General features: G+C 41.6%; 1 protein-coding gene and 1 non-coding gene across 2 annotated transcripts; both read left to right on the top strand.

Annotated features, from left to right (window-relative positions):
• The first annotated feature begins 18,828 nt into the window (after positions 1-18,828).
• On the top strand, positions 18,829-53,352 carry DAW1 (dynein assembly factor with WD repeats 1). Its single transcript, XM_036320637.1, is given in 16 exon segments — positions 18,829-18,849; positions 18,851-18,880; positions 18,882-18,951; positions 18,954-19,271; positions 24,925-24,997; positions 29,072-29,216; positions 30,588-30,646; positions 32,901-33,023; positions 38,663-38,762; positions 39,713-39,820; positions 41,741-41,847; positions 42,931-43,033; positions 45,013-45,127; positions 48,682-48,758; positions 50,599-50,761; positions 52,944-53,352. Coding segments are annotated over 16 exon segments (1,647 nt in total). The 3' UTR covers positions 52,979-53,352.
• LOC118662347 lies at positions 46,750-46,878 on the top strand. The gene has a single exon (XR_004969727.1). It is a non-coding gene; the product is annotated as a small nucleolar RNA SNORA11 (small nucleolar RNA).
• Positions 53,353-61,975: the final 8,623 nt, after the last annotated feature.

The raw sequence follows: 61,975 nt of genomic DNA on the forward strand, positions 1-61,975 counted from the left end.
AATTTTGTGAAATATTAATTATTAGGTTATGCCACTGTCTCTATATTTCAGGAACAGTTAAGACTTAATAAATGACCACCAGCCTCCGTAGAATTTTCCCCACTTCCCAACAAGGAACAACAAGAAAAAGCCAAAAATGCAACTATGCTCCCCAAACCAACCACATCCCGTGCTCCTCTTGTATTAACGCATTCGTTTGTCTCACTCTAAGGCTTTTTCATTCTCCTGCCTGCCTCTGTGCCCCTTTTGGTCTGACTATTGCTTTGTATATTGATTTGGTTTTGTTCAGATGGTCTTTGCTTATTGTGACAGTTTTCCCCGGGGCTCACAGATGCCGAATTCAGACTTCCATCAGGGATAATACCTAGGGAGGCCCTCTCCAATCTGGGTGACCTCAGGGGATGTCCTACTGACAGCTTAGGCCCACTCCCCATGGTTCTCTGTTCTCTGCAGGGCCTGCCTGCTTCACACCATGGCGACGGGCAGGCAGTGCTTGTCTGCTCACAGATTGCCTGGGCGACCCACCAGCAGGCCCTGCTGGGCACTTTCCTGCTCCGGGTCGCCACAGCAATGCCTGCTGGGTTCACGTTGCCAGGGTGACGCCTCCAGCATCCTGCCCTGGATGCTATGGGCACTGCCATCTTTGTTGTGGAGTAATGGTTAATTTGCATATTACTCTTTTATTAGATAGGACTAGAGGCTGGGTGCACAAAAATTTGTGCACTCGGGGGTGAGGGGGGTCCCTCAGCCCAGCCTGTGCCCTCTCGCAGTCTGGGACCCCTCAGGGGATGACCACCTGCTGGCTTAGGCCTGCTCCCCAGGGGATTGGGCCTAAGATGGCAATCAGACATCCCTCTGGCAGCCCAGCAGCCCTCGAGGGATGTTCACTTGCCAGTGGGGAGCAGGCCTAAACTGCAGTCGGACATCCTTAGTGCTGCTGAGGAGGCAGAAGAGGCTCCCACCACCACTGCTGTCCTGGCAGCCATCAGCCTGGCTTGTGGCTGAACAGAGTTCCTCCCATGTGAGAGCACCCTGACCACCAGGGGGCAGCTCCTGCATTGAACATCTGCCCCCTGGTGGTCAGTGTGTGTCATAGTGACCAGTCATTCCCAGTCCTTCTGCTGTTAGGGTCAGTTTGTATATTACCCTGTTACTATATAGGATAGAGGCCTGGCGCACAGGTGAGGGCTGGCTGGTTTGCCCTGAAGGGTGCCCTGGATCAGGGTGGGGGTCCCGCTTGGGTGCCTGGCCAGCCTGGATGAGGGGATGATGGCTGTTTGCAGCTGGTTACATCCCCTTCAGGGTGGGGGTCCCCACTGGGGTGCCTGGCCAGTCTGGGTGAGGGGCTGAGGGCCGTTTTCAGGCTGGCGGGTGACTGAAGCTCCCAACCTCTCCTTTTTTTCTTTAATTCTGAGATTTATTTACCTTCTATGGCTGTCACTAGAACTGAGAGCCGGCTTTAGCTCTGAGGCCCAACTCCAGCTCTGAGACCTCGGCTGCTGAAAGCAGGTATCTGGGGTGTTTGGCTTCTATAATTGAAACACTGTTTCAGCTCCAGCTCTGACGGCTGAAAGCAGGTTTCTGGGGATTATTTAGCTTCTATAATTGCAACATAGTTGCTTAGAGTGCAAGCTCAGAGCCCAGCAGCAGCAGGCGGGGAACCTTGGCTTCTGCCTTCACTGGAGCAAGCAAGCCTCCTGTTCCCTTCAGCTGCCTGGCTGCCAGCCGCCATCTTGGTTGGCAGTTAATTTGCATATCTCGCTGATTAGCCAATGAGAAAGGCAGCGAAGTTATGGTTAATTACCATGTTTGTCTGTTATTAGATAGGATAATTAGTGCTGTTTACCTGATATGCAAAGTTTCCCAGAGCCTCCTGTATTTTTATTTTCTAAATCTGTCAAACCTGTCTTCAAAGCAATATCCTTAGGCACCAAGAGTAGAAGGAGGTAGAACCAAAAGTGGAAAGCAGCCCTGTCTCTGTCTCAAAGCCTTCAAGAGGACTACACAGGCTGCTGCCCTGATTCCAGGCCTCTGACCTCTAGATCTGTAAGAGAGTAAATGTGCTTTCAGCCACAAAGGTTGTGGTCATTGGTTACAGTAACCACAAGAAACTAATATGCAGTCTAATGTTTTGAAACATCTTTTCCTCTCTTTTTCTCCCCCCCCCGCCCTTCTTTGTCTACCCCATTCACACAGAGAATGCCACATCAGGAAAAGCCACCAGAGCTCATCAGAACCAATTCTCTCCTTTTCAGATGAGGAAACTGAGGACATGATCACCACTTAACTCATTTGTACAGTGACTCTCAGCATTCTGCCCTTGAAGCTATCTACACACTCTCTTATCCTTTCTCTTTCTCATCCTCCTCTTCATCTAATTATCTCCCTGTCCCCAATTCTTTCCAGTCTTTCTGTTTCCATCCCCAATTCTTTTCTCCATTATTTATCCTACTTCATCCTTTTTTCCATCCATTTGTCCATTGCCTGTTTATCCATCCATCTTCTTGCCTGCTTTGTCCATATTTCCAAAAGAACACTTTTCAAATTTGCTGGTTTCCACTTTCCCAAAATACTTAATTATTTTGTTCCTCCTTTCATTATGGTGCATCACTAATTATAGATCCATTGGAATAAATACATTGCCCTTTAAACAATGCAATATTCTAGTTTTGTTATAAGATTTCCATATATAAGAAGCATCTGGGGCATTTTGGAGATACTCATTTAGTAGGTGTGGGGTAGAGCCCCACCCTACACCTACTATTTATATATTGTGTAAGTAGTTTGTATACTTTCTATATTAGTATATTGTTTAATTACATTGCATACTTTCTATATTTATATCTTATGTACTTTGTATTCTTTGTATGTTTGTATATTAAGTACTTTGGATGTTTGTATGTTAAGTACTGCATATATTTGTATATTGTTTAATCCTTTGTATATTGTTGTTTAAGTACTTGGTATACTTTCTCTGTTTGTATATTATTTAAGAACTTTGAAAAGCACTTTGCAGAAACCACCTGTTTCCCAGGCTCTGTGATTTCACAGATTAGTTTTTAAAAAAAGGGGTGGGGGATTTACAGTGAAGGGGTTGACTAATATAGAGTTACTAATTCTCTATTTTTCAAAACAAAGTCATTAAAAACAAATGAACAAACACGCCATCATTTCATTAAAGAAAAGGCATTTTCACACCATCAATAAATATGAAAAGAGCAATTTTCAGATACGGGAAACTCATCTTAAGGAAGCATAGGAAGGAAAGTTATGCTGATCATCTAAATGTGTGTTTTTTAAAAAAGAGAATATGTTAAAGACTGTAGATAGATAAAAATAAATACAACACAACATTTTTATTTGAGTTTCTTTGAGTGTATTTTGCCCCGATTATGCAAGCTTGTCAATTTGCACGTCTATATTTGGTGTGGTGTGAAATGAAGTGACAATATCCTACTTCTTCCTAGATTCAGTTTGGATCAGTTATTGTTGAAAATCTGTCCTCACATGCATGTGCTGACAGAAATAGACACAGCTTTTACTTACTTTAAACTATTCTGGATAAAGAGAAAGAAGGAACCTTTTGAATCCAGCCATTCCTCCTGCTTTTTCTCACTCTCGGTGACAAAGCTGCTCGAGTGGTGATTTGTGGGTTAGGAAGGAAAGAACCAGAGGCTGCAGGGCTCCCTCCCTTCCCTGAAGCCACTTGTACCCAGGGCTGGCCCCGGAGCTCAGCGCCAGCGTCTGGGTCTAGAAAAGACAAGTCTGGAGCAGGGAAAATGTCATCCCCAATAGAGGCCACATCTCAGACTACTGTCTGGGAGCCAATCTGTCTTGGTCACCTTTAGGAAGATGACAAAAATTTGGGGACTAGTGGTTCTCCAAAGCACATCAGAATTATCCGAATAGCTTAGAAATGTATAGGTATGTGGTCCCGCCTTAGTCCTACGGAATCAGAGTTTCGGGGATGGGTGCCGTGGCAGGTACTCGTATATTTTTTAACCACACAAGTGATCGGACACCCACCCTCATTAAGAACCTGCTGTGCATCAGGGCATCTCACCCATGGCTGCCCATTGTGTTTATTTGGGGAGCAATGCCTAGGCCTCACCCAGACTCCTTCTATCAGGATATCTGGTGGAGGAGGGAGCCAGGGCATCGGTAGTATTTAAAGGCTCTCTAGATGATTCTCATGTGTAGCCAAGGTTGAGAATTACAGGGGGAAAATGCCGTATCCCACATAATTTTATCTACCATTTTAGGAGCCCAGCTAAGGAATCCCACACAGGACACTGAAGTCTATAGTCAGCCACCTCTAGGTGAGACTTGATAAAAAAAAAACAGGGCTGTCTTAGGAGGCAGAGCCAGAGGCAACGTTGGAATAGTAGCAGCCAGCATTTCCCAAGCACTTCCCGAGCGCCTTGTCCTGCTCTCCGGGTTGCACGTATTGCTGTATCTCACAAGGACACCAGGCGCCTGGCACTGTTACTGTATCTTTATTTTGCAAGCATAGAAGTTAATCAGTTGCCTAAACCCATGTAGTGGGGTCATGATGCTGCCTGACTCTGCATTCGCCCTTTTTACCAGAATGCTGTGCAGGAGGGAGCAGTTGGGGTGGGAAAGGGTTCGAGGAAGATCGGTAAGGAGGGCAGCTAGCTAATGCGGAGGCTTGCAACACTTTGGCAATTAGAATGAGCCCAAGGAAACCCTTGCTCATGGCAGGGTCCGAAGGAAAAGAGCCCTTGGGAACCTCCCTTGGGGGAAGGAAAATTGGTGCATGAAGGAAGCTGAGACTTGGCCAAAGACAAACTTTCTTACCTGTTCCAACAAGTTCTCAGATCTTTGTACCCAGAAAAGGGGAAGAAAACTGTTGTTGAATGTGAGGCGTGTAAACTATAAAGTGTTCTTCAGTGATGATCGCTCCTATTACCAAAGAAAAGACATTTGAATTGAAGGCACAATATTAGACATGTGATCACTAGAAAAAGGGCAGTAACAGCCCCTTCCTTTGTGTTGTTCAGACCATTCTACGGGAATGGAGAAGAAAAAAGGAGAAGAAAAAAGAAGGAAATGCTTTCAAAGGGCACAGTCATGATGAAGAGGGGACTGGAAGGTGTGATGTGAGGAACAAGCAGGGTTTGAAGGTGATCTGAAGGTCACCGGACTATATGGTAGAAGAGGTCCAGTCTCGAGGGGAGTGTTTATGCTATTAGAAGAAAGCTACCCCTATCTGCCTTGAGAAGTGCATTCTTTTACTGGAAAGGACCGAGATAGGCTGAACAATGAATCCTAGGGAGGTGGGACCCTTGTAAGGTTTTGGCATCTGTGATGATTCCTCATGCTCTGAGCAAGGACTACCAAACAGGGGTTTATTATCCTTGGGCTAGGCACGCGGGGCACTGTGCTGAACACAGACTTGGCAAGTAGGAAAGACAGAAATGAACAGCTTCTCTCCTATACTTACATCACTTGCTCCCAGGACCTAGATCTCAGATTATTTAGCACTGTGCTTCCTATTACATTTTAGAGTTAACCTCTCAATCTCCTTTTGTTCATATGCCCTATATTTTTCTCTGACTCTCTTGATGCCTCTTCTTTCCTCTTCTTTAACCATATATCTCAGCTATTTTTCCTCTCTTTTGTCTTCTATTCTTCTCTTTACCTCCATCAATAAATGGATGAATTAACATCTCTATTAAATAATATCTAAGTACTATCCTTACATAAGTATATACTTAAATACCTGTTCATTGTTTTATTTCTGGTTATATTAGAAGAATCATATGAATACAGTGTGCAGATATTTAAGTATCACACGTAACTTTCATCAGGCTTATGAAATATTTTGCTAAAAGAAAATGGGTTGCATCTGGTGGGCATAGCTCAGTGGTTGGGCGTTGACCTATGAATCAGGAGGTCCTGGTTTGATTCCTGGTCAAGGCACATGCCCCTGTTGCAGGCTCCATCCCCAGTAGGAGGCTGCAGGAGGCAGCCAATCATTGAATCTCTCTCATCATGAATGTTTCTATCTCTCTCCCTTTTCCTTCCTCTCTGAAATCAATAAAAATATATATATATTTTTTAAAAATGGGTTTCTTCTCTAAACCAATTCTCAAAGGTGAACTTCCTCCCTCCACCTTGGGCTGGGAAGTTCTGAGCAGTTAGAGCAGAAATACATCACGCATTGTGTATTTTGCTACTGATGATGAATAGCTTTCTTGTTCTGCTCTGGGTTGTCAGGCACTGAGCACTTCTAGAACAATAAGCGCAGCAGGACAGACAGCCCTGAAAGCTAACTTCACTTTATTGTTCCCAAAGTGGTGGTTTCCACTGTGAAGAAACAGTTTGAATTTTTATTCTTTTTACCTCTTAAGGTTAAGTCATGGGTGAATTTCAAGAACAAGCTTTTCAAATAGTTCTGCTTTAACATGAAAGCAGAGAACATGCAATGACATATTTTAGGAATTTTAACTCGGGAAGTGCTAAAAAAACAAAACCAACCAAACCAAAAAGAACACGCTAGGCAATTGCTGTTAAACAGCACTTCCTGCTTCAAGGGAGAAACAACCTAAGGTGGCAGGGGGAGCGGGGGTCTGCACACAACCTGGTTCTACCACCTATAAACTATTTAACAAAGTCATCGGGGAAACAGTGATGTAGTCCAGGAGTTTTAGAGTGACATTGGCCTTGAATTCCAAAGAGGGCTTTGCCCAGATAACTTGCCACCTCAAAAAAAAAAAAAAAAAAAAAAATCAGATCTCAGTTGGAGTGATAGTTCTCCTGGCTTCATGCCCCCTTACATAATATCATAAGTTCTTTTATTATCATTTCTACAATGTTGGATATTTTTTTCACTCATTATACAGTATCTCTGGAAAAGATTTGATCAATTACCAAGGTGCCAAACAGATGTGTCAATTGTTAAGCGATGAGGAACTAACTTTGGTGCTGCGTGCCAGGTGCTCTATTAGGTGGTTTACACTCACCGCCTCACTTATTTCTCATAATAATTTTCCCACGGAGGGGTTATTGTTTCACCCAGGGGAAGCTGAGGCTCGGCTCTGAGAAGGTCAGGAAGCTGCCCAGATTCTTGTAAGATTTGGTGGCAGAGTAGGAATTCAAACTCCCATCTTTCTGACTCTAACACCCCTGACATTTCTATTGCAGGTGAAAACATAGCCCAAATGTGGCTTTAAACACCTCTTCCCCATTCTGTTTTAGAGCAGGCGAGGGAGGCAAGGTCACATGCGAAACCTGAGCTGGCAGGATGTCTGGGTACGCAGTCTTTGGTTTCTCAGCCTCCAGCTTGCATGAAGGCCCAGTTTGAGGGGTTTGGATGGGCTTGGGGAAGCCAATATCCGATTCTTGCCATAGACACACCTTTGGCTCCATAACAACCATGAACACCTTCTTCCAGGACTTAACTTTCAAACCTCAACAACAGCCGAAAAAAATTCTCTCATTATTGTAACTGAAATCATCCCTCATGCAAATGAGAGTGCATTCCATTTTGCCCCTTAAAGAGGGAGACCCAAAATGTCACCTTTTGCATCTTTCACTCCTGGTGTTGGTCTTTCCTCCTTTAGTTTAATTACAATCTTGTATTGTTACAGAATAACATATGGACCAAATGATAATAAAGAGCTAATATGCTAATTAGACTGAACAGCTGAATCACTTTCCAGATGTCCTTTTGGACGACCTTCCAGACGAAGCTGGGACTGCGGCGAGGGCCGAGCCCCTTGCATGAATTTCGTGCATTGGGCCTCTGTGTAAATAATAGGGAAAAGGAAGAGAGAGGACAAAAATATGACACAGCATGTCACTGGAGGGCTAGAAGAAGAGATTTTGAGTGAAAATTCCAGGTAGGTGTAAAAAAATAACACTACGGTGCTGAACCAAGAGGTGAAACAAGTTGGTGGCCAGCTTAGCCAAGACCAGGGAGCAGGCAAGCAGGACCCCTGCACAGAGCTGATGGCTGTGGGCCTCATGATTGCAGGCATTCTGGAAGGCACACACTCTTCTCTCCAACATGCATGATGCCAGAGAGCAGATGTGGGGAACTCTGTTGAATCTGCTGCAGAAAAACCACACTGCTTCCATGACTGAGTGACTGAACTTGGCAGCCACAGCAAGGGCTGTGTCCCCCACCCCTGACATTAACTCTGCTTCCAGGTGGCATGGGAGCCACCTGCCTCATGGGAGTTGGGGGACATATGAAACTTGAGCTATGAGGACATCTGCAGTCTCCAGCCAGTGCTAGGACACCTAACAGGGAGAGAAATGGAGCTGCATGAGCCCACCTGCCAGATCTGCCAAAGTGGTAAAGTTTTGGAAATAAAAGGACTTGTCAGCTGATTAAATAGGAGGAAAAGGGGGAAAAAAAGTCTAGGAATTCTGAAGAAGAGCTGGCTTGGGGAAAGGATGCTGTTACTTAGGTCAAGTTGGAGACGGCAATGGGACTAAATCAGGAGAAAGAGTGAAATAGATTAGAAAGACAGGAGAAAGCCAAAGAAAGGAAGGGCGCACCAATGGGGTTAGAGAAACCGAAGGGAAGGGGAAAAGATTCAGAATCCCACTATGGGATTGCATCTGAGATATACTCACTACATCTTCCTGGTGTTGCCCACAAATACTGCCACTGTGAGATGCTGGGCAATCAGGGACTCAAGTCCTGGGGGAAAAACAACAGCAATGACAACAATAATAATAATTCCATAGGTCTCAAAGTATTTCTTTTTAAAGTATTTTTTAATATATTCCTATGGAAAACAAAACAAAGTAAGAGCAGTTTGACTTTCTCATTTTAAAATACTACTTTTTGGCAACCATGTGTTCAGTTCAACAGACACATGTGACAATAAAATCCTGGCTATCATTGTCTTTGTTAGACGTTAGAGTGAGACCTGTAGGGACTGTGACCTGGCGAGTCCACACAGCCTCATCTCAGCAAAAGTGTTACAAGCAAGTCTTCATATGCCATGAAAGTGTCACATTCTTAAAAGGAAAGGTAGGAGAAAATAGAATTTTAGGTTTTCTTTTTTTTTTTTTTAAATATATTTTATTGATTTTTTACAGAGAGGAAGGGAGAGAGATAGAGAGTTAGAAACATCGATGAGAGAGAAACATCGATCAGCTGCCTCCTGCACATCTCCCACTGGGGATATGCCCGCAACCCAGGCACATGCCCTTGACCGGAATCGAACCCGGGACCTTTCAGTCCGCAGGCCGACGCTCTATCCACTGAGCCAAACCGGTTTTGGCAGGTTTTCTTTTTTTAAATAAAACGTTTACTAGTAGACTAAAAGGCAAGCAAAAAAGTTGGTTAAATAAAAGAACTATAACATATAACATAGCAGATGCATATAATATTGTATATTGACCGATTTAAAAAGGAAAAAAAACAAAAAAAGACAAAAATAAACATCTGGTTGTAAAAAATAATAAAAGAACTAAAGACCATAGACAGGGAGAGGGAAGCTCAAGTTATTTCATCCTCTTGGAGACTCAGTTTCTCATCTATTAAATGTAGACAATAGTCCTTACTTCACAGAGGTTTTGTGAAGATTAAATCAGCTAATAATTTGTATAATACACTTTACCCACAGCCTGGCACAAACTGAGCACTTAGTAAATATTAAATATCATTGTTCCCATTACTAGCAATTTGTGTGTTATTAGCAGGGATATTTAAACCACCTGTTTTGATTTTTTTATAGCAATGCCACCTATAATTATCACTTTTTATTATGTATTGAAAAGTAATGGGTTTTAAAAATCTCTTTCAAATATATTTATGGCGAAGAACACAGCAGTAACATACAAGAAAAGTTGAATGCAGTAGAAAAGAATAATTAAATCTAGCTCACCAATTGTGAGTATTCTTTCAAAGCAAAGCGAAAGATACTTTCAAATGATAAAACCTCAGCAAATAATTACAAAATTATAAAAAATAAAACAAACAAAAACCTGTCTCATGTACTGTTTTGGTATATTGGGGGGATGGCCTTCAAAAACAAGTGTCAGGAAGCCAGAAGGGAGGCATGTACTCTGTGCAGACCCTAAGCTTCTTTGACCCCATCTCGACTTGGAAAGGAAGCAGGTGTTACTGGGCATATGTACAACATGTGTACACTGCTGCCCCCTAGTGCCAGTAGGTTATTTAGCAGTTAAGTAACCATAACTCAATTGCAAAAAATTCCTTGAAGTGATATTTTATTTTGATTAGATAGTTTGATATATTTTGCATCTATGTATTCCCAAGTTAGATAATTCAGTTATAGAGTTAGATAACTGCAGCATATTTTTTAAAATATATTTTTATTGATTTCAGAGAGGAAGGGAGAGGGAGAGAGAGAGCTAGAAACATCAATGGGAGAATCATTGTCGGCTACCTCTGGCATGCTGCCCACTGGGGATGGAACCTGCAACCCGGGCATGTACCCTTGACCAGAATCAAACCCGAGACTCCTCAGTCCACAGGCCGATGCTGTACTCACTGAGCCAAACCAGCTAAGGCTAACTGCTGCATATTAATGTTTAAAGAAAAAAAATAGGTGCCTAGATATATCAAGGGGTATGCAGTGCACTTCATATATTCACAAGAATCCCACGAGGTAGATATTATTATTGTCCCAACTATAAGTAGAGGAAGCTGAGGCTCTAAAAGTGACTCTGCTAATAAGTGGCAGAATGGCACTCAAACTTCAAACTCCTCTGACTCATTTTTGTCCTCTCTAGGCCATACTCCTGCCCTAAAGAGGACACAGAGTCACCCACAGCATCAAGTTTGACTCTCTGCAAGTCTAAGCTAACCACACTACTCCATCTTTCCCCCATTTCTTCAGCACTGAATAGCAGCTCGCAAGCAAATGCAGTAGAAATAGAGTACGAACCAAATAGGGAAGTTTGCTTGTTTGATTATTACTATTATTTTTCATAGCAAATAGGGTAAAGGCTTTTGTGTGAACAAGATTATAAAGATCAACAATCCTCTGGGCACTCGTGGAGGGCTGCAGTGGCCCACTGGGTTCAGCGGGTAGTCTGGGCAGCTCACTAAGCCATTCCAGGGAAGGTGAGGAGGGAGAAATCTGGCCCATGCTCTGGGATTGCCCCCTTAAAACTGGCCTCAGAGGCCCTGGAGGGGTGAAGGGACACCTTTTGTAATCCTCCAACCCAGAGTTGATGTAACCGAAACCAGGGTTTGGCTGCCTGCCACCATGGAAGTACAATTCATGAGACAGGTGCTAGTGAAAAAGGAAAGAGATTTACTCCAGTGTCGGCCATCTGTGAAGGTGAGGGACTCTTGTTGCAAAGCCCATCTTAACATCTCAGTGCAGACAGAGGTTTTACAAGGAAGGAGAGGGAAAACAGAACAAAAAGATCAAGGAGAGGGGTTGACAAGTTATGTACGTGCAGACCAATACAGTCCATTTTTAGAAGGACCTTGAAACTGGTCAAGTGATGGTCTGGTTGTGTGTCATCCTGGTTCTACGGTTGAAGGTCAGCAAATCTCTTGGAACTGGGATGACTGAAGGTGGGAGTCTGTATCTTTTGAAGTTAGTTTCTAGCATTCTTTTACAAACCTGCTGATTATCTACTAGGTACACATTAGTCAGACCAGTATTTACAGAAACAATGTCAAAAGAATGGTGGGGTGGGTTACAGTGACACCTTTTGTAATTTTCCCAAAGGCACAGGTTCAAGTGAATTTACCAGAAAGTGGCCAGATGCAGTCTTTAGGATGGGGGCTTGAGGCAGGAGTGGCTCAATAGGGATATTTTAGAGTCTGTGATGTGAAACCCACATCCACCACATACGCTTAGATGAAATGAATTGAGCATGAGGAGAAGGTGATTCTAGCCCAGGGGTGGGCAAACTTTTTGACTCGAGGGCCACAATGGGTTCTTAAACTGGACCGGAGGGCTGGAACAAAAGCATGGATGGAGTGTTTGTGTGAACTAATATAAATTCAAAGTAAACATCCTTACATAAAAGGGTACGGTCTTTTTTTTTTTAGTTTTATTCATTTCAAACGGGCCCCGAGGGCCGTAGTTTGCCCACGGCTGTTCTAGCCTGATAAGACTTCAGGACAGATGGCATGGGAGGTTTATCAGGTGGAAGGAATGACAAGAATAAAAGCCCAGAGCATGAACAAGCTAGTTGGGTGGTATGCTAGATCTGAATGGAATGAAAGAAATGATTTGCTGATGAGTAAGCAAAGGTTAGCAAGATAGATGACTTGCTTAAAGGTCTTTGATAAGAAGGCTAAGATGGGACCTTCTGTCTTCCAACATGCAATCCACTGCTATTTGCCTTTCCACCTTTATTCTCTTGTGAAAACACACAGACAGTACAAAATCATGGAATCATAACATCAAAAGAGAAATTAAACCTCTTATCTAGACCTATGTCTCATCCAACTTAACCTTGGGCTCTACGATAATCCTGGCAGCTGGTCAAACTGCCTCCTCAACCAGAATGCTTCCTGTGCTGGAAGTTCTCAGAACTTTTGGAGCCAGCCAGGCCCCTGACTGGATGGATGGGCACAGGTCCCAGAGTTCTTCCCGGGGAGCTGAAATCTGTCTCCATGTGTTTGGCTCTTTTAGCCCTGACTTCTACTTGCCCATAATCAGTTACTTCCTCTTCCAAATGGATCCCCAAATCCTCAAGCATCAAGCAGGAATGGAGGAATGGAGCACCTAATAAGCACCAGGCACAGAAGGTGGTGTTGTATCCCCACGAGGTCCCCTTGTCCATGTTCTTTTAATTTGTTCAAGTCCTTTTAACCTTCCTGTTCTTCTCTGGAGGGCCTCCGGACTTGTTAAGATATCGAACTCTCTTCCCTCTTCTAAATTCTCACAGCCATTTCTTTAAGAAGATGATTTATTTGGATAGACAGAGAAAATAGTTATGTCTTAAGGAATGTGAGATAGTTTTAATATTTAAACTAAGTGTTCTAACACTAATTAACATAACTACTGAGGTACACCTAGATTATCAGTCTAGATTATCAATTTAAATGGGAACAATATGCATACACCCTTTCCCAATCTCAAAAAAAAATAATCTTAGGATAATAAAAACTTATTGTTATCTCCACCTTCCTTGATACTTATGGAGTGTTTATGAATGAGCCAGAGTCAACAATACCAAATCTATTAATTGGACACTGCAATCATTTCTTTTCAATGAGGAACTGATACAGAAGGGAACTTTGCCCAAGATCATATGGCTGGCAGATGGTAGAGGCAGGCTTCAGGTAAGGTGTTCTGCCCCAAGGGATTACAACAAATGGCAAAGCTATCCTTTATCGGCCCTACCAGTGTGACCTGGTTGTCTCAGTGGTACCCATCAGTGAATGTAAATGCGGTCACACCTAGAGACGGGCCCCTTTTCCATAACTGCAACAGTTCCAAACCCACCTGAAGTCTGACTCTTTCTATGAACGATTTCCCTGAAACTTTTTTTTTCAGAATTGGGTCCCTTATAAACCTGGAACTGGCACTGTAGGTCCTCAATACATATTTATTGAATGATTCAATTATGGCCCCTGGCCCCACCAGTAGATGGTTCCAGGTAAGATCAGATACTCTGTGGGTCCTTCAGTTGGGTGCAGGCAGGCATGGGAAGAAGATAAAAGTGATGTGCCATCTGTTTGCCCCTGAGCCTCTCTTCTTAGGAGTGTGCACAGCTGACGTCTACTGCCAGGCTCTGGACATCTAGATCTCCTCTCTCTGTCTTTCTCTCCAGGAGAGAACTGTACCTCTCTTTTTAAATCTACTACTTTCCATGTGGACCCCAAAGACAACTGACACAGTTTGGCATTGATTGATACCATGGCTCTATCCTGGAAGAGCCAGGTCACAGGGAAACCACCAAGGCCCATTGTAGCTGGAACACTGCCTACCTGTCCCATCTCAGTGCCAAATCTGAATTCCCAGGCTCACTCCTGCCTCCTTCCTTTGCCCTTCTCCCCTCTTCCTCTCCCTTTCTCTCTTGTAGAGATCCAACCCCTCTCCCCACATCGCTTTCCTTCCCAGGGACCTTCTTTCCTTCCCAATGTCCATTGGTCTCTCTTGGTGCATTGGAGCACCTAAAACTCAATTAGCTAGAGAATTCCACTTTCTTCCCACGTTGTTTCTGTGTCTTATTCACATCCTGGGATGTGGCTGCGCAACCAACTTACTGCCCCTGGCAATCAGGGAAGACTGTTCAGAGTACACGAAAAGGGATTATAGGGGAAGGGCACTCAATTTCTCTCAGTGCTAGCCAACCCAATGTACTCTATTAAACTACAGCAATGTTTTAAAAAATTCATCATTCATTAGAATTACCAGGAAAGCTTGTTCAAACACGGATTTTTGGACCTCACTACCAGCATTTCTGATTCTGTAGGTGGTGGGGTGGGGCAAGGATTTGCATTTCTAACAAGATGATACAGGTGCTGCCAGCCTAGGGATGCACTGTGAGAACTGAAGCCCAGAGTGGCTTCAATGCTCTAGATTGGATTGGCCTGGGGAGAAAAGTTAATGCTACTAATCTTTCAGTTTCTGGTTGTTTAAGGCAGGTCTCAGTAGGAAGAAATCCTGAGCCAAATATTCCAGTTATCTGTACAAATCAATATGAATGGCAATTGTTGATAGAGTGTGTCAATGGTCTATTCAACAGAGAATGTCATGAATAGGTGAAAAGTATTATCCAACTTTTAGGAAGGTCTTTACAATAGCCTGGTAAGGAAGTCATACTAAGTTAACCACACAATGGGATGAGTGCCCATCACCTGGGTAAAGTAGGGGTTTTGGTTTTGCAGATGTCTGTACATCATTCATAACTGCACTGGGGCCAATTCAGAATAAAATAATCATTACTCAGTTGAGAGATTCACACAGAAGCTTCCCGAAATGAGTCAATAGTGAATCAACTAAGCACAGATTAACGTCAACTTAAGCCAAGGCCCAAAGAGAAATCTGCTGGCGCTCATGAACTTTATTTGCTTCTCTTTGGGTAACCATTTCATTTGCATACAACCCCACTGCTTTCCTAGAAAAGGGGATGGAGGACTTTCACTGGGTACTTGTGACCAGGATTCTGTCTGGTAAGCTAGAACACTAGGAGTCCTATTAGTAGAGAGGGCCTAGGTCCTTGGGAGAAACTGTGAGAAGAACTTTGGAAACAATGGACAGTCAGGATACTTGGACATCCAGGTAAATAATTCTCAAGGAAAGACAAAGGTGAGAGTTACTTACCTCTCCTGTGCATAGGCTGTGGGAAGATTAGACCTCACCTCCAAGGGTCTGGGCCCCAGAGTTAATAAAGAGGGCTCTGGATATGATGGGGGTGTAGTTAGGAAGCTCTCTAACCACTTATATGGGACAACTTGCCTTAAGCTCCTTGAGCCAAGGGAGAGATGTCAACCTGCAGAGCTGGAATCATTTTTTTTTTTTTTTAAGAAGTAAAAGGACAGCTCCTAAGTTTGGTTCATAGAAGAACTGGAAATCTCAGAAATGGAGCGAGTGAGGAAGGGTAGGTAACAATCATGGAGGCTCTTGGTTCCATAACTAGAGGATTTTAGAGGTGAAATTAGGGGTGAAATAGGAAATGAACTTGAACTTGGGATTCTCTTAACCAAACAGAAGTGGAACCAAACAGTTTGATTGTCTTCTATAACCTATAACATTTTAAGGTCTGGCTTGGCCTATGGGAAACCAAGACCACTTTTTATTTTGGAATAATTTCAAACTTATGGAGTATTTGCAAGAGTAGTACAAGAAACTCCTCAAAATAAACCTTTTTTTTTTCTAGAGTCAACATTTTGCTCATTGGATTTATCATCTTTTTATCAATCTACCTATCAAATTACACTTCCTCTCCCAAACACACATTATAATATAATTTTTTTCAAAACTATTTGGGAGTTGATTGCAGATATCATACCCATCTATCCCTAAATAAATCTGAGGACTTTATTTTTAAACAACATTCTCTTACATAACCATAGAATATAAATAACCACAATTAGGAGATTTAACATTTCTATAATATTATTCTAATATAAACTATAATCCTTATTCATATTTCATCCAGTTGTCCTAATGATGTTTTTTGTAGCTAAACTTTTTTCTGGTTCAGGGTCCAAGATCACTCAGTACATTTAGTTTCTGTCTCTCTTTAGTGTCCTTTAACCTGGAGTAGTTTTTCAGCCTATCCTTTCTTTCTTGACCTTGACAGTTATTTTGAACAATTATTTCCTACTTGGTTTGCTCTGATGTTTCCTTGTGATTCCAGGCAGGTAATGCCTTTTGGGCAGGAGTTCCAGGGAATTGGTGTGTGCCGGGGTTCTTGTTCCTGCATCTAGAAGGGTTCAGCAATCTGAAGGGCTGTGTGTAACTTAATAAAGAGTCCAGAGACGAAGCATAATTTTGAAAGGCATTTGGGGGTCAGAGGAGTCTAGCTAAAGAAACTAAGATCTCCTCATCTCAGGTACCCTTGCTTTTTATTAACACAATTTGTCCTAAGGTGAGGTAGATATATACTTCAAAGGGTCAGGTTTCTTATACATTGTCATATTGGAAGAATTTGCCTATGGCTGTTCAAGTGTTTGGCCAGTAGGAGGCAATAACATGTAGATTAAGATGCCCTTATACCCTGGCCGGCTTGGCGAAGTGGATAGAGTGTCGGCCTGTGGACTGAAGGGTCCCGGGCTCAATTCCGGCCAAGGGCACATGCCTGGGTTGCGGCCTCGATCCCCAGTGGGGGGTGTGCAAGAGGCAGCTGATCAATGACTCTCTCTTCATTGATGTTTCTATCTCTCCTTCTCTCTTCCTCTCTGAAATCAATAAAGAAATATATATATATATTTTTTAAAGATGCCCTTAGCTGTCTGGCACCTATCATCCCTGTTCAGGTTTGGGGACATGCCCTTGCCACTCCAGATGATTCAGCCCTGCTGACATGCTGGAATTGGCTTCCGGCAGGTGTGTCCTTTTCAAGGAATTGTAACAGGAGAGATGATGTGAGTCTGTCCCAATATTGGTGATGTTAAATCTGGTTGTGTGGTTAAATGGTGTCTAACAGACTTCTCCACTGTAAAGTTACTATTTTTCTAATTTTAAATGATACAAACTTAAGCAATAACATGGGTGAACAAAATCTACTAAAGAGTCCCTTGTTTCTATAGATGAACTCTGCTTCTCTGTGCTTGGACCTTTTCCAGAGTCTTAATGATTAGAGGGAAATCTGAGCTAGAAGGTGTGTTAGATTGCATCTGGATCCCTGGTTCCCAAATGTGGATGCTTTCTTCAGGTGGCAAGAGATGATTTTTATGTGCTGCCCATTTGTATTAGTGACAAAGGCTTTCCCATTTCTATCATCTCCCCAACCTTCCAAGTGAGTTACATGTCATTGAGTCAGCTCCCAAATCTGGTGACTCTATGATGAGTGATGTCCAATGTCCTGTCCTCAACTGCCTTGCTCAGCTCCTGTGGACTCATGCTATGGCTTCATTTAAGGAGTCAATGTCTCTCATATTTGGTTTTCTTCCTTTCCTGCTGCCTTCTATCTATCTCAGCATTATTGTCTTTTCCAAAGGAAAGATGGGCTCAGAGTAGGACAACTCAAGTGTTTTCTGACTCCATAAAGTAATAAGGCTCAGTTGGGTGCTAGCCTGTCTTGAAAATTTCAAATAGTTGCTGATTTTTTCCTCTCTATAGGGAAGAAGGAGGAGGAGGAGGAGGAGGAGGAGGAGGAGGAGGAGGAGGAGGAGGAGGAGGAGGGTGAGGGGGAGGGAAGCCAGCTAATGTGGCTCAGTGGTTGAATGCCGGCGACCCATGAACCAGTAGGTCACAGTTCGATTCTTGGTCAGGGTACATGCCAGGGTTGTGGGCTTGATCTCCAGTAGGGAGCACTCAGGAGGCAGCCAATCAATGATTCTCTCTCACCATTGGTGTTTCTATATCCCTCTCCCTCTTCCTTCTGCTCCGAAATCAATGAAAATATATGAAGAAGAAGAAGAAGAAGAAGAGGAGGAGGAGGAGGAGGAGGAGGAGGAGGAGGAGGAGGAGGAGGAGGAGGAGGAGAAAGGCCTTTGTTTCCCAGTATTTGGTAGGCTATAGTATAGAGTAATTCACTAGCATTTTAAAAAGTCACATTTATTTTTACAGTTGCCTACTGCTCTTCATTGAAAATTAATACGAAATTTTCATTTACAGCATTGACAATCATTTTCTTTTAAATTACATTTTAAAATGTGGAGTAAAACAACTCAGCAAGTCAATTTAGAGAAGTTGAAAGGACAGAAAAAACTGTAGATGTGGAGATAAGGAGATAACACAGGAATTGCTTAAGTTTGGGAAATACCGATTTTGGAACTTGGGAAGTCAAATTCCTTAAAGGAAACTGACACTCACTCTGCCTATCCAACTCTTCCTGTTCACAGCGTTCCTGATGGAACGAACCTCCAGGTGGCAGGTAGGGGGTGATGCTGGCCAAAAACAGAACAGGCCAAAAGGAGGCCTGGGAATTCTTAAACCTGCAGTTGAGAGCACAGGCCTTGGCTTCCAAGTATAGGCTTTCGATACACCACCTTCCCACCCTCAACCACTCACTAGACCTAGACCTGGGGTATGGCTTCACCTCTAAGTCTCAGCTCTCCTTCTTGAGATGGGGTGGCAATAAGTGGTGCATAAGTCATACCTTTCTTAAGACTATGAATACAGGCGTATAACACACATAGCGCAGTGTACGGTACTGCATCAGCAAATGTAGGCTATTACATTGAGTCATTTTTCCTTTGTGGGGACAGGGGCAGGGCATGTGGAGGATCCAGGAATGGAAAACGACACAGGGCTTTTTTCTCCCATCCCTGCTTTTTGGAACCCAAATGGGCGCAGCCCCGGCGGTGGTCGCGTACCTGCCATTATGAGGTCACCCTTCCTAAGGCCAGGAGGGGAGATGTCCCAGGCAAACAGGGATGCAGATTCAGGTGGCGGGAACGCGGGCGGGAGCGCTGGCCCGGCCCCGCACCCTGGAGCCCCCGTTCATCCTGGGAGTCCAGAGGCAGATGCTGGGGTCTTCCAGGGCCTGGGCTCAGGTAGCGCTCCGCGAACCCCCGCCCCAGGCTCCCCGCCCCCGGAGCGCGCCGCGTGCCTGCGCATGCGTCCCGGCGTCCCGCTGCTGTTTGGCCGTTTCCATGGCTACGAATCCGCTCTGTGAAGGGTCCGGGAGCAAGAAAATGAAACTCAAGAGCCTCCTGCTCCGTTATTACCCGCCAGGTACAGGCGGATGCCCTCCGCCCTCGCGTGGGACCTGGACTCCGGCCGGGGGTGGGGTTGGGGGGCGGGTGGGGGGTGTGTGTGCGGTGAAGAGGGTGCGGGGACCCAGAGGGCGGCGCGGGCCCGGAGTGGGTGATCCCTGGGGGACAGGAAGCAGAGCGTTTCCCAACATCCTCACTCTTTCAGATACTGGACTCTGTTCCTCAAAACTTTTATAACGAGTCTCATAGGAAGTCTTTGAACTTGTAAGTCGCTGAGTTATGCTTTCTGGTTAGTTAGGAGGCTGGCGGATGCAAAGGCGGAGGTGGCAATGGGTGATGTCCTGGGACACAGACAAGGGCCACATTAGGTTTTATGGTCCAGGCAAGGTGTGTTGAGTATGAATATCCATTACCTCAGTGGCTGTTTTCCAGACTGGACGTGCCAATCGATGGGCATGTTTACTGAGGGCCTGCCGCCCAGGTGCTTTGAGCTCCCTGCCCTGGGGCCTTAAAGAAGGTCTCAGGCCTGGCTTCCAGTGAGTTTAGGAAATGATGAAATAAGCCCAGAATGCTATAGTTCCATTAGGAGAAACTTGCCTAGTTTTCTCTCTCTCTCTCTCTCTCTCTCTCTCTCTCTCTCTCTCTCTCTCTCTCAAACAGGCGAGGACATGGTCGCCTTTACAGAATATTTGAAGTCCAGTGGTCACTCAGCTTGGTAGGGACAGAACCAGGAACAGAACTCTTGGCTTTTAATTCAGAACTCACTTTAAGAAAAAGATAAAGTAAAAAGTATGAAAAACTTGCCCCAAGGCTGTGGATGACGATATATACTTGCCCAATGTATAGTTCAGGTCTCTGGCAAGAGTGGGCCTAGACAGCAACTTTCTCCAGTGGGAAGTCAACATTTGTAGGAAAGACATTCACTTTTTCCCTCTCAGAATTCCAATTAAAATACCATGACAAGGCTCTAGATAGTAGAGGTAGTATCTGGGAAATTTTAAATTAAGATGAATGGCTTGTTCTCTTTAAGCATTCCACAACCTCACGTTGGCTGTGCTTGCACAGAGTCTGGGGCCGGTTCCCACAAATAGAATGATAAATGAATGTCTTGCCTTCATTCCTTTGCTGTGGCATGTAGGTCAAGAATGTGAGCTCTGGGATCATAACTACTCTCACCCTGTAAAAATTCAGCAACTGGGACAATTTGTTTTGATCTGTTGAGTTGTCAGATGGTTATAATAGCACCCAGGTCTGCTGACCCTTTCCAGCTACTCTTCCATTTATCTCCCTTTCCGCAGAGTAAACCTCCTTGAAAGAATGTTGTTTTCAATTTCTCTTCTCCCTCTGTCTTGAATGTACTTCTATCCTGTGTTCATCTTCATTGCTCCACTGCAACTGCCCTTTTCAAGATCCCCAATGATCTCCAACGTGACTGAACCCCTGGCTGCATCTCAGTCCTTTCCTTTTTGGACCTGACGGTAGCATTGGACCCATTTGCTCATTCTGACCTCCTTAGGCTTCCAGGACACACTGTTTTATCTCCTGCCTCACGGTCACTCCTTGGTCCATCTCGTTGGCTGTTCCTCTTTTTCTCTAATCTTAATGATGGAGTGTCCCAGAGCTCCGTCCTTGGCTTTCCCTATCTATACTCATGTGCTAGGTGACCTCATCTCTTCTCAAGGCTTACAAACCGCCTGAGTCATCCTAAATACCTAACTGCCCACCTGGTTCTTTATTTCAGATATCCAATGTGCATTGTACATGGGCCTCTGTGTCCCAACTAAGTCAATGGTAGCTCCATTTCTCCACTATGGCTCACGCCAAAATCCTGGATTCACCCTTTTCTCCTCTCTTGCACACTCCACATATGGTCCAGTAGCAAACCCTGCCAGCTTGGTTTCAAAATACAGTCACTCACTGCTTCACAACGGGATACGTTCTGAGAAGTGTGTCCTTAGGACCTAAGGCTTAGGTGATTTTGGTGTTGTGTGAACATCACAGAGTGCATCTACACAAACCTGGGTGGTCTAGCCTACTACACACCTAGGCTACATGGTATAGTCTATTGCTCCTAGGCCACAGTCTTCATAGCATCTTACTGTGCAAAAAACACAAGTTTAAATCAGGCACAAGAGAAAATGATGCAATCAAGAAACACGGTAAACACAGATGTATGAAACTACTGCTGGCACAACACAGTGTACTGTTTTACAGAAAACACTTTTTTTTATATAAGTAGAAAGAGTACATTCTAAAATAACGATAAAAGTGTAGTCAATACATAAGCCAAGCCAGTATCAGAGCCATTTATTATCATTATCAAGTGTTATGTACAGTACATACTTGTATGTGCTACACTTTTATACAACTGGCAGCCAGTACATGTGTTTGCACCAGTATCACCGCAAACATGTGAGGAATGCATTGTGCTACAACATTACAATGGCTATGACTTTATTAGGTAATAGGAATTTTCCAGCTCCATTATAATCTTACTAGAGGCCCGGTGCACAAATTTGTGCACAGGTGGGGTCCCTCGGTCTGGGCAGTGATCGGGGCTGATAAGGGCCATCTTGCCCAGTTCCTCATGTTGTGACCCAACCATAAAATTATTTTTGTTGCTACTTCATAACTGTAATGTTGCTACTGTTATGAATCATAATGTAAATATCTGATATGCAGGATGGTCTTAGGCAACCCCTGTGAAAGGGTCGTTCGACCGCCAAAGGGGTTACGACCCACAGGTTGAGAACTGCTGCTTTAGAGCCATGATTGCAACTATTGCCTTAATGATTATCTTCTAATGAGGGCATAACACTTAGCATCTAGACACAATTTCTGAATTCCAATCTTTGGTGAGCCATGTATTATATGCAGATTTCTAAGCTACTGCTGAGTAGCAGGTGGGTGGTGCAATAACATTATCTACTTGGGAAAAATTGCTCCCCACTGAGTCATCCCCATGCCACCTTTATCCCTTTGGTCTATAGAGCAATTTTTCTTCACCTCCTATTCCTCTCATTTCAGTCCTCCCACATTCTTTTGAATAATCTATAAATCAGGAGCATTGTCTTGTTGGCATCCATTGAATGATCCCTCTCCCTACTTAAATTCCTGATGACTAAAGACGCAGAACAGTAACATGACTAATCAAACATGAGGCATTTCCTTTTTATCTTGGTCACACTCATTAATTAGTAGGTGTTGAATAAGTGCTTGTCAACTGACTCAGTTGTGACAGCTTTTGTCTTTTATTGATTAGGCACAAGTCCTTAGTTTTATGGTCAGGAGAAGGAGTTATAAATATTAATTAAACTGATCAATGTTCTGACCACTTTAAAGGTTTCTGTTGACTGAAGATGACCTGGATAAGGACCACTGACATCTTACAAAGCTTAGCCTTTTAGTACATTGAAGAATTTAGGGGGCAGTGGCTCCTTACCTGTTTTGGGAATTATATCAATTGAATAATGATTCGCAACCAGAGGGAGATCAGGAATATTTATATTGTGAGAAACAATTACTGAAGAACTACATGTATTCAGAAGCATCTTTGTCTATTTTTTTGAAAATCATATTCTTCGCAGACTCTCACTCACTTCGGAGCTCAGTGATCATGGAAGAGGGACTGTATTGCCTGATGTTTGTCACAGTGGAAAAGTCAATGAACATGTTTTATATTTTATTCTTTGTTTTTGAGATTCCTTTTTTTCCCTTTTTAGCTGTTGAGTTTCACGTCATGCTTAAAAAGTCAACTACAAACACTAAGATAAAAATATACTCTATTATTTAGACCATTTTATAATTCATTCTTAATTTTAAAAATTTCTAATCAGCCTAGAATACATTTTTGTACACTGCGTGGTAGAATTATAGTTTTATTACTTTTTCAAAATTCAGCTGATTATGAAATCATTATTTATTGAACAAACCATTCTTTTCCAATTAATTTGAAATATTACCTTCACTTTATCTTTAAAATAAAGTGACTTCTCTAATAAAGGTGATTCTAAAACACAGATCTAATTTTGCATCAGAACCATAGTTTATTGTGATATAGTTTGTTATAATATGGGGTAAATTTTCAAGTCCCAAATATAAATCATGATAATTACTTTAACTCCATAGATTAATTTGACATCTGTTATATTGAATTATGGTCTATAACTGTGATTCGCAAATTATAGGGGCCCTTGAACCTCTTTAAAAGTGGGCCTCCAGGCCAAATCATTTTCCATAATAACAATAAGATATCATTTGCTTTTCCCCCTGTATTGACATTTGCACTAAGGGTGCAGAAACAGTGAAAGGTCAAACAGCTGGTACCTTAGAACAAATCAAGGCAGTGGCCGTAGACTCTGACAGTGGTCCTGTGCTCACGGATGCGCGCTTGCGTTAGTTCCAGTGGCAGGTCAGTTTTCTGAGTCCTTACAATGCGATTCCGGTCTGTTTTGTGTTCCTGGTGCTGCTAGTAGAGCTTCTTCCTGCTCCATTCCTGCTGGTGCCACCTGCAGGGAAAGAGCTATATCCCAATATGCCTGTTCTCACTGGGTGACCTTCTGAGGATGGGGGACAAACCCCAGGCCTGGTTATGCCACTGCTCAAATACACAGGTGCTTTGGCACTTGGTGGTAGAGTGACATCTGGGAAATCCTAGGACTTCATTGCTGCTCCTTTTGGAGGTGGATGAGACTGCCTACCAATGGCCTGGTTGTGAAGTGGGGTATGGAAGACCCTGGGACTTCCCTAGCATTCCTCTAGACCAGTGGTTCTCAACCTTCCTAATGCTGCGACCCTTTAATACAGTTCCTCATGTTGTGGTGACCCCCAATTTCATTGTTACAAATTGAACATAATTAAAGCATAGTGATTAATCACAAAAACAATATGTAATTATATATATGTTTTCCGATGGTCTTAGGTGACCCCTGTGAAAGGGTCGTTCGACCCCCAAAGGGGTCTCGACCCACAGGTTGAGAACCGCTGCTCTAGACAGACTGGATGGCTCCCTGGGCCCAGGAGAGGAGCACGTGTTGAGAAAACCTGGGACTTTGTTGCTGTGTCTGCTGCAGGCAGACTAGACAGCTGCTGGCCCAGCTTTGCAGTGGAAACCGGATCAGCCCAGGCTTTCCCTAGTGGATAGACTCCCTCAGGGGCCCCAGCTGTGGAGCAGGGCTCAGGGCTCCCTATTAGTTCTTTGTATGACTTCCCTTCTTGTGGACGTTTGGCCATAGCAAGCAAGTTGCTGTGGCTGTGGTATGGTTTTTGGTGATGTTTGGTTTTTGTTGTCTCTGCCTTTTGGTGGTTCCAGGCTACACGTCCTGTTGGTCCCCAGTTTGGGGATATAAGGTGACAAAAAGAAAATCTAGGGAATTTACCCTATTGTCATTCCTTGAGTCTTGAGGCCTTTGGCCAGTCCACCTTCTTCTATACAACTCTCAATTATTTTATCCTTGCCTGTTGAATAATTTCAAGGGTATTTAATTGTATTTAGAGGAAAGACCAGGGAAAAGTGAATTTACATGATCTTGTTTTAGAATTAGACATCAGTGCATATGTTTTGAAAAATTCAAGCTGTTGAGAAATAAAAATGATCAAGTTGTCAAAGTAGATTAACTTTGGACATCAGTTGTCATCATAAATGTTTTAAACATGTTTGTTTACTTTTATAGGAATTATGTTGGAATATGAGAAAAGTGGAGAATTGAAGACCAAATCCATAGATTTACTTGATCTCAGTCCCAGGTAAGCTAGCTATACAATGTAACATGTATTTCATACCCAGTTTTTTTACTGGAAAACCCTGACATAGGGTGACGTATGGAGGAGCTGCATAACCTCAGACAATACACTGCTTTAAAAATGTTATGTGGTGTGTGACTTCCTGTTTGTTTCAGTGAGTTCTACTTGAGTGTCTTGTTGAGGGAGGAGGTAGAAAATGGATCATTAGTTTGCCCTTCTCTCTTACCCCCTAAATAGACTCTTTTAAATAAAAATAAACTATTAGTTTAGAATAGTTTTAGAAAAGTTGTGAAGAGAAAGTTTCCACGTACTGCATACTCGATATCCCCGATTATTATCATCTTAGACTAGCATGGTACATTTCTCATAATTAATGAACCAGCATTGATACATTATTATTAACTGAAGACTGTATTTTACCCAATTTTCCTTGGTTTTTGCCTAAACCTCTTTTTCTCTTCCAAGATCCCCTCCAGGAGACCACATGGCATTTAGTCGTCATGTCTCCTTGGTCTCCTCAGGGCTGTGAGAGTGCCTCAGACTTGCCTTCTTTTTGATGACCTTAACATTACTGAGGGGCACTGGTCATGACATTTTAAGAATATTACCAAGCCTGTTATTTTCTTAGTAGATAAACATCTCTTAGGGCTGACTGCATACAATCTTCCTCAATAATTGCCATGGGGCAGAGTTGGGAGGAATTAAGTTTTGTCTCTGAAACTTGTGTGCTCAGAGGAAATCCCCCTGCGAGATCTTATTGCCAAGAATTCATTCCCCTTAGGACGGCTTATGCAAAACTGCACTTGGAGAGATAGAATCAGAATAGAGATTATACCTGTAGGAGCCCACATGCAGATAAGGAGAAGATATTCTGAATGCGAGAAAATAAAAAGAACTAGTATAAAAATACTGCAATATGTGTTTTATCTAGTATCCCCGGGATGGCAATGGGTAATTTCCCACTGTGACTGTCCTTTTGCTTTGTCCTGATTAGTGGGGAGGGGAACAGAGTCTGTCAGCAAAGGGACTTCTCACATAGGAGGGGAGCTGCTCTCTAGTTTTAGAATAAACCCAAATAGCTCCTGGCTGGTGAGAGCTGCCGCTGGGTCTGGAGTCTGTCTCAGCGTGGGAACAGGTGTGGCTCGGATGATAATAGTTACAGTGAAGTCCAAGTCCGATTCCAGGTGCCTGGCACAGAGGACTCAGAAGGTTTTTTTTGGTTTTTGTTTTTTTTAAATAAAAAGGTAAATGGTGGCAAAGATAATGTTATTTAATTTCATCTACACCAATCTCTGTTTAATCTATTTTCAGGGAAGACAAGACCTCAGATCAAATCAAGCCTTTTTTTGCTAGTTTTGTAAAGGGAACATATTACTGATACATGTGGTTATGGCAGCAGGCAGAAAGCTCTGTTGTTAGACATGCGTTTTTTCAATCAATAAACGACGTATTTGCACCTTCTACATGTAAAGCTCTAGGTTAGTCTATGAGAGGCTATAAAGATGCGAGTCATAATGCCTACCTCAGTGGGCTTATTGTCTAGTTTGAGGAACAGCTTGTATGAAACAGATGAACATCATGTGAGTGATGCAGATAAACTTGTAGGTGAGAGAATAACTTCCAGGTAGAGATTCAGGACAGTGCAGACTTATGTATAAAAAATGTAGATCTTTAGGATGCTGTAGTCATCCGATGGAGTTCATCAGTGTCTCAAAGTTTGTTTTAAAAACGTATGGGCCTTATTTCTAGTTCTGCCCTAGAATCTGGAGGTATTCTGCACATAAAAACACTTGCATTATATATGACCTAGTGCAGTTACTATATTAGAAGATAACAACTAGAATAGGACCGCAGTTGGATATATTGGTTAACCACCTGGTTTCTTTAGATCTTACTAGGAAATTTGTATTGATTCACCACATTTGTTGGAAACTCCCAAAAGGCATTATGATGTTTTTGATGCTTATGAAAGTATAATTTTTTTGATGACAAACTGTCTCAGAATTTATGAAAGGCATCATTATAAACCGTCTCTGGTTTATTTCCATTCCAAATACTCACTCTAATTCTGATAGGCTGTATTTCTTGAGAGATGGGACCGTGTCTTTTGCTCTTGCAGCGCGTAACCCACAGTAGGTGCTCAGTAAAAGTTAATGGGACCAGTAGTCTCGTAGCTCAGTGCCTTGCACAGAACTGGAGCTAAGGAATTGTGTATTTAGGATGCTCATCAGAGTTCGAGTTTCTGGGAAGGGTATGCTGAGACAGAGGTAGGTGGGTAAAAGGTTACTGGGCAGTGACACCTGTGACAGACCAGAGGGTGAAGGGGGTCAGGCAGGAGGAGGCACACGTCATGATGATGCAGATTTGACAATGGCCTCTGACAGCCCAAAGGGGAGCTCCGGAGTGGAGCTTGTTGGTTAGGGGGGTTCCTCATGTTCCAAAACGGCCAGGCTCTTGCACTGCCCCTTTGCTCAGCCCTGCGCTGAGGGCCACCATGAAGACCAGGCCCTGAGCTCAAATGCTGAGACGGATCCTGGAGCAGCTCAGCTGGAGGCTGTCCATTAACTCCTCACCCCTCGCAGCTGGGCCACAGGGCCTTAAGGATGCGTGCTGGGTAGTGTGCATCTTTGACTCATGTTTTGCAAAATTACCCCATTTGGATGCTTTGCAGTTCCTAATCATTAATATTTGCATTGATTTAATATTATTCTGGACTAGCAAAATTGACCAAAATTGGTATAGATTACTTGAATACTGAGGAAAACCACGAATCTGCCCTTTTCAGATCAGTTCTCTTTCAGGGAAATCATGTTGCAGCCAATAAGAAGTAGTAATAAAAATCACCGTTATGCTTTGAATGTTTATTTTTGGTCAGGTACTTTCTCTTCCCCTGAAAATATTTAGAGCCGACACTTTGGGTGGGTGGGTGGGAAGAGATCAACCAAAGCACTGTGTGCATATATGCATAAGCCATGGACACAGACAATAGGGTGATGAAGGTCTGGGGCAGGGGGTGGGGGCAGGCTAGAAGGGGTCAATGAGGGGAGAAAAGGGGACATATAAAAATATATATTTTTAAAGAAACTTTCTGGACCTCATTTTTTTTCATTTTTCTTTTAGTGCAAATATCCTATCCAATAAAGAGGGGGTATGCTAATTGACTCTCACACCATCGCAAAGATAGTGGCGCCCACAGCCAATAAGGAGGGAATATGCTAATTGACTGGCCTGCCCTCAAAGATGGTGGTGCCCACAGCCACAAGATGGCGCACCAGTCCCCTCAACCCCGCTAGGGTGGCAGGCATGTGGCAAGGAGTCCCCCAGTCCCCTCAGCCCCCCAGCTGCCCAGGGCTGGCCTGAGGCACAGGCATGCCTCAGAAAGCGGCTGCCCAGCCACCCAGGGCTGCCCGAAGCTCGGGTAACCAGGGCCGGCCAAGGCTTGTGCTGTCGGCAGTGGCAGCAGCAGAGGTGTGATGCGGGCGTCACCTTCCCCTGATCACGGGGTCCCCTCCCGCCCCTGAGGGCTCCTGGACTGTGAGAGGGGGCAAGCCGGGCTGAGGCACCCTCCCCTTCAGTGCATGAATTTTCATGCACCAGGCCTCTAGTAGTAACTATAAAAGCATTAAATTAAAAGGTTGTTACAGAATTAAATGAGATAACATATGTAAAGTGGAAAGAATAGTAGTACCAGGAACATTCAATATAACTTCATTTCAAAGAGAAAGAAGGAAAAACATATAGAAGAAGCTCATGCTGAGACCCAGGATGCCCTTGGCCTTCTTTAGGTGAGCAAGTCAGGATCTTTGCACCCGCTCCTCGCAGGGGAGAAGTCTCAGGATGTGAAAACAGGTTCTGGAGAATCCCAGCTGCTGCCATCCCTGCCACAATGCTCTTCATTGATTTGCATGATTTCTTCCCCCCAGAATCCCCGCCCCCCCTCGAGATCTCTTGATAAAGATGATGGTGTTCTTGACATTTTATAAATACTCTGCTTTGTAAAATAACGTAACTCTTCAGGTAATGGATGCATGTGTGACTGTGGCATAGGAGAAGTAACTTTCTTTTCGTGAATCTTAGTACTGATGTCAGTGCCCTAGTAGAAGAGATACAGAGAGCAGAACCTCTAATCACAGCTTCACGATCACACCAGGTGAAACTTTTAATTCAGAGACTACAGGATAAACTCAGAGAGCACAGCGACCACCAATTCGAACTTTTCAAGGTAATGTCTGTTTTCAAAATACAAGGTGTAACTTCAGTAAATTCATTGATATCCTACTAATTTGAGGTGAAATGCAAATCGTGTTTTTTCTTCCCCTCAGTGCCTCACATTTATTTGCTAAGGCTAAGTCTCAATGACTGTTGAATGAATGAAATTCAAACTTTTATTTTTTGAAGTTCAATAAAGATTTGTAGTTCTTTATTAAACTACATAAAGATAGCTGTTATTTATAATGATTAATTTAAAGGATAACCATTAAGGCATTTTTAAGTTATTGAATAATTAAAGTGTTTTTTTCCCAGTTAAAGTAATAAGAAGTTGTGTTTCATGGTATATCAATATTTCAGTAAATTATATATTGATATGATTTATATAACAATTTTAATGCAATGAAAATATGCTTATTTTCCATACTTTTTGATTATTAAATTAAAAATATAACAAATGTGGTCATTTATTACTTCAGGAACAGCTTTTTTATTAACAACATTTTATAGCTTCTTCTAGAATTGCTTCATATTAAAATGATTTAATTTCGTATGATTTAAGTATAATTATAATAAAATATAATTATTATTTATATAGTCATCATATTCTGATACAAAATATTAAAGCAATCTTTTGTACTCATCCTTTCAATTTACTAAGAGGATGGTTATTCTTGTAATATTTCTTTGTCCAGCAGGTGGCACTATTAGACTTCAAATAGGAGCTCTATAACTAGCATGACCTTGTAATTTATCCTTCGAAGGGAACAATTTTGATAGTGAAAGAAAACACTATTAATAGTAGTTACACTCTGGTAATAGACATAACTTAGACTGTCCCAGCCTAATCTATCACTCTGTCTGTAAACAGAATATCCAATTTGCCTATATTTATTCAATAAACATTACGCATTCACTGTGTGCAAATAATGTAGGGATTGAAAGATAAATACAATAAGATATATCCTGACTCTAAAAGATCTTTATGATTAAAAAAGTAATAATAATACAGTGTAAACATTTAGTGTATTTCCTCTGTATACTGTTCATACATATCTACAAAACCATGAGTACTATGTTAAAGAAAATGTTATAAATTAGTGCTATTTGATATCTTATTTAATAGCAATAATTTATATTAAAGGAAAATTGGTGGAAAACACAGATTTTGGTTTTGTAATTATTCATAACTACCAAATGTATTATTGATAATAATAATAGATGGTACAATATATTTTTTCTCATTTGTTCAGATATCAAATATTGTCCTTTTATTACATATAATTAAGATAAGCTTGCATATTTTTATTGGTTTGAAATGTAAAATTAATGAATTAAACTTAATTTTATTTGAGTTTAAAAATGGTATTTTCTTTCATTGAAGGTTCTCAGAGCACATATACTACCATTGACTAACGTTGCACTGAATAAATCGGGCTCTTGGTAAGGTTCTCTATTTATTTAAAAAATAATAATTGTATTAGACTTCATTTTTTAGAGTAGTTTCAGATACACAGCAAAACTGAGCAGAAGGTAAAGGGATTTCTCATATATCTCATGTTCACCTCTCTCCCTCTCCCCCCTCTGCCTCCCCCAGTGTCAACAACCCTAGAGGCGAACATTTGTTACAATAGATGAACCTACAGGGGCACATCATTATCACTCAAAGTTCACAGTTTTCATTAGGGTTCACTCTTGACTTCGTACATTCTATGGGTTGACAAATGTATAATGACATATACCCACCACTATGGTACCACACAGAGCACTTTCACTGACCTAAAACTCCTCTTATTTTTATTTTGTCTATATCTATATATTTCTATTTTTTATAATTGATAACATTTGAGGGGTAAACTTTTTAAAGTAAAAATTGTATATATTTAAGGTGTACAATATGATGATTTGATTATACACAGTGAAATAATTGCTAGTCAAACTAATTAAGATATCATCTCACAGTTACCTTCTTTGTGTGTGAAGAAAGCACCTGAAACTTATTCTTTTACATGTTTCCCACAATCAATACGGTATTAACTGTAGTCACATGCCTGTAGATTAGATATCTAGACTTATTCATCCTACATAATTGCAACTTTGTAATCTAGGACCAACACCTTCTCATTTCACCCACTCTCCAGCCCCTGGTAATTCCTGTTCTACTCTGCTTCTATGAGTTTAACTTCTTTTTAAGATTCCACATAGAATGAGATCATACAGAATTTGTCTTTCCCTACCTGGCTTATTTCACTTAGCGTGATGTCATCCATGTTGACTTTTGTTGTCACAATTGGACGATTTCTGCTCTCTCATGGTTGAATTATATTTCATTGTATACATCACATTTTCTTTATCCATTCATCCCTTGACCAACACTTACATTGTTCCCATTTCTGAACTATGGTGAATAAGCTGCAATGGACATGGGAGTCCAAATATCTATCTATATGACATCCTTCCTGCAGTTCCTTTGGGTATATACACCCACCCCCAGGTAGGACTGCTGGGTCACATTGCAGTTCTAATTTTAATCTTGGGGGGAAACCACCATCCTGTCTTCCATAATGACCGCACCAAAACATTCTTGGAGAAGCTAGGAAGAAAATGCCTAGAGGAGAATCAAAGACACACTGCCTTGTCTACCTTCCTATTTGGTTGAGTTTAGATATTAGAATCTGTCTTTACCTTGTATAATTACCACTTGACATTTCTACTCACCTTTCAATATTGTGCATTACTTTCTGTGTCAGAGAAATAGTGTCCCTAATAGAATATGTAAGATATTTACTTTAATATTTACTTTAAAATATTAGAGGTCAATATATTACCTATTCATGTAGTAGAATAGTCATGTTAAAAAGTGTTAAATATGAAGCAAATATTTATTGAACCCTTATTCATGTGCCAGTCACATCCTGGGTCGTGGGGATGATGGTGGTGAACCAGATGGGTACAAGGACTAGCATGTATAAAATAAACAATGCAGTTCTTCAGAGAATGTGGCTGGTGAGGGTGATTAAAGTCCCAGAGAAAGCCAGGGCTGCTGGCCTCGTGGACACGAGCAGAAGTTGAATTTTCCTCCAGGTTGCTAGAACGCCATTAGAAGAAGGTTAGCAAAATAACTCCAATTCTGGCAAGGAAAACTAATTTGTAAGGACCATTTGTGAGGCAAGACCCATTCGAATATGGTTTTATTTGTTTAGGTAAGAGATGAAGACAATGGAGCTGGTGAGAATAGCCCTAGCAGGGATGTATTTGAGGCCCGGGATAAAAGAATTTACTAATAGATTGTGGAATGTGAGAGAAACTGAGGAGTCAAAGATGATGATAAGATTTTAGGGGCTGACCAACTGGAAGAATGATGCTATTTATTAAGATATATTAGAATTTCCAAAAATGTTAGTGATTGTCATTATTTAATATACTTATTTTTATTATAAGGCTAGTTATTGGCAAGGATTACTCTTTATTTTATTTAGTGACTTCTTTTTGGTTTGGGGATAAAATTGGAAAGTTTCTAAGGCAAAGAACTTATTAAGACAAAGGACTTATTGCTCCCATTTTAACTGTTTGTTCTGCATACACGATTTTCATGGAAAAAGTTTGAGAAATGGGGCTATAATCTTGCAGGTAAGAAATAAGGTCTTATTAACACACAGTTTTCTCCCCTTGTGATTAATTGATATTCCTGTCTTAGCTTCATCACAGGAAGCTATGACCGAACCTGCAAAGTCTGGGACACCGCATCTGGAGGGGAACTTTTCACCCTGGACGGCCACAGAAACGTGGTGTACGCCATCGCATTCAACAACCCTTATGGGTAAAGCACATTCGCTCACTCACTTCTTCCCTGTTAATCCATTGATTCACTTACTCAGCCCCTTCATCTATGTGAGGGAGGGAAGGAGGAAGGCAGAGAATGAAAATTTATTGAGTGCCTCATACATGCTTTTAAGTACCACTTCCAGTGCTTAAGGGAGTTTGTGGATTGGCATTACTGTCCTCAATAAAAAATATGAAGTTCAAGTCCCCTTCCCAGGATCACACAGTAGTAAAGAAGAGAGAGAGCAAGAGTTCGAGCTCAAGGAGGGCTGGCTTACCCTTGCAGCTCTCTGACAGGCAGCTCCACTGGTGTTTGTAGCACCGGCTGATGCTTCTGGCAAATGTGCCATATATGTTGATAAACTTGTTTACTTTGTTTAGAAGTTCATTTGCAGGGAGAAAAAAATTGTGTATAGTAACATGCTAAGTAACAGTACCAAATGCAATAGAAGAATTTAAAAACCAATCAGTAGTTCATGGAGTCAATAAACTACCAACATTCTCTATCTATCTTTCTGCACGACATACGCTGATACCCATGACTCCCTGCATGCTTGTAGCAGCTGGTCTAGCCACTGGCATGCTTAACTTCTCTGCCCACTGGTTAGGTTCTAAGCTTACCAAGAGTTGGTCATATTTGTTACTCAGTGGCCTGTCTCTATAGTTAACAAATATGACCAACTCTTGGTTAATCTGCTTATGTTGGTTGTGCTTTCAGTTGTAATTATGTTATGTAATTAAAATTTGCATATAACTAATAGAATGTGAATGTGAAAATGAAGCTTTTGTTTTTCCATGAAAGCATAGAAAAGGTAAATATTTGAAAAAAACTTACTAAATGAAGTTGTAGATGAGATCAATGTAAAAATTGGAAAACACATTGCAAAAAATTGAACAAATTCTGTAGTCGGATTGTTCGACAAGTATCTTTAAGTTTAAGTTCTCATTCCATTTTAAAGAAAAAAATGGGAAATTGCAGAGGTTAGATATGGTTTATCCAAGGCAGATAATGAGCTGCATAATTAGCTCACCCATAAGCAAGGAAAAGGCCTTGGCTTCTTGTCAAAGATTGGCAAATGAATGTAAACTTGTACATATTTGAGTAAAAATTTAAACGTGTATCTTATTTTCACCATTGGCTGCTTTAACTGACTTTTTAAAATTAATCAAGCTATGGTTCTTTATTATAGTACTAGAGGCCCGTTGCATGAAAAGATTCGTGCAATAGGCCTTCCCTTCCCCTGGCTGCCGGCACTGGTTTTCCTCCGGCACTCGGGACCCAGGCCTTCGCTCCAGCCGGAGCCACCTGCATGCCTTCGCTGCTCCAGCCAGAGCCGCCTTCAGTCTTAGCTCCGCTGCTTCGTGCCTACGTATGCAAATTAACCGCCATCTTTGTTGGCAGTTAATTTGCATATCTCGCTGAGTAGCCAGTGGGGGGCATAACGAAGGTATGGTCAATTACCATGTTTGTCTATTATTAGATAGGATTATGACGACTAGTACAAAACAGTCAATTCTTAAAAGCTGAGTGAAGATCACTGTGGTTCCTCCCAGGTAGAGTCTTTGAGGATGATATGAGGTTGACACAGATGCATGAAAGGTGGAAGCTAGAAGGAATGGTGAGGGCACCCTGGCGAAGGGACTTTGGCTGCTCAGTATTTTAGGCAGGACTTTGTCAGGCACCCTCAGTGACCTGTCTCTCTAGTTAACATTTTATGTTGAGAAGCAAGTGGGTGAGGTCAGAGCTTGCTGTGCAGCTTGAGCCTATTCTGGAGGACCGAGCTGCTGTGAAAGGTGTGTGAACAAAGGAAGGGCACAATGAAAGAGCTACTTCAGAAGGATTGATCTGGCAGAGAGAAAGGAGCAGAGGGTTTGGGGCGGGAATAACTGGGGAAGAAACCAGGAGGCAAGGAGATTAGTTAGGAAGCAGGTAAGAGAACACATTCATGAGATGATGGAAACTTAGTCTAGGATAGTGGCAGAGGCAATAGCAGGTATTTTACAAAAATTTGCTGCACTAGAGTGATACTTTTACACCATGAATATTAAAAACTTGATATCTACTTGGCTAATGCCATAATACAATTTCTAGACGTGGTAATTGTGATGGCACAATTAAACTTCATTGGTACATTAATATGATTACACATTCCAACTAAACTACAGAAAATTTAACTTTGATGTATGTATTTTTAAATGGTAGAGAATGATAATTTTTCTAATACCTTATTACACCAGCTTGTGGGAGGGAAGGGTTTTTATGAAATTATAAATGATACTGTTCTACTTCTAGTATGATTTCTACTTTTTATTGCAATGGTATTTAAAGGCTTTTGAAAGTATATTTTCTGTAATACCATATCCTTTCATAGTATATTTAACAGAAGTGATATTTTGGGATGTCTATCTGGGAACAAAGTGAGGATGAAGTGAGAAACACTCCTCATTTTTGGCCCTTCTATTGGATTCTATCAAGAGTCCCTGGTGAGCCCTCACTGGTTTGGCTCAGTGGATAGAGCATCAGCCTGCGGACTGAAAGGTCCCAGGTTCGATTCCGGTCAAGGGCATGTACCTTGGTTGCGGGCACATCCCCAGTGGGAGGTGTGCAGGAGGCAGCTGATCGATGTTTCTCTCTCATCGATGTTTCTAACTCTATCCCTCTCCCTTCCTCTCTGTAAAGAATCAATAAGATATATTTTTTTAAAAAAGAGTTCCTGGTAAAAACCCTTTTTTACAACTCCTAGTTATCCTAGTCTGGTCAGGATAACTGTATGGGCTGGAGCACAACTTTTCACTACACTTTGGTGCATTGGGGTTTCAGCAAATGAGCTCAAGACAGTTGCCAAAGAATAAAAGGAAGTGTGTGTGTGTGTGTGTGTGTGTGTGTATGTTTGTGTGTGAGGAAAGAGGGGGGAAGGGGGAGGGGAGAGAGAGAGAGAGAGAGAGAGAGAGAGAGAGAGAGAGAGAGAGAGAGGTGAACTAGCTTAGTGTTCATCTGTTTTATATATTAGGTCAGGAGTAAGCTTTGATTCAATAAAATAATTCTAAAAATCATTGACATTAGTAATATCTTTTATAACATGGCGTCATGTGTATGTAGAGAATAGTATATGATAGAACAGAAGTTGATCAAACTCGAGATTATGTTTGAAGTGCAGGGAGCATGGACAATGGATGAGGGGAGTATAATAAAGGACTCACAGGGTGTTCAAGGTTTCTTGAGCAGAATTTGAAAGACAGCTGCTGTTGGAAAAGATCTGAGAGTGGATGTCACAGGAGAGAGCCAGTGCAGAGAGTGGGATGCAGAAACAGTCTGTGTGTTAGGACTTGTGTGGGGGAGATGGTGTGTATTCCCCAGGATAAGCTGTCCCTGCAGCATCACAGAGAGGGCCTTGCTTTCCGTTAGCATCAGAGACCACAGAGATGCTATGTAGGTGGCCGGAGAACAAAGCAGAGAAGCGAGGCACTGTGTTAGAATGAGCAAGTAGAAATTCTGCAACTGTGTTGAGCACTTAGATTTGCTTGGGATATGTATTTTGGATTTTAAGAGCCCTCACACTTTTTAACAATGAGCTTACATTATAAATGACAACCCAATTGGGTGAATATTTTGATGATTTCCTATACAGGACAGATGGGGTGAGGGGTAAAAGCGAAGGTTTTAGTTCCACAATCAAGAGTAAAAAATAGGCTAATCCATTCTGACCTGTTGAGTGTTGACAGTAGCCCTGCTGCACAGTAAAGATGGGGATCCTCATGTTTGAAAGGGACTGAACTCTTGATCACACCCTTCTCTAAACCTTCTTTCTTGTTCAAAGTCCTTACAACTGGAATAATACAGGTTTTATTTTCCCTAAGAGATGTCCATTGTCTAACTTCTTAAAACCTTATCTAGACATATGGTTAATTGGATTTATATTTTATCATTTCTCTTTTAAATTCAATGCTATCCTTTTAAGGAGACCTACCAACAGAATTTTTTTTATGTTTATACAGCTTATTATACACTAGAGTCCCGGTGCACAAATTTGTGCACAGGTGGGGTCCCTCAGCCTGGCCAATAATCGGAGCCAATCAAGGTCGTCTAGCCCAGTCCCGATCAGGGCTGATGGGGGCCTGCTGGCCGGTGAGGGACTGCAGGAGGTTGGCCAGCTGGGGAGGGACCGTGGGAGGGCTTTAGGGCGTGTCTGGCCCTCTCACCCAATCCCGATTGGCCGGACCCCAGCAGCAAGCTAACCTACCGATCGGAGAATCTGCCCACTGGTGGTCAGTGCACATCATAGCAACTGGTCGAGCGGTCAACTGAGTGGTCGACTGATCAGTCGGACACTTAGCATATTATGCTTTTATTATACAGGAGTATTAATTTGCATTTGTTAGTAATTTTCTAAACTAAGTCTTTTATCATATTCATTGAGTAACTGGAACCTACTAGTAAGTTTGGCTGCATGCCACCATGAAAGCCAAACTTGTGAGACAGGGGCAGGTGAAAAAGGAAAGAGATTTATTCAAGTGCTGTTCACCTGAGAAAATGGGGGACTCTTGTCCAAAGCACATATCCACATCTCAGTGCAGGCAGATGTTTTTATAAGGAGGGAGAGGGAAAGCAGAACAGAGAAATCAAGGTGGGGGGTGTTTTGAAAAGTTCTCTACGTGCAGGCCAACTGAGTCAATTCTAATAAGGACCTCGAAAATGGACAAGTGAAGCTCTGGTGTGCATCACGTGGTCTTTGTCATCCTGGTTTTGCACCATCCTGGTCTTACAGTTGAAGGTCAGCAATTATCCTGGAACTTGAATGAATGAAAATCAGAGCCTGCATCTTCTGAAGTTAGTTCCTAGGATTCTTTTATAAACAATAGCATCCTGGTGCATGAATTCATGCACCATGTACACCAGTGGGGTCCCTCGGCCTGGCCTGCGGGATCGGGCTGAAAGTGGCTCTCTGATATCCCCTGAGGGGTCCAGGATTGCAAGAGGGCACAGGCCAGGCCGAGGGACCCCACCAGTGCACAATCAGGGATGGGGAGGGACACGAGAGTCTGGCCAGCCAGGGAGGGACTACAGGAGGGCTCCAGGGTGTGTCTGGCCCATCATGCTCAGTCCAATTGGCCGGACCCCAGCAGCAAGCTAACTTACCAGTTAGAGCATTTATCCCCTGGTGGTCAGTGCACATCATAGTGAGTGGTTGAGCAGGCTTAGCATATCATTAGCATATTACCCTTTGGTTGAATGGCCAACCAGTCGACCGGACACTTGGCATATTAAGCTTTTATTATATAGGATGCTGTTTATCTACAAGCTATATAGTAGTCATACCCAGCATTTATAGAAACAATGTCAAAAGAATGGTGGGATGAGTTACAAATCCCCACTATTACAATTGTACTAATTTGAAAAGTATTTTTAATCCTAAACATATATCTTTAATGTAAAATATTTAAAATAAAACAAACTGATGCCATTAAAAATTAGACCTTTATTCTGTTACCAATGAAGCAGGTATAGGATTTCTTCTTGTTTTAAAATTGAAGTAAATTCCTGAGCAGGTAGAGAGTTGTATATTAATATCTTAATTCAGTGTGTCACATACTGTGATTGAATTAAATTTCAAAATCGACATTTTTTTTTTATCCTAGTGACAAAATTGCCACTGGGTCCTTTGATAAGACTTGTAAACTGTGGAGTGTAGAAACGGGAAAATGTTACCATACCTTTAGGGGTCATACAGCAGAAATAGTGAGTACATTTATTTTATTATTTTTCATGTTGTTGCTCTTTGTTTTGTTTTATGTTTCCTTTCTTTTCTTTTGATAGATTTCATTTATTTTAGAGCAGTTTAGATTCATAACAAAATTGAGAGGAAGGTAGAGAGATTTCACATATACGCCCAGTCCTCTTCCCTTCCCCACTCCCATGCAAATAGCTTGTTCCATTATTAATATCTTGCACAAGAGTGGTACATTGTTTACAAATAATGAACCTGCACTGACACATATTACTATTTCTTTTTAATATTCCATTATAAAAGTGGTGGGTCTATCTTTATAATTAATTAAAAAATTCTAACCAGTATTTTTATTCTCTATAAATTTTGTGTAGTGGCATTGATATAATTTACAAACTACTCTAATTTTAATATCTTGTAGATTCCTGAATTGACTAAGTAAACACATTATATAAGAAGTACATGAGTACAGTAGTCAAACTGATTTTCTCTCCTTCCTTCCTTCCTTCCTTCCTTCCTTCCTTCCTTCCTTCCTTCCTTCCTTCCTTCCTTCCTTCCTTTCTTTTTTCATTTATATTTCTTTAAAGAACTGACTTGATTAGGGTTGATGAAATTCTTATGATAGTTTTCAAAATAATTTTCTATATCATGTAAAATATTTAGACTGATTGTTTTCTAGATGTCATTAGAACTCAAATTTGTATAAATAGTCTGATACTCTAAACAGCTTTTACTTTAGTGTGCCTTTGCCCTTGGCCAATTCTTTGATACATCTTAAAGCAATTAGTGAGATAACTGGCACCCTATGAAACAAGTGATAGTTTAAGTAAAAATAAACAAGGTACTTATTTTAGGTGTAAAATGTATTTATATTTATCAAAATTCATCTTGAAGCTTTTCTTTATAAAATTAACTGTAAAATGCTATATTTCTAAAACCCTTTTCATTTCATGTAATCCAGGTGTGTTTATCATTCAATCCTCAAAGCACATTGGTGGCTACGGGAAGTATGGACACAATGGCCAAACTGTGGGACATTCGGAATGGAGAGGAAGTATTCACTTTAACCGTATGTTATCAGTGTTAATAGTACCTTTTAGAGTTTTCCATTTTCATCACCGTTCTTTAGGGGAAGTCCATCGTTTGTGTTTGTTTTTATTTTTATTTGTATTACAAAATTAGCTCTAAGTAGACAATGGTTTTTAGACCAGATCGAGAGAGTGTTCTCATTGGTGTATCAGTAGCAAATCTTCTAGAGAAGGTGATGGCTGTTCTCTGAGACTTGGCTGGACTTACTGGGGAAGCCAGATGAAGCCAGATTTATTTTAACTCACTTCAGCCTAGAAGCCACACCTATTATAGCTTAAAACTATTGCCATCTATTTGGCTAAAAGCAAAGTAGGTGGAGGCTGGCACTTTTAGGAAAAGGCAGAACTGGGAAACTTTCCAGCAAGTTTCTCAAAGGAATGACTGTTAGCATGCTTCTCCGCGACCCTCCAGCCTTCTGTATCACAAAGTCCAAAATGACAAGAGGCAAGCGGCAGGAGGGGAGCAGACCCAGGGGCTCTTCCCAGAGTGAATGCTGGTGGTGTGTCCGCACAGGGGCCCCTGTTTGTCATCACCACAGTCTAGCACAGTGGTTCTCAACCTTCTGGCCCTTTAAATACAGTTCCTCATGTTGTGACCCAACCATAAAATTATTTTTGTTGCTACTTCATAACTGTAATGTTGCTACTGTTATGAATCATAATGTAAATATCTGATACGCAGGATGGTCTTAGGTAACCCCTGTGAAAGGGTCGTTTGACCGCCAAAGGGGTCGCGACCCACAGGTTGAGAACCGCTGCTCTAGCACCTTCGCGTCACCTGCTACCCTCCACTCCTTTCCATGGACCCGAAACTACCCAACAAAAATAAGGTGGCTATTAGTAGGAACAACTGGATAAAAGCAAATCCAGTTTTCTCATCCTTTCAAATTATAGATGTGCTAAAAATATAGGGTCCCTTTCCTAGGAGAGCTTTTTTTTAAAAAAAGTAAAAAAAAAAAAAAAAAGAAGGGACTTAAATAAGAGAGAAAAAACAACAACAGTGTTTTTAACTAACACTAAGAGTTTTTCTTTCTCAACTCAGAGTGCCTGGCCTTATTAATATAAGTATTATTTTTCTGGTCTTCGTTATCATTTCTGCGGGTCTCTGCCTCTCCCTTCCAAACATTTGAAGGGATGAGCCCTGCTCTGCACACCCGGCTCCTGACAGAGAAGAACACACTTGTTTTGCATGTTCAGAATTTTAATGTTTAGCTACATTTGAGTTTTGTTATGTGGAATGAGCCAGAAATTTAATTTGTAAATGAACTTTCATATTATTTTAAAAAGTAATTACATGAATGTACTAAAATAATTAGGAAAACGAGGGATCTTCTCCCAGCAGAATCTACTGCCGAGAGGGGCTTTTCTCATTGTCTCAGTTTGAGTCATTGGACCTAGACTGTCACCAGGTGAAAGTCAGGCCAAAGGCCACATAATTATTGATCAATTCATATTAAATTATCATAAAAATTTCTTTTTTAAAAGTTATTAACTTCACAAAGTTTTTTCTTATACTCATCACCTATTATTAGCCCATGAAGCATATAGCCCTCTGATTTCCCAAAACCTGCCCTCTTCCTTTCAAAACCAAACAAGCAAGAAAGCAAACACCTTTATTGAGTAAAATGGAGTTGCTTTAAGTGTCTGTCCATTCTGAGTAAACCTAAATAAGTGTGTAGTCATCACCCAAATCTAGTTTTAGAACATTTCCATCACCCCCAAAAGCCACCTCATGCCCATTTGTACTCACGTCCCATTCCTACCCCAGTGGACCACTAATAGTTTCCCCCTCTATATGTATAGCTTTGTCTTTTCTGGCATTTTCTTTTAGCTGCTAATATTGTGCATTTTTGTACTTGCTTTATCTAAAAGTATGCATAACAGTATCTGCTCTCTCTTAGGGACATTCAGCTGAAATCATCTCCTTGTCCTTTAACACCTCAGGAGACAGAATCATCACAGGGTCTTTTGATCACACAGCTGTAGTGTGGGACACTGCGACTGGAAGGTATTCTATTTATATATATATATTTTTAAAAAATTATTGCTTGATTTTTCTGAGAGAGAGAGAGAGAGAGAGAGAGAGAGAGAGAGAGAGAGAGAATGATTTGTTGTTTCAGTTACTTATGCATTCATTTGTTGATTCTTGTATGTGCCCTGACGGGGAAGCAAACCTACAACTTTGGCATATCAGGACAATACTCTAACTAAGAGAGTTACTCAGCCAGAACCAATATTCTTAATTTTTAAGAATTTTTTCATCTGGATCAGAGGGTTAAGAAAACAAATCTTTGTTATTTATTAGTTTAATCTTAAATGAATTAACTGTGTTCCAGACTCTATAAGAATAAGATACACTTACGTATTTCATTCTTTAACCATATTTTTGATCAAAAATAATGTGATTTCTCAGAATTCTGATAAAAAATGTCAATTAGCAACATAAAAGGGGAATGTTAGTAATAGCCTGGCTATATAGCTATTATTTATCCTTTGTACGAGTAATCAAATTTCAATGGCTTGTCATTATGGTAGGCATGGATATCATGAGTAAATAAAAGCACATCTAATTTCCTAAATTTAATTTGGTACCGGAACTTCAATTTCCTTCCTAATCATTTTTGGCTCTAGTTGCTAAGAAGTTAACTAAATTAGCCTATTTGTGTTATAAAACTCCACTCTTGAGACGTGTCTGTGTTTTCATAGGGTTAATCATCAGGGGTACCCAGGGTGGAGTCTACAAGAGAGAGCAGGAGGGGCCCTGCAGACACTGACAGGTGGTTTCAGGGCTTCACCCATCTGGTGTAAGAACACTTCCAGAATTTCAGGCTACCTTTATTTTTTACCCATGCCTTTCTGGTCTTATCTTAAGTAATACTGCTATCTTTGGTGGTTTAAAATTTAAGTATATTTTTTGTTGAAATGAAATTAGTAGTTGACTTTTTGAGCTTCAGTAACACCATCTTTGTTTTGTCATCAAAGACTTTATTTTGTAAAAACTGGAATTTATATCTTACATCAATAGGTTTGCCATCATTAATTGTGCACATATGCTGACATCAGGCATCTTTGAATCATTTCCATTTTGCAGGAAGGTGTGCAACCTAATTGGGCATTGTGCTGAGATTAGCAGTGCCTTATTCAACTGGGATTGCTCTATGATATTGACTGGCTCTATGGACAAAACATGCATGGTGAGCTCAAGAAATACCTTGGTTTTATAATTCTCATGTCTGCTTTTTTGCTGTGTCAGATATTGATTGCAACATTAACAAATTTTGAAGGTGTTATAAAATTAAGATATTAATTTATAAATAACTAGAGGCCCGGTGCACAAAAATTTGTGCACTTGGCGGGGGGGTCCCTCAGCCCAACCTGTACCCTCTTGCAGTCTGGGACTCCTCGGGGGATGACCACCGGCTGGCTTAGGCCCGCTCCCTGGGGGATTGGGTCTAAGCTGGCAGTCAGACATCCCTCTGGCAGCCCGGGAGGCCTCGGGGAATGTCCACTTGCCAGTGGGGAGCAGGCCTAAGCTGCAGTCAGACATTCTTAGCGCTGCTGAGGAGGTGGGAGAGGCTCCCACCACCACCACTGTACTGGCAGCCATCAGCCTGGCTTGTGGCTGAGCAGAGCTCCCCCTGTGGGAGCACAGTGACCACCAGGGGGCAGCTCCTGCATTGAGCGTCTGGTCCCTGGTGGTCAGTGTGTGTGTCATAGTGACCAGTCATTCCCAGTTGTTCTGCTGCTAGGGTCAGTTTGCATATTACCCTTTTATTATATAGGATAGAGGCCTGGTGCATGGGTGGGGGCCGGCTGGTTTGCCCTGAAAGGTGTCCCGGATCAGGGTGGGGGTCCCACTGGGGTGCCTGGCCAGCCTGGGTGAGGGGCTGATGGGTGTTTGCAAGCTGGTCAAGACCCCCTCCCAGTGGGGACCCTCACCCCATGGAGGTTTGGCCAGCCTGGGTGAGGGGCTGAGGGCTGTTTTCAGGCTGGCCAAGCCTCCCTGGCTACCAGGAGAAGCTCCCAGCCTCTCCTTTTTTTCTTTTTTTTTAATTCTGGGATTTATTTACCTTCTATAATTGAAACTTTGTAGCCTGGAGTGGAGCTCAGAGCCGGCCAGGACGGGCCTCCTGCTCGCTCCAGCTCTGTGGCCACGGCCGGCTGAAAGCAGGTATCTGGGGTTTATTTACCTTCTATAATTGAAACTTTGTTGCTTTGAGTGGAGCTCAGAGTCGGCAGTGGCAGGCGGGGAAGCTTGGCTTCCTCCATCATTGGGGCAACCAAGCCTCTTGCTTGCTCCAGTGCCGTGGCTGCCAGCCGCCATCTTGGTTGGGTTTTGCATATAGTTGCTCTGATTGGCTGGTGGGCGTGGCTTAAGGTGTAGTGAAGGTATGGTCAATTTGCATGTTTGTCTTTTATTAGTGTAGATAATTGATAAGTTTTTAATTTCAAGTTTTTGATCCTTCAAGTTTAGAGGAATTATGATGTAGTAAGACAATATTAATGGATTCAAATGTATTAAGAGGTATTATTTTTAAAAGGTACATTCTTTTTGCTTAATGCCCCTCTATTCATTGATTAAACATTGATTAGAGTGAAGCTCAAGAAGTTTCAACTAGTGTCTCCCTGACTTTAAGGTTCTGTTACTAAGATCTTATACGTTGGAATTATTATTTGATTATTATAAATGTATTATAATCTTAATGAACTTTACATTTCTTGGCATTGTAGTTTTAGATCAAACTTCTTGACATTGACACCTTTCTTATGAAAAGAGGACACAAGCTTCCACTCTAACCAGTGAAGTGCACACTTGGAGATTTTTTCCTAATGTGGTATCAGATTTGCACTACCCAATCTCAGTGTCTGCATTTGGTCTCCTCTGTGTCCAAAGTGTGCCTTGTTAGCTGGTTGGCTGTGGTTGCTTGTCAGAATCAAGGTAAAATGAACAGAACATGTAAAAATCATACACAAGATTTTGGCACAGTTATTTCACCAACCATAAGAATGACATAAAGACTACTTCTGGCCATCTTTAAATTTTGGACCAGAAGTCACAGTTGTTGACGACGACGACTCCTCCTCCTCCTCCTCCTCCTCCTCCTCCTCCTCCTCCTCCTCCTCCTCCTCCTCCTCCTTTTCTTCCTCCTTCTCCTCCTCCTTCTAATTGCAGTTGTGGGATGCTACAAGTGGAAAATGTATGGCAACTTTAACAGGCCATGATGATGAAATACTCGACTGCTGTTTTGATTACACTGGAAAGCTTATTGCAACTGCTTCAGCTGATGGTAGGTCATCTGTTCATACATTTAACTTGTGGAGGGACTTATGCTTTATTTGATAAATAAGAGTGATTCTACACTGTAGGTCATCCCCCCAATGACCAGCTATGATAGAAACTGTATTCTGCTTCATCCCTATGATGTCATTGTATATTACTACACTATGCCTATATCATATATCCTTGATAACCACATGTAATGCTATGCAATGTCTGCATCACCTCCTTGACAACCACTTTGATTTTATACTAGGTCTTCATCATCTCCTTAATAATAATATATAATGGTACATTCTGGGTCATCTCCCTGGTGTCCATGCACTACGCTACACAATGTCAACCTCAGCAACTTGATCACCATCCATGGTTCTACAATAAATCTGCATTATTTCCTTTATGACCACATGTGTTCCTCCACTATGTCTAGCAAATCTTCGTGATAAACATATATAATGCTCTGCTATACATCATGTTCATGAGAACCACTATGATTCTATACTATGTCTGTGTTTCTTATTGATAAACATAGGCTGGTGCTACACGATGTGCCTCAACTTCACGAAGACCACATATGACACTATAGAACATCTATGTCATTTCCCTGTTGATCACACATGCCATTAGATTATTTTGCTGGTGATTCATTTTAACTACCCAGTTTTTATTTCATCATTGTCTCCCTTTTAAAATTACATTTGCATACTTGTTCTCTTACTGGGGCTTTTCAAAGGTAATTCTTTGACTATACATACAAGTTGTTTTTATATCCCGGAATGTAAACCCTCTGAATCTGGACAATTTTATTTTTAAAAGTAACTATTTTTTCATTTTCTCACAGATCTTGGCTTTTTAAAAATCATCTCTCAACTGTAATTAATCTGCCATTTTCATTTTAAATATCATTCTCATTTATACAAAAAATTTCTTCAATATAATGTGTGTGTGTGTGTGTGTGTGTGTGTGTACACACACACATATAATGCCTACTTTGTGCCAGGAATACCTATGTTTTAGGAAAAAAGGGTATCATCAGTGAAAAAGAGAGACAGAAATCCCTGCCCTCATGGAGGAGGAGACAATTACCAATGCCATACATACATTTTATGTGAAATGTTAGATTAAAAGGATGTTAGATTGTACAGGATGTTAGGAGTTGGTCAGTGCTATGGGGGGCAGGAAACAAGCAGGGCTAAGGGATCAGGATGGATGAGAATAAAATACAAGTTTTATTCTTCCAGTTTTGTTTTTTCTATGATCTGCTCTTTTCCCTAGCAGTGATTCCATTCTTGTTTGATAAGACTTACTTATTTATTTTTCTTTTGGTGTGTTTTGTAAACCTCTTTTCATCTGTGCTTCTTGAAAAGTATTGATGTTTAGACCAATTTCTTTATTTATCTCTGGTCTTTGCTCCTTATTTCCTTCTTAAAATTGAATCTGTCAACACAGTGAGTTACCTGGGCAGCTACATCTGTTCCTATATATTATCCTTTCCTTCCTCTTTGAAATTATGCTGAAGGCGTAATTTTTTTTAATCTTATTCATATTTCTATCTTTTGTTTTTAAAAAAAATTAAGGTTTCAGACTATCTTATTTCTGTGTTTTCTGAAGATTAAAAATGCTTTTGTGCTTTGGGTGTGGAGAGAGCAGAGCGCCTGAAGAACGGCTCCTCTGCGTACAACACATCCAACAGCAACTTGGGCTTACCCCTCACGGGTGGCAGAGTACTTTGGCCTTCCTGTGACATTACGCCCTATACATAAAAAAAAAGAAAAAATGCTTTTGTGCTAATTTAGAGTATTGCACTATGTAGTATATTCCTTTTTGTATTATTAATAAACTCTTAAAACAAGTTGGCCACTTTCCTTTAAGGTATTTGAAATGTCCCACTAAAGAGCAAGTTTTATATTTTAACTAGAGGCCCAATGCACGGATTCATGCACCAGTGGGGTCCCTTGGCCTGGCCTGTGAGGATTGGGCCGAAGCGAGCTCTCTGACATCCCCTGAGGGGTCCCGAACTGTGAGAGGGCACAGGCCAGGCTGAGGGACCCCACTGGTGTATGATCAGGGCTGATCGGGGTCGACCGACCAGGGAGGGACTGCAGGAGGTTGGCTGGGGAGGGACTGAGGGAAGGCTCCAGGGTGTGTCTGGCTCATCTTGCCCAGTCCCGATCGGCTGGACCCCAGCAGCAAGCTAAACTAGTGATCGAAGCATCTGCCCCCTGGTGGTCAGTGTGCATCTGATTGAACAGGCAACTGGTAGACAGGACACTTAGCATATTAGGCTTTTTATTATATAGGACTGGAGGCCTGGTGCACAAAATCCATGCACAGGGTGGGGGGTAGTGTCCCTTAGCCTGGCCTGCACCCTCTTGCAATCCTGGACCCCTTGGGGGATGTCTGACTGCTGGTTTAGGCAGGATCAGGCCTAAATTGGCAGTCGGACAGCCCTCTCACAATCTGGGACCGCTGGCAACTAACCACTCTGCCTGCCTGCCTGATCACCCCTAACCACTCTGCATGCCTGCCTGATTGCCCCTAACTGCTCACCTGCCTGCCTGATTGCCCCTAACCACCTCTGTCTCAGCCCTGCCTCCATGGCTTCCAGAAGGACATCCGGAATGATGCCTGGAGGTTCGTTCAGCTGTTCGGTCTAATTAGCATATTATACTTTTATTATTTTAGATTATATTAATTCTAAAACAGCAATTTTTCATCATTTTGTCTACTTCCTCCTGAGTTGACATTGTCAGAAAGGTAAATAAAAAATTAAGACATTTTGCTCTTCTCTGAATGAAAATTGTGTCCAAAACACCCTATTCTTGCTAATTTTACTCTATAATGCTGTAATTTGCAAAAAGAAAGTATCCTTCTCCTGGCCTGACAAATGTTAGCTTTTTTTCTGACAACAATTGCATTACTGCTATTTTTTTTCTCTTCTATGCTTATTTTACTCCTCCACTTTTTAATTCTAAAAAGGCATACTTTTTCTTCTATTTATCCATCCATCCATCCATCCATCCATCCACACTGCATCTATTTGTTGAGTGGCACTTCTAGGCACTGGGGACACAACAGGGAGCAAACCATTCTGTTAGCTCTTTCTGTTGAAAAGGGTTTCTAGTGCCTGTTCTTTGTTCATTTGAGTGGCAGCACTGTTTCTTTTTAGAGTGGCTGCTTGTGCCTTCTGTGATCTTAGACTCATATTTGGAGTATGATAGTAGGCTTTCTGCTTATTTCATCCCTGGCCTCTCAAGACTTGTTTTCATTCCCTCTTTCTCCCTTTAAAATATATTTTTCATTCTGAATTGTTTCCTCTTTTCCTTTTCTACCTTGGAACCCATTATCTCTTGTGATAAGCTCAGGGCTAGCGAGGCACTCCTCACACTCTCTTACCCACAGTGGGACCAGCTTGCATTTGAGTGGCTGGCTCTCATCACAGAAGACAAATCTAGCAGGCAGCTGTGTGTCAGAGTGATAAATGGTTAGATAATTCAAGGCATGTGGTTCAAAGTTCTGTATTTCAGGCGAATTTATGTATGTATCCCCACTCCTCTCAAAAAGGAACAGCAAGAGTTTTCAGTGCAGCCACCAGAAAATGCATTACTAAATTGGAAGGTCATGAAGGTGAGATTTCAAAGGTGAGTTGCTTTCTCATTTGGAGCAATTTATTTACTTCAAAAAATAGCATGTTTAGTGTAAGTATTGGCACTAAGCTACTAAGGTTTGTCCAATGATCTCATTCTTTTTAGAAATTAGGCACCTAAGGACATTATTTTTAAGTGTGTCCTCAAACTCAGTGTAATAAATTATTTCTAAAACTTTTCATAAACTATAAAAGTGTTTTTCTCAGCCATCAGCAAAAGATTTAGCTAGATGAAAATACTTATTAAAGTTATTTATGAAGCTTATGAAGTGATTTTCCTGGTTCTGCTAGACACACAAGGTTATATTGTGCAAAGAAAGTATCAAGTATTCTGTAAATTAGGTGTAGTTGAGGAAGTATTTCATGGAAATATTTAACACTCAACAAAGTTTAAAATGACCTATGTCGAAACTCCAAGGTTGTAGCTAAGAATTTTGTATTAACTTCTCCGAAAGGCTTATTCACAGAGCAGGGCCATCCAGTCTGTGATCTGAGGTTTAGATGTGTCCTCAAATATTTCTAGAGAAAGCTGGGACTTGGTGACTCTCATCTCCTAGCCCAATTCCTTGATCTCAGCTCAGATTTGCTCCTTCCTTGTAAAATATCAGCGTGATGGTTTCTAGTCTCTGAAGGCTCCTCCTGGACACCAGAACCACCCCTACCATGCTCTCTCCTCTCCTGCACCCTCACCTTCTGCTGGTGGTCATTGTGAGCCTAGTAGGCCTGGTCTCCAAGGAAGTGCAGAGCACATTCTCTTCACGGGCTGGGAAGCTTTAGGGGCTGGCAAGAAGAGAGATAGAGCAAGTGTGGACATGAGAGATAGGCTGAAGAGAAAGCTAGGTCATATTTCTGAATGTCTGGCTTGATAGCTATTGACATGGTTGGCATGTCCCACTCAACAATTGCACATCTATTTTTGCATGAGTCTGACTATAAAGAGTTCTAAGATTCTACATTATTGCATTTTATACTTAAGTGATATATTGCTTCTTGAATTGCCACCCAGTAAAAGCATTTCTATGGAGTATCAAACTAAGGTTCATATTCATTCATTCATCCATTCATTTATTCATTCAGCAAATGCTTTTGAGAGCTTCCGCTGTGCTAGGCATTGCTCTCTGCATTGGTGACACAGTGATGAAAACAAGACATGGCTTTGCCTTTATCACACCTTCAGTCATGGAGGAGGTGGCACCAATCATTGCCTTCTGATGATTTAGAGAAGGTTATGAACATGGTACCAAAAGGAATGGAAGACCAACAGTTCTCTTTGACTGCTGCTCTGGTACCATTAGATGATGCCTGACACATGGGAGACACTTAGAACGTGTTTATGGAAAGTGCTGCACTTTGAGTAGCAATAGTCAGAACATCCTCTCTTGTAGGCCCTGATGTTCGCTTATTCTGTGACAGACTGTGTGCTTTTGACCCCAGAAAGTTGAGTTGCAGAGGCAGCTTAGAGGTTTGGGTATAAAGGAGCCTGACGGGTTCTCAGCCACAGCAGGGCCCTGTGTCTTTGTTTGCATGGAGAAGGCATCACCAGTCTTTTGAAAGAAGTGAGTGGGGAATATTCAAACTATAAAGGTGCTTTGGTCTTTGTCCTTAGAATTGTGTGTGTGCATGCACGCAGGGGGTAGGCAATTAATGTTTCTGTCTAGATTTTAATTTGCATGTATTTGTCCCTGCAATATTTTTCCCATCATGAAAGAATTGTTCTGTGTAAGAATAAGTACCAGGCTGGGAAGGTGACAGGTGCTTAGTGATGTCCCCTTTTTGCTGATAAAATTTGTTGGGGATCTTTACACAAACCTGTCATGGTTTTTTCTTTTTTGTAGATTTCTTTCAACCCCCAAGGGAACCGTCTTCTAACAGGAAGCTCTGACAAAACAGCGAGAATCTGGGATACTCAGACTGGCCAATGCCTCCAGGTGCTCCGGGGGCACATGGATGAAATCTTCTCATGCGCTTTCAACTATAAAGGCAACATAATCATCACAGGTGGGGAGAAACAAACACCACAGACTTGTGTTTCATTTAAAATGGGCAGGGAGAGATCCTAAGGATGAAGGAGTTCACCTTCATCCCCTACCTCTCTTCTGGGGTCCCTGGCTCAGCATGGGGGGAAGGGGTGCTCTATATTCATTATTTAATTTTAGTTGCATCAGGGAACCACAGGAATGAGCTCTGTCACTGGCTAAGGCTCTGTGACTTTGAATTTTAGTTGCTTTAGGCAGAGTAAGAATTCCGAGCCTGCCTTGCTGGTTTCTGCATTCCCCAGGCATGGTCACCGAATGGTTAATTTCCAGTCAATGTCAGTTAAGTGTTAGTAACTAAAATAAGTCAGGACCAGGGTTCTCCACAGTCAGGTTTTGGCTCATTAGAAATTTATTCTTTGAGCTAAGTTGTTTTTTCCTTGATGTTCCCTGCTAACATACATGTATTTGGGGGAAGAAAACAGGTATTGAGCACTGTTCAACCATTACCAAATTTATTGTGAATTAATTATATTGGCAACATTTTGTAAGAATTGGTTTGAGAATAAATTAATTTAGATTGCGGGAAGGAGAGGAAAATGACAAGCATTTGGTCCGATGTCAGTGTGGTGCCCTGGGAGGAGGGTTGGCAGGGGTGGGTGCTATAACAGTGTGGGGCAGGGATGCCCTAAGCAGGCACTAAGACCCAATAGGCCTAAGTCCCAGTAATTCCCACCATGTTGAGTAAATTTAAGACTTGCTTAACTATCTAATAAGTTCAATGTCACATACGCAAGGTTGGCTTTGTATGTTGGCTGCTTCGTAGTCATCTAACTTCAGGTATGCTGCAAATAATCTCCCCTTCTGGCCTAAAACCTCCCCCTTCTACTTAATTATGGATAAGTCCTAAAATTACTGCTTACTTCCAGTGGGTTTTATGGTTTTCAAGTGTAACTAACAGGTAGCTACTCCTAAGACAGGGCCATGAGAAGCCATGTATTTTATTGTGAACCTCAAGTCAGGCCCTTCCCCAGGACAAGGACAGAGGTGGGGGCTGTGATGCCAGGCACAGTGCTCTGCAGGGACCTGCTGGCAGGAAGGGAAGGAGGAGGCTCGGCTGGGTTGGCCGAGGACCCGCCTTTCCTAATCCACGTGGTTCATGTGAGGCCAGCACCGCATACCTCATTCCTCACCAGTTTTCCCAAAGACCCTGGAGAGTGTGGGGAGGAATATTCATTGTCTGTGCTTTCTTTTAGCACTGGCATTTAGATTCCTGAGCTTCTTTAAATATATTCTTGATTTATTTAGTGCATCCCAAAGCCAACTGGACAGCAGAGCTTGTTAGAACGGGGGTGACACACTTGTCTTGCCCACAGCCCACTTTGTTTGAATTGCCCCCTCCTATTTTCATGGCTGACTCCAGTGTCCACCATGCGTTTTTAATGGAATGCCTGGTAGGTTTAGAAGCACAAACTGGAAGGGAATTGGCCAGCGTGATCACTGCATTTTGAGGACATAGGGTGCTTTTGGTGGAACGTGCAGTGTCCGCAGGCTTTCCCAATCCTTGCAGCCCCACACTTCTTGTGCTGATGTTATATGCCTGGCCTTGGAAGGAAGCCACGCCAAGATGGTCCTTTCCATAGAGGAATGTGAAAGGCAACCCTTGGGGAGGGGGACTTCAAGGCCACTTCAGAAGAGTGTTGTCATAGAGGGGAGTGTAGGAAGGATGCAAAGTTCACGTTGACTGATGGTGAGAAACACCTGTTGACATTTTGATCTGCACTAAAGTGGAATGTACTGTCTTACACGCTGACACCCAAACCCGGGGATGTTCAAGTTCACTGCAGTTCTACCTGGTGGCGATGCTTGAGGAAGAGCAGTGGGAAGAGCAGAGGAGATGGCTGACATCTCAGGTCCCCTCCAAGTTTAACATACCATGAATTTGCTGCCGGGGGTAGGACGTGAATTTGCACGATTTAGGACTGACAGAATCATGCAAAATTAAAGAAAAGAAAAAAAAGAAAAAAATTCCCAGTCCAGAAACACCTGAGCTGAGCATCTCAGGGACTTGGCAGCTGGGCCCTGAGATACTTGTACATTTAGCTCATTGATAATTGATAGTGACCCAGAAAATGTCAACTTGTAAAAAAAGAGGGTGAAGGGAGTGAAATAAAGAAAAAATAACCTTGTGAAATGTGTCTTCATAGGCAGCAAGGATAATACCTGTAGGATATGGCACTGACTGCAGAAGCTGCCGAAGAGCACACTCGCTAGCGATGGGAGCAGGAGCCGAGCATCGCAGGTGGCTGGCACGCTGCTTTGATATTTCGTGTTTTCTCTTTTCCCACAAGTCAACTATTGATACACTGTCCTTCGCTTCACAGATATGACTATTAAAACTGATGAAGAGATATCATTTCTTGATATTTTTAAATGGAGATGACAGGAAACAACCTACTGTTTGGAAAGTGTTGCTGGTTATTTCAATTTTTGTTTTATTTTTTAATAGCATCATGAGACTGATAAATGAAACCAGAGCAATTTCACAGCATGTCTCCTAGATTCTACTGTGAAGGTTGTTACTTTAATTTCTGTTGAATAAAATATTCAGAGAAATTTTTTGTGAATTGTACAAAGATATTTAGGATGTGTTTTTAGGGGGATGTATATGTTAAGAATGTGATTAGAAGTTTTATTATTTAGTTAGTTATTTTACTTTTTTTTAGCTAAGAATGAGAAAGGTAGCCTTGGAATAGAAGGTTGCTCTTTCTTCTTTCACATTCAAGAATATATTCCCCTCCCCCCCAAAATAGTTGAGGTCTACACCAAATAATATTAAGGCAGCATCCTGGGTAACTACAATGGATCTCATTTAGTAGCAGATGTAATCTGGATTCATAGTGGAATGAAAATATGGAGGCAGGTTTGCATATAAGGAACAGTAAAATGAATAGATATTCAGACTATTGAATATGAAGTATGGATGGAAAACAATCACGGTACCAGGGAAAATAATCAAACTCCAACATGATTGCAGCTGAAACACTAAAAGTGTTTTATAAAGGGTGTTTTATGTAAAAGTATCTCAATACCTATTTTAAATTAACGGTAAAAGAAAAAACAGAGGATAAAACCAGTGATGCCTGAATCCAGAGCAAGAGAATCTTATAGAATGATTTTCTGAGTAATAAAAATAGCGGGCATTGTGGCTTACTGTGTGCCAGATATTGCCCAACCAAGTATATGGATCATCTCATTTCATCCTCCTGGCAGATAACAGTCCTGACTTTGGCAGGAGGAAGGTGAGTCAAGGACATCCAGATATCAGGCAGTGAAGCTGGACTCAGAGATTGAACACTGTGTTCTCAGGTGAACAAGGCTTAGTTATGGGAGAAGAGTGTCAAATCTATGAGTAGGAAGGTTTTCGGTGAGAATTACCTTTCAGATTGTCTATGGATGTTTAACCCTCAAGAAGAAAAAATAAAAGCAACATAAAGTAAATAAAATTTCCATGCAGTTGCTAGGAGGAGGTGGTTCAGAGATGGTGAAGACAAGGAGAGCTTGAGTTAAAGGAAAATAGATGAAAATTTTGCTACTTTTAAAACTCTAAAGAAGTGGCAGACACTGAGTCGTCCTCCATGTCTTTGATGACTCAGGGAAAGTGGTGGTACCGTTTTGTTTCATCACTCCAAAGAGTCCGCCAGAGTGTGGTTACGGAGAGCATCCTATGTCTCATGGAACAATTTAGGTGTAGGAAGCCCTTGGCCAGAATAATGGCTTGTTCCTCTAATTTTTATGTACTGAAGAATTTTTTTCTTTATACAATATTTATGAAGGTTTCCAGATATCCTAACCTACTGAAAAATAAGTGTTTAAATACTTAAGATTATAAGAAAAACTATAATATACAGTTTCCTGTTGGTTCTCAGCCTATGGGTAGTGATGCTATTGGCTAGGAGGCACTCATGGGGCATGTTCTGCTAGTGGCAATCTCAAAGGCATTTCCGCACCTGGAGCCAATGTGGCTGGTCTGGCCCTGTGGCTCTTATTATGGTTGCAAGATGCACCTCAGCAGCAGCCATCAGGGAGAGGGAAGGAGGGTGTGCAGACTAGGGCATCTCCCTTTGTTAGGGGCAAGGGTGGGGTGCCTGGGGTTTGTGCGTTCACTATTGGTGAATTTAAAGCACAAGCATGGAATTAGTGCATGGAAAGGAAAAATGGGGTTACTCAACCAGTCAGTTATCCAGGTTGTCCCAAATGGGAAACCTCATGGGTGGGAGAGGCCTGGCTCCTTACCTAGCTGTTAGGCTAGTAGCTGGGTCACGCAGCTGGTGATGTTCATTCCAGATGGATGTCTTGGAAATGGATGCCTGGACAACGCAAAGCTTAATGTCATGCACTTACAATAAGAACGCTTATTGTCAGGCACTTACACTGCCTATACCCACTTTATTTTCCTCTGGAGTATTGTAGGGTTTCATGAAGTACGCATGGGGTCTGGAGTCAGATTGCCTGGATGTATATTCTGTTTTCAAACTCTTAATTGTTGGCAAGTTACCTCACCACTCTGTCTCAGTTTTCCTATCTGGAAAGTGGTGATAATACTAGTTCTTGATTGTAGGAATACCCAGCACCTAGGAAGCATGGTGGTAAATGTTTGCCATTATTTGTATGCTCAACAGTTAGCAGTCATCTTTTTAAAAATTGTGTTTCATACATAGACAAAATTTTCACATTTTTGAAAGGAGCACAGTGTTATTTACTCATAAATTATGGTTGAAATATAACTAATTTCATGTATTATAGGTATCTTAGGGAGAATTGTAAATTGAGTTTTTATCAATGAAATTAAAATTTAAGCGCCCTGGGGAAATTTTTCTTTTAAAGGTCCCCTGTTGAATGGAGGAGCTGGGATGTGAGGAGATGATCACTATACATGATTATGGTCTAATCCATCTCCATATATTTAGACTTCATATAGGATTTTATGAAAGTAGATCATCATAAAAATGAAATATCTTTTCTAACAACCCATATAAAACTGCAGTAGCTTGTGATTAAGCATAATGCCTGATTTAAATATAAAATACATGCTTTTTGAACTGAACAATGCTTTTTTACACCTGTAAATCTTACATTGTCATGTAAAAACACACCTATCATCTTTTAATTAAGATTATAAGTGAATTTACTATTTTATTTTATTTATTTTTTTAGATTCTTTTTTTAAAATTTTTTATTATTATTATTAGTTAAGGTATTACAAATGTGTCCTCATCCCCCCCATTAACCCCCAACCTCCCCCCCCCCCCCTGCCCCGCACACTCATGCTCCCATTCCCCTGTTGTCCATGTCCATTGGTTTGGCTTATATACATGTATACAAGTCCTTCAGTTGATCTCTTCCCCTTACCCCCACCCTCCCCTACTTTCCTTCTGGGGATTGATAGCCTGATCGCTGTTTCTCAGTCTTTGGGTCTGTCCCTTTTCATCAGTCTATGTTGTTCTCTATAATCCACAAATGAGTGAGATCATGTGGTATTTATCTTTCTCTGACTGGCTTATTTCACTTAGCATAATGCTCTCCAGTTCCATCCATGCTGTTGCAAAAGGCAAGAGTTCCTTTTTTTTTTTTTTCTTTTTTTTTTTCTGCAGCATAGTATTCCATTGTGTATATGTACCACAGTTTTCTAATCCACTCATCTGCTGATGGGCACTTAGGCTGTTTCCAAATCTTAGCTATGGTGAATTGTGCTGCTATGAACATAGGGGTGCATATATCCTTTCTGATTGGCGTTTCTGGTTTCTTGGGATATATTCCTAGTAGTGGGATCACTGGGTCAAATGGGAGTTCCATTTTTAGTTTTTTGAGATAGCTCCATACTGTTCTCCACAGTGGCTGCACCAGTCTGCATTCCCACCAGCAGTGCAGAAGGGTTCCTTTTTCTCCACATCCTCTCCAACACTTGTTGTTTGTTGATTTGTTGATGATAGCCATTCTGACAGAATTTACTATTTTATGTGTTTCCCACTGCTGCTGTTACTCTTAAAATAATTTACCTTTTTGGATCTCCAAAGGGATGATATTTGAGGTAAAAAAAAAAAAAAAGCAATTAAGATATTTAATGACATACTCCTCAAACACAAGGAATTGTAACCTGACAAAATATCTATAATCATTTTTAGTTATCTTACAAGATTAATTTTTGGTTTTGTTTAATTCAGCTTCACTTATCTGGGTGAGGATGGTTTGGGCTACAAGTAACAAAAAACATAATTAGAACAAGGTTAGTCCCAAAGTTTTCTATTCAGTGGCCAGATGACTCAAGCACCTGGGATTTGGGGGCTTTCCCTCTGCCCTCCTTGTTGGCATCTGTCCTGGGTATCCTTCCCAGTTGCCAGATGATTGACACCATTTTCTTAGTTTTAGTATCTTGCCATCTCTTTTTATCTCATCAAGTCCAGGAGAGAGCTTGCTGCCTCTCCAATTTCTATTTGCCCCATCATTTTAGCAGTTCTAGCCCTGCTAACAATGGAATTATCTATCACTTTCCCCCTTTATTTTTCTCTATCTGCCCACCAAATCATAAACATTTTCCTTAGTTAAAAAACAAATTTTAGCTAGCCAGTTTTATTGCCATTTTAATCTATCATCTATAATTTAATTATTCCCTTTTCACACAAAAAAACCCAATCTTCTAGTTATTTACCTTGGCTTTCTTTGCCCTATCAGATAATTTCTTTCTAAAATACAAAGAAAAATATATCCAAACATTTACAAGACTTGCATAAATTAGTTCATTTGGTAAGAGAAATAAAGTAGGAATTACTATAGCCTTAATTTAGAGCCGATAAAACATGCCTGGGAAAGGGAGGGTGGTTTGCCCAAGATCATTTGGCCAATAGATGGCCGGACATGAACTCAAACCTAGAAAGGCTGTGTCCTACCAATAGCCCAATGAAGCTATTAAATGGTGATGTGCTGCCTATGAGTTTTCCCACTTGGTTATGGACTGTCATGTTTGGTTTTTCCTTTGGTCTGAATTCCTTTTGAATCCCTTGAATAAATACATGTTAAAAATAAACATCATGATGCATGGTGCTTTATTCCAATTAATAAGAGTTTAATTTTTGTATCTTTGTTGTTCATATCATTATTTTGTAATCCAGTCCCAGTTCCAAATGGCCTGATAACTACAAATTCACTCTTATCCCAGCCATTATATTGTAACAGATTAGAAATATTTCTTGTAAACATCACAGACACTAAATAAAAAAGCAAAAAAGAACAGCTTTTGGAGATATAAAGAAACAAATGCTCAGATTCTTATTGTTCATATAACAACGTAGATAGTGAAAAGGTAGATACAATAATGATTTAGGAGCTGCATTCAGTACTAGAAAGACCTGTGTGAGGTTATAAAAGCAAGCTGTTCATTCAAAACTGGAAGTTTTTCTACCCTGTAACAATAGCCACAGTAAGTGGGGGCCCCACCCATTATCACCACGGAATTCATTTCACAAATGCAGGTGTTGGGAACCACTCTTTCCAAGACAAACACTCCTTCTAAGACAATGGGAACAAAGACATAAGTTTATAAAAGAGGGCCCCCATATATTAAAATGTGTATTAGTAATTGCTTAATAAAATGGCCTAACCTTAATATAAAGACATATAAAATGAAGAATCTGAAACAAAAGCATTAGAAAATGTACAGGAAAAGAGACCACAGAGCCAGTGAATTGAGTTAATTTTGTTTATGAAATTGATGCTTTATTCGATGAATATACTTAAACAATAACATTATAGGGATTTTTTTCCTCTCTGATTTATGTAACTGTATTCCTGACTCTGGATATTTCTTGAATGGTCATTATTTATTACAAAGGATTGCATTTTTAAATGCAGTTTGTTAAATCCAAGGCAAGTGATCAATTTTCCCAGCATTGTACAGGTTTTATTTCTCATTTCCAAGATACCAATTGCATTAGTTATCATGCTAATACTCATATGTAAATACTCATATATTTTTTCATTGAGAAAAAGACAGAAGCTATAAAGATATTGGTGTTAGCTCATTGGGTATATTTGAAGTTGGATTATATCTTTCAACAATCATTTATTGTTTCTGAGAGTCTAAGCCAAGAGCTATGTTTACAAGCAATGTAATTAGTTTTTTAGTGGACAAGCAAGCTATGGAAGTTGTTTTTGTTTTTTTTTTTAATATATTTTATTGATTTTTTTTTACAGAGAGGAAGGGAGAGGAATAGAGAGTTAGAAACATCAATGAGAGAGAAACATTGATCAGCTGCCTTCTGCACACCCTCTACTGGGGATGTGCCTGCAACCAAGGTATATGCCCTTGACCAGAATCGAACCTGGGGCCCTTCAGTCTGCAGGCTGACGTTCTATCCACTGAGCCAAACAAGTTAGGGCTGGAAGTTTTTCTTTTTTATATGCTTTTAATTGATTTTTTAGAGAGAGAGGAAAAAAGAGGGAGAGAATGAAACATCCATGAGAGAGAGATACATTGATCTGCTGCCTCCTGCACACTCCCTACTTGAGAGCAAAGCCAAACCTGGTTATGTGCCCTGACCAGGAATTGAAACAGTGACCTCTTGGTGCATGGGATGACACACAACCAACTGAGCTGCATGGGCCAGTACAGGGGTTTCTTTTCTTTTGTTAGTGTTGAGTATATTTTTGACACCACTAGTTAGGTTTTGATGTTTGGTATGATAACCAATGCAATTGACATCTTGGAAATGAAAAATAAAACCTGTACAATGAAAAAAGTGAACCTTGATAGGAAAACACTCGCTTATTTTGGCAAAAAATCTGACCCAGAAAGGGAAGATCCAGTTGGTAATTGATGCTTTTCAAATTATAAGACCCAGAAGTTCTCAAAAAAGTTTTCTCTGAAGAATTCATGGTTTGATGCCTTCCAATGTTACTTTGGTTGTGCCAGGGTAGCCTCTATTCAGGAAGGTCACCATGACGGCTACCCTGCCATTTTAGGGTAAACCCAGTGGAGATCAAGCATTATAACATCTGGAAGACTTCACCTTCGAGTTGGCATGACTTGGAGTCTTTTGCTAACACTTTTTTACTACTCTCTTACATCTATCCTCTGAAATATCCTGGTTTTTATAAGAAATCCCAGAATGGATATTGGCTTAGAACAGTGATTTTCAGCCTTTTTCATCTGGCACACAAACTAGTTACTAAAATTCTGCACCATACCAAAAAAATATATGTTTTGCTGACCTGACCAAAAAATAGGCATAATTTGATTCATTTATACTAGGAGGCTATTGTTGTGTTGACTCTTGTCATTTTTTTTATTTGACAATCTAAGGAAAAAGAGGTCAATGCCTCTGACTAAATAATCAGGTATTGCATGTTTTTTTCTTTTAAATCTTTATTGTTCAGATTATTACAGTTGTTCTCCTTTTCTCCCCCCATAGCTCCCCTCCACCCAGTTCCCACCCCACCTTCTGCCCTTACCCCCCCACTGTCCTCATCCATAGGTGTATGCTTTTTGTTGCTGGGTCAAAGGTCATACACATGGAAAATGTAGTTATTTCCATCCGCAACGTGTCCCTGTGTTCGGAAAGTTCTCTCATGACTTGTTCACGCTCTACTCAGAAAGGGTACGGAGACATGTAACAGCTTTTTAAAATAATGTGTCCTCTTATGTTTAAAATGAGGATTTCACTACCAAAAGTGAGGAGAAGGCAACACTACAGCTGCTCTCCCCCTCTTGCCCTTCAGGTGATAGTTGTGCGTGGGGCTGTGCTCTGGTTAGCGGGCCATTGACGAAGCCGTCTGGGCGGCTCACGCGGTTCCGCCGGCTTCCCAGGGGGCGTCTCAGCCTCACAGGGGCCGGTGCAGCCTCTCAGGGGCCGTCACAGCCTCACAGGGGCCATCGCAGCCTCACAGGGGGCGCAGCATCCCACATTGGGGGTGAAGGTGTGAGACAGAAGCTCCTCTTGCTGTCTGTCCTGCTGCTCCCTTGCGTATCGCCGATGCTGGAAGTTTCTGAGAGCAGTCTACAGGTGCTGGACATCATATTTTAACTGGTCAACATGAAGTTTGGCATTCTGTCTTTTGTTGGGTGCTCCTTGCTGGACAAAATCTCCAGGCATTCTTCCTGGCTGAATATCTGGTATGCTTGCTTGGATTTCATTTTCTACTAAGTGCACAGACTGCTTGTCTGCCGTCTCCCGGCGTCCCATGTGAGACTGGATCTGGTGGACCTGCTTGTGTGTTTGCTGGTACAGCGGTTCCATGTCACTGGCCCAGCCGGGTCCAGCTACGGCTTCCTCCGAACCTGATTCTGCTTCTTGAGTGTGTCCCTTGTGGATGTGAGGAGTTGAAATCTGCAGTTTGTTGGGTTAAGCTGCAAAAGTGCAGGTGGTTCCTTTTGTGCCACTGGCAGAGCTTGGGTGGGGATGTAAATTGAGTAGGACGGGGTCTCAGGGGATCAACCGGGCGGAGCAAACAGCAATGGCGTCTCCGTGACTCCTCACCTCTTCGCGACTCCGAGTCTCCACGTCCCCGAGTGCAGGCGAGCAGCTCCGCGAGAGAGCCATCCTCGCTTTCTGACCTGCTACAAGGCCGTCCCATCTCTCCCCATAGGGGTCTGGGACCCCAGAATCCCACCCCAAACAAGCTCAGTGGATTCAAGAGTTTGTAACCCCTTCCGACTGAAAAAAACGCGCATCCATTTGCAGCCCGCTTGGCGCGTGACTCCGTACCTCTGTTCTTGGCGCCTCTGCACATCTTACTCAGTCTCAATGCTCTTCTTTCTTTCCTTCCAGTTGTAGAACTTCCACTGGGCCAGCTTTCCCATGGTTCTGAATGATAGCTGTTTGTCTTATAGTTGGTAGTTTCAGTGTTGTTGTGGGAGGCAGCCGGCGTACCTTACGCCGCCATATTGGTTCTCCCAGGTATTGCATGTTTTAAAACTTCCTGTGGCAAGTTGAAAATCGCTGGCTTAAAATATGGAGGATAGTTGATAAAGTTGTGTGTGTGGGGGGGTGCTTTTTGAATTCTGCACATCAAGGCCAAACCATCATTTTCTCTCTAAATTTTTCTCTTAAGTTTGGATTTTCAGGTTCTGTTACCTAGATCTTAATGAGTTTATGATGATTTGTGGGCATGCAGGAGATGGGAACCCTAGAGCAGTTATATAGAAACTAGAGGCCCTGATGCACAAAATTCTTGCAAGAGTAGG

Source organism: Myotis myotis, unplaced genomic scaffold, assembly GCF_014108235.1.
Source record: "Myotis myotis isolate mMyoMyo1 unplaced genomic scaffold, mMyoMyo1.p scaffold_m19_p_8, whole genome shotgun sequence".
Classification (NCBI taxonomy): Eukaryota; Metazoa; Chordata; class Mammalia; order Chiroptera; family Vespertilionidae; genus Myotis; species Myotis myotis.